Here is a 60,948-nt window from a genome sequence, read left to right on the forward strand (position 1 = left end):
TGTTCACTTGAGAGTTAACTGCCTGGTTAATCAGGGAGCAGGGCTGCCTAGCAGTGATCCACAGAAGGGGAGGAGGCTGCCTGGACTCCAACTGAAGATCCCTGCGAGCAAGTGGAGAGATGGTTCAGACTCAGCGTATGGTGCAGATTGGACGAGCAGAGGCACAAACCGAGACTTTGGTGAACTAAATCTGAGCTTTGGGGGCCTCCGACTTTTCCTGTTGTGTCCGTGTGGAGTGGACTGGTCACATTTTACTTCTGGTTTCCTCTTTGCTTCTGTTTGCTGTCACTATGGACAGTGTCTGTGGGTTCTGCCATAGGCGTGTTCTCTTGTAAGAATTAGATGATTTGTTTCTTTACTTTAGTTTCTATTGGAACTTGAATGTAAGGAGGCTGACACTGGACAATCCTTGCTGAAATTCCTTACAGACTGAGCTGTGGGTCTCCAGTACTTTCTACGGGACTGGGGATTTTTTAGACACTGGAGAAGGGCAGTTAAGTCTGGCCCATCGAAGGTTAAATCTTAGTTATAATGGGGGATTTAAACTATCCCCATCTTGACTGGGGACACGTCACTTCAGGACGGGATAGTAAGGGAAAGTTTAATTGACTCCTTCTGGGAACAGCCTTTCCTGGCACCCACATGGGGAGGGGCCATTCTTGCTCAGCGGAGAGCAGGCTCTGGTCCCAGAGGTGACAACAACTGCACCATTTGGGAACAGTGACCATCAGATAATTAGATTTAATATCCCCAATGGCAACAAAAACACCTCAGCGGCCCAGCACTGGGGCATTTAATTTCAGAAAGGGGAACACCACAAAAATGAAGCAGTTAGTTAAACAGAAATTGAAAGTTACAGGCTAAAAGTGAAATCCCTGCAAACTGCAGGAAAAAATGTTGAGTATGGGGTGTGCATGGGGGAGGGATATCTCAGTGGTTTGAGCATTGGCCTGCTAAACCCAAGATGGTGAGTTCAACCTTGAGGAGGCCATTTAGGGATCTGGGGCAAAATTTGTCAGGGATGGTACTTGGTCCTGCTGTGAAGGTAGCAGACTGGACTCAATGACCATTCAAGGTCCCTTCCAGTTCTAGGAGATGGGCATCTCCATTCATTATTGTGTTGAAACGCACCACGCTAGAGGGTCAACTTAAATGTTTACCCCAAATTAAAGGACTCAAAAGGTAAAAGCAAAAGAACGTGGAGTTTGTCAGAAGCAGGAAGCTGATAACCAGCCAGTGAGGCCACTGGACGATTGAGATGTGAAAGGACGATAAGAACATTCAGAGAAAGGACATGGATTCTTTGCATTGGTCTCCAGGACTGAGGGTGTAAGGGAGGTTCCCTCACCTGAGCAGTTCCTTTTAAATGATACATCTGAGGAAAAGTCTGTGACTCAGGCGTCATTAGAGGAGATAACAGAAGAAAGTGATGAGATCAATACATCACCAGGAGCAGACAGTATTTCTAAAGGAACTCAACAGTGAAATTACAGACCTGCTCGCTGTGGTTGTAACCTGTTACTTAAATCCCCTTCTTTGCCAGATAACTGGAAGGTAGCGAATGTGACACCAGTTTTAACAAGGGCTCTAGGGGTGATCCTGGCAATTACAGACGGGTAAGTCTAACGTCAGCTTCGTGCAAACTGGTGGAAATCCCAGTTAAGAGCCGACTTGTCAGACACAGTGATAAACACAATTTGTTGGGGAAGATTCAACATGGTTTTTGTAAAGGGAAATCCTGCCTCACTGATGTACTCGAGTGCTTTGAGGGACCCAAAAACACGTGGACAAGGCGGATCTAGTGGATTTTGCATATACGATGAGACACGGTGGGAATGTGCCCAGCCTGGTTTATTGTAAGTGAAGCCCAGTCTCCAGTGCCCTGGCGCAGACGTCTACAGTTCTACTAGTACCTGAGTACCCCTGACAATGGACTGAGTGCAGGCAGTGGTGGGGTTTCCCGCTGCCCCTGGGCTGGACAAGGGCAGCTCCTCTGAGATCCATGGTTAGACCTAGACACAGACAAGTTACACCTCGCTGCTGATGTGTCAGGGTGCTGACGTCGTTAGATGCCACCCAGTAACTTGTACATGGGAGTTGGACCTAAGCATCTCTGTCCATCACTCTGTCATGCTGGCCCTGTCCTGAACCAGGGTCAGGGTGTGTCAAGGCTGTTCCCCATTCTGGCACAATGAATGCAGAAGTGGGGGCCCACAATTGCACCTGAAAACCTGATCTTCACAGGCTTTGGTACAAAACTTACTCCCAAATCCTAACACCCGGACTTTGGGAAATTAAAAACAAAAAGAAAAACACTGCCACCTCCCAAGTATTACAAGAAAAAACAGGGAAGAGATCGCTTGAGAAATCTCAGCCCCAAAGTAAAACCAGACTTAAAAATTCACCATTACCAGGTTTAGTGGAAAAAGAAAGAACTATTATTTGCAAAACAATTCCCCAGTTACAAGCATGGTATGAATGCCTAAATGGGAAGAGCCACCAATTAATATCCTCATGGAGGATTCCCCCATGGGCCAAAACTTAGTTACAAAAGAGAGGAAAAACCATTTCTAACAGCACAGACATCAAATCCAAATTCCCAAACTGAAAACAATAAAACGTGACAGATTTATCTAGACTTGGCCCTACTTACACATAATGAAGAGTCTTTTTCTTGGAAACAGACCTGTCTTCTGTCTCCCTCGGTATCTAGAGAGCAAACTGGCTCAGAGACAAAGGAGGGAAAAGTTAAAAATTCCTTTGTCTCAGTTTGAAATCCCTACCTGCCTGACCATTGGCTGACTAGGTTAACCGCTTAGTCCCCAGGCTGCTAGTCAATCGTCATGGTTACGACAAGGTGTCACTCTTATCTGTGAGGAGTGTGTTGGTCCCAAGATGTTTCTGAGCCAGATGTTCTGGTGCCACCCCTCTGGACTGTTTTCGGCCTGTGCCTAGTACATCTGAGGCATGGGTATTTTTGCAATATCAGCCCGGTTCCTGATGGATTGGGGGAGACGGGCCTGCCTCTTGCTTAGAGCTCAAGTTTGCTTTGTATCAGCAAAATTGTGTCTGCTTTCAGCTAGGCCTCAGGCCTCACCCCTGGCCTGACAGAGCTCTATAAACCCATAACTGGCGTGGAGGAGGTACATAAGGTGGTGGTACGTCCTCCTCCTCCTATGGGTCGCCAAATGAAATGAGTAGGTGGCAGGTTTAAAATAAGCCAAAGGCGGGATTTCCAAAGTGGAGAGGAAGGCAGGGAGCCCGTGCGGTGCTCCTGCAAGAAGCGGGCTGGTTATTCAGGACACTCGGCTGTAGGAGGGATGCTCCCAGCCTGGCTCCATGCTTCCTGCCATGCTCAGCAGCAGGCTTCAACCCTGAGGGCTCCCATCCCCCACCCTCACCATTTAAGGACGGTATGAGGGGCTGCAGATGCACGTACCAACTCCCTGTTGCTTTTTCTGCTTCCTGTGCCTAGAGTGAGGGGAAGTACCGAACCTGCTGCCTCCTTCCTCTGCCCTGAGCCTTTCCTCACCTGTGACCCTGACTCCTGCCCCCTCTAGATCTCCTCACGCCCATGTTCCCCCCTGACTCCAGCTACACCTCCTCCCTGCCCTGAGTCCCCAGCCACCAAGTGGGGGAAGCCGCTCTGTGGAGGATGGGAGGACTGAATTCAAGATTTCAGGGCTGTAGGGGGTGGCCCCAGAGCTGTAGGAGGCAGGAAAAGCGAAGAGAGGCAGCAGGGGTTGGGGATCCTGTGGGGATGGGAAGTCTGGGGGGGCTGGGCCCACCCTGCATTCACTGACAGCAGCAAGGTGTTGAGCAGGAAGGAGAGGTTGGGAGAAGGGTGCAGTCGGGTTGGAGCAGGATAGGGACAGAGCTGGGAGGTATACCCCCCACGCACACCCTTCGAGGGTGAAGTCCATTGGGGGGACTGGCTGGAGGATGGGGATGGCACCTAGAGCTGGCAATGCCACACACACAGCGGGCAGCTACGTAGAGCACCATGAAAGTTGGTGCCATTTGGTGGCACCCTACCCAGCTGCACATTTGTGTATTGGGAGGGAGCGTCCAGGATCCACCACGAACCTTGTGAAATTGCTCCCTGGGTCAGTGTGTCTGGCTGTTCAAAACATCCCCCTCATGTCCAGGCTGAATTTTTCTAGGTGCAACTTTGACATTCCAGGCCCTGCGTCCCCTAAAATTTGCCTTACTTGGTGCAGCTCATGGTGGAGAGGGCTGGAGGGATGGGGCCAGTCGGCTGGTTCTGGCCCTGAGTGGTCGGTGGTGTGGGGGTTGCGAGCACGTTGTTGGTACCGCAGAAACTCTTCCTCCATGGTGAGGTAGAAGATGGGGTTGAGGCAGCTGTTGACATACGTCAGGACACAAGCAGATGTGCTTCCTATTTCCAGAAGAGGCCGAGGGTGCGTAGCTGAGAGCTGCAAGTAGGAGAAGATGTGATAGGGCAGCCAGCAGAGGAAAAAGGTTGGAATGAAGCCAAGAAGGATCTTGAGGGGCTGGGTGGCCTGAATCAGTCGGTTCCTTCCCAGCCTGGCAGTGTGAACGACGCAGAAGGTTGGGATCAGGCTCAAGGCTAATGGGATCAGAAACCCGGCCAGGAACTGGATAGCAACTGCGGCCTTGGCCCTCTCTATATCCAGTTGCAAATTCATGCTGGTTCTGGCAGGTGGGGGGAGGGATTCCCAGAGGTCACTGTACCGCAAGCTGAACCCGGCAGACAGGGCCCATGTGCCCAGAGCCACCCAGCAGGCCAGGCAGGGCGTGCGGCGTTTCTGGGCCCACTCAGGCCGTGCCATGAGGATGCAGCAATGGATACAGATGGCCATGAGGAGGAAGGCACTGGAGAGCATGTGCAGGGAGGTGATGGAGCTGCTCAGCCTCCTGGCCCAGTCTATGTCCTGGATGAAGATGAAGGTGAGTCTGACGGGCAGGCAGAGGATGAAGATTAAATCGGACACGGCCTGGTTGAGGTACCACACTGCGCTGGCCGTCCTCTCTGTACGGCAGCCAGTGACAAAGAGGACGTAGCCGTTCAATGGCGCCCTGGCAAGGAAGGCCAAGCCACACAGCACTAGGAAGAAGACCAAGAGAAACTCCATTCTTGGAGGACCTGCTCTCACAATATGGCCCCCTTCTCCTCAGGGCTGGGCGGGGGCGCGGCAGACACTGGGCTGTCGAGAGGAAGGGAGAGCAGTGAAAAGGGCTGCAGGACGGGGACAGAGAGACAGAGGCGGTGTTTATAAACTCCCAGTCCCTGGGCTGAGCTGAGGTGGGATCGAATCCTTGTGGACCGATGGCCCCAGTGGTACAAAGCCCTTAGAAGCAGCGAACTGCAGGGCGAGCAGGGGACAGAAAGGGTCGTCTCAGTGAGGTCACTGCCAAGATGCAGGGTTTGTTTTCTCTGGACCCAGCCCCAAATGGGTTTTGGTTTTACATTCGGAGCGGGAGGGGTGACCCAGCCAATTTCAATAAACCATTTTAGCTTCTTCCTGATCATTCATATTTCGAAGCCAGCGACGAGGCAGGAGGGGCGAGTTGCTCAGACACAGAGACGGAGCTCCGGAGACCTTCCCTCTTCCCCTCCACTGCCCTCCCCTCCGAGCCCTGCTCAGCGCTGGCCCACACTATAGGACAAGGTTGAATTCAGCCATGTTCAGCAGCTTCAGCTCCGTTCATCTTTACTCAGCTTTCAGCTCCCTTCCACTTCCGTTACTCTGCGTTGGAGCAGGGTTACTGGCCTCGACCGGCACGCCCCTCTCAGGGGTTTCACTTGAGCGGTTGAATTGAACCCCAGCAGATTAACAGCAACAGGTTCGATCTCTGTCATGTAGACATGGCCTAAAAGTCCCAAATACTCTTTTTGCTGTTGGTTTTCCAAAAGGGCTGGCAAATCTTTCTCTTTTTTAAGAATTTAACCAGTGACGAATCCTCCCTCTCCCCTGGCCCTTTAAAAAAAAAATTATAGGGATTTTCAGGCGTTCAACAACAGCAACAGCAACAGCAAACAAGGCCCCGGGCAGAGCACCAGAGAAAAGCGAGGCTGTTAACACCTTTTGTTTAATGAAAGGCTTTTGCAAGAGTCAATTTGAGTGGCTGGACGGAGAGTCAGGACTCCTGGGTCCATCCCAGACTCTCCCACTGAACCGCTCAGGGAGCTTGCCCAAGTCACATCACAGCTTTGGGCCTCAGTTTCCCCTCCAAACATTTTCCTGTGCAGCACCCCTTGAGATGGGACCCCTGAGCTTGGACAGTGTCGCTCAACACCCAGTGGGACGGGGACTCATGACCTCTCACCACGGGACAAAACTAATGTCAACTGTCTCTAGCCAGCGGGATGAGAGGAGTGGATGGGGCCGGAGGAAGGGGGTGATCCAGGGAATAGCTCTGGGGGGGAGGGCAGAATGACACCCTGTTCCCTCATTTCCTTACCCGTGTCTTGTGAGGATTCAGCGTCTCCAAGTCGAGCCCTGTCTCAGGCCCCCACACAACTCCTGTAACTCACCCAGACTGGTTCATCTGGCAGCAGGAAGCCGTGTGTGTGGGTGTATCTGGGAGGGTGAACAGTGGGGGGAGACCACAGGATGTAGCTGGGTCTGATCACTTCTGCAAAGCCTGGAAGGTTTCCAGCGGCCATTGCTCCATGCAGCTGTCACGTGAATCACAAGCTCATGGCCAGGGGGGCAGGGCAGCCAGCAGAAAGCTGGGGCTGAGACCAACACGTCCAGCCATCTCTCCTGGGTGAGATCCCAGGAGCAGAGACCCCAACCCGGACCTTTACCCCTCTGATCATCCCCCAGCTGGGGCAGGAGACCAGAGCCTGGCTGGGAATTGGCCGCATGAGATCTGAGCCCTAAGGAAACCTCCACACTGGGCTAGAGACCACAGAAACCAGAGCGCAGGATTAACAGCCAGGATCCCAGTCACCATTTCCCTATTCTGACGGCCCACTTCCCCAGTCTTTGCCCTGCTCCTGGGAGTGGGGCACTGCAGTTCTGCATGGCAGTGCACACGGACTGGCACTCGCCATTCTGAATTCATGTGCCTGGTGAGGAATCCATTTCTCAAAGCCCAGTTCCTGAATCTTCTTCGGTTTCTGTTTTGTCACATGCTTGCTCACAGGCGTTGCTAAAATAATGATGGAAATGGGGGCAGGTTATATTGTGTTCGTCTGACAAATAAAAGATGCAGAATTTTGCAGAATTTTAAACTATTGGGTGTGTCTAGACTACAGGGTTTTGTCGACAAAAGTCCACTTTTGTCGACAAGACTATACACTACCACGGAGTCCTGTCAACATAATGTCGACAGAAATCGGAAGTTTTGTCGATGACAGTAAACCTCATTCCATGAGGAATAACACCTTTTGGCGACAGAGTTCTGGCAACAGAAGGCGTTATTGCATCTACAGTGTCCTTTGCGTCTACACTCTCATGTTGACAGTGGCTTGCTTTGTCTACAGAACAGGATGTAGTCTAGACGCTCTTTGTTGACAGAAACTTTGTTGACAGTATCTGTCGACAAAAGCCCGTAGTTTTGACGTACCCATTTTGTGCAGCAGATCTAATTTTTTTTCTCGTCGAAGTTTTAATTTTTCACACAGAATTCCCCTCCCAGGTATTTACTCTGCTCTATGCAATATATTTGACAATGGCCTGGTAATACATGAAGGCAAACCATTTGTCAGCAGCGGTGCCCATGGACACTTGTATTTCTAGCTCTGATTTGGCACACAAGTCATTCTGAAGTGCGGAGAACCTTGAGGACAAGTCAGAGCGCTAAGAGAGGAACAGGAGACTGGGAAGATTGAGAGCCACTGGTCTTCAGGGTCGTTGCCCGCTGATAGGGCTTTGGGGGAGGGGTAGATTTGGGGAACCATGTAGGATTTCACCCCAGAATAGAAACTGGAAGGTTGAATCTCACTTGCTAATCTATGTCCTGGAGGAATCAGACCCGGCATCTCAGAACTGATCCTCTCATGACACATACCACACCCGCGGCCACCTCTGTGGAGCTGCCCTTTCGGGAGCAGGGTGGACCAGGCGGGGAGGTGGCTGAGCGGGGTGGAGATGTTCATGAAGGGATTCTGGGAAGCCCCCGAGGCGTCCGACTCCGTGCAGGCCTCAAACGGCTCTGCCCAGCACTGGGCCCTCTCGTGACGCAGATGTGGCCACATCTGGGGCAGCTGCAGCCCTAGAGCAGGCGCTGAGCTGGGGCCCTGTTGCTGCAATACTCCAGCTCTTTCACACCTGGGAAGGCACCAGACCCAGCTGGGTGGGGGTTGATTTGTGAGGCCCACCACCCTTCAGCCTCCAGGGGGTGGGAGACACGAGTCACCCTCCAGCCAGGCCAGAGCTCACAACAGGGGGCTCCAACCAATCCCCAGATCCCTGCCCTACCCCCAGAGCTGCCCCCTGCAGCTCTGCTCAGAGCCTGGCCTGGGGCAGCTCCGTGCTCAGCCTGCCCCTCCTCTGACAGTAGAGTCCCCCCCCAATCTCCCAGCTCTTGGAGCCAGCCTGGAGTATCCCAAACCCTGCGACCAAAACATGTGAGGGGGAGTGGTGGGGGAGAACAGGGTGACTAGCTGCAGTGAGAGCCAGCCCAGGGTGGGGAGCAGCCAGCGCGGGGTCCCAGCTGGCACCTGGGAAACAGAAGGGAACTCGCAGGCTGGGGGCTGCAAACGAAGCCGGATTTGAACCGAGCCGCATCCCCCGACAGACGGGACCAGCCGGGGGCAGATCCCAGCCAACGGACTGGGACGCTCCTCTGGTCAGGACACCCGCCCACTGCCCTGGTGCCCAGATGTGTCTCCAAGGGCTTGGTTGAGGGGGGTCCCAGTCATGACGTCACTTCCTCTCTTTCTAGCTCCTAGCAGTTGGCTGGAAGGGCCCTTTGCTGTGAGGTGGGGCAGGTCGCCCCTCGGCCTGTGCTCTGAGAAACCCCCCTTGGCTGCAGCTCCTGGTTCGGGGGAGTCTCTGGTTTGGGCTGACAAGCTCTGAGTCGCCGTCTGGCTGCTCCGCTGTCATACCTGAGGTTACGGCTGCACTACGCACTTTGCTGGAAGAGGCAATGCAAATGAAGCACGGATTAGCATTTTCTCATGCTTCATTTGCATAATCTCTTGCAGTCCATTTTTGGGAAGAGGATTTTGCACAAAAACAAGCAGTGTGGCCTTTTTTTGTTTTGTTTCTGCGTAAGATCCCCAGGAAAGTGGCTGGGTGTGGGTTTCCCCAGTATTGCAACTGATTCAGTAACACAAATAGCAACACTGCACAACCTCACCCACAAGGAGAGTGCAGCTACAATCCTGCTTCTCGTTTTTCTCAGCCTCTCCGGTCCTGGAATCAGATGTTCAGGTAGGAATTTCAGCTTCCTTTGCTTTTCAGGTAAGTTTCTAGCCTCTCTCATTGCAAAGGAACGCTGGAAATAGCCCTCCAAGGAATCAGAAAGAACAGAAGAACCCACATGCCCTTTCAAACTCACCTCCTGATGTTTTCGGGGGCAGCTGGTAACGTTAGGAGGGTCAGGTTTGCCTATGAAGATGCTGGACTAGATTTTTTAAAGTGTCAAAGGGAGTTAGGCACCAAATTTTCCCACTGCAGGTCAATAGTAGTTAAGTCCCGAACTCACACAGGAGCATTTGGAAATCTCTAAATTCATTGAATCCCATCGTGTGCAGGCCGGCAGCGAAACAGGTACAATTTTAAGTGTCAGTGCACAAACAGCAGAGGTCTAATGAATCAATTGGGTGAACTCAAGGTATGAAATGAGGAGTGAAGCAGGCATCAGAGAAACTTGGTGGAACCTGGATGATCAGTGGGACAGGGTAATACTTGGTTACAAATTATGTTGGAATGCCAGAACAGTCTGGGTGGGGCGGGGCTGTATGTCTATATGTGAAAAGAGCAATTAAGTAGGAATGTTAAATGAACCAAACCAGAGCATGTGCAACCCAGTCACCTACTAGGGAGCTGTGTCTTTAAGAGTCCCCTGTGGGGAGGTAGGAGTGAGTTGAGTGTTACTGGGTGGATTTAGCCTGCACACCCAGAAGTTTCGGGGGCGGGGGAGAATTTGGGCTCAGACTCCACGAGGCTGCAGGCAGGGCAGATGCTTTTCTAAGGCCTGGGTGAGCTGGGAGAAGCGGAGGCAGGAGCAGAGAGCAGGCTGCTGTTCCTCACTCTGCAGCAGGTGGTGATGGTGTTAACCCTCTACCAGGGATCCCGGGCCATGCTAAATTATATGGGAGGGGAAACCTGGGAGGGGAAATCCCTTCTTCTGTGCTAATTGTCTGCTCTCACTGCTGGTTTGAGTTTGGCCAAACTCTGGTAGTTCCCTTTCTCCGTCAGTCGGATTCATCAGCCCCTCTGTAAACCTAGCACCGGGGGAAGAGCCATTTCTGTTGTGTTGTTCTCAGTGTTTGTATTGTCTTGTGACAGGGTTTCTGTAAGTCTGTTCACTTGGGAGTTAACTGCCTGGTTAACCATGGAGCGGAGCGGCCTCGCAGTGATCCACGGCAGGGGAGGAGGCTGCCCGGACTCCAGCTGAGGATCCCTGCGAGCAAGTGGAGAGATGGTTCAGACTCAGCACGTGGTGCAGGTCGGATGAACACAGGCAAAAGCTGAGACTTTGGGGAATTAAATCTGAGATTTTGGGGCCTCTCCCTCTTTTCCTGTTGTGTCCGTGTAGAGTGGACTGGTCATATTTTACTTTTGGGTTTCTCTTCTGTAACTGTGGACAGTATTTGTGAGAATTTGTTTCTGCATAAGATTTTATACAGTTATTTAATTAAACTAATTAAATGGCTGCATCTGGACTGGCAAGTTTTTCCACAAAAGCAGCTGCTTTTGTGGAAAAACTTGCCAGCTGTCTACACTGGCCGCTTGAATTTCCGCAAGAACACTGACGATCTCATGTAAGATTGTCAGTGTTCTTGCGGAAATACTATGCTGCTCCCGTTCGGGCAAAAGCCCTCTTGTGCAAATGCTTTTGCACAAGATGGCCAGTGTAGACAACGCGGTATTGTTTTGCGCAAAAAAGCCCCGATCGGGGATTTTTTGCGCAAAACCGTGTCTAGATTGGCACTGACGCTTTTCTGCAAAAAGTGCTTTTGCGGAAAAGCGTCCATGCCAGTCTTAGACACTCTTTTCTGTAAATGTTTTTAATGGAAAAACTTTTCTGTTAAAAGTATTTGCAGAAAATCATGGCAGTCTAGACGCAGCAGGGAGATCAGAGAGAAACAGTACAATCTCAGTTACAATGGGGGATTTCAGCTATCCCCATATTGACTGGGGACATGTCACTTCACGACGGGATACTGTCACCAACATGGGGAGGGGCCATTCTTGCTCAGTGGAGCACGGGTTCTGGTCCCAGAGGTGACAAGAGCTGCATCACTTAGGAACAGTGACCACCAGATAATTAGATTTAACATCCCTTTGGCAACAAAAACATCTCAGCAGTTTAAGCACTGTGTAATTTAATTTCAGAAAGGGGAACATCACAAAAATGAGGGGGTTAGTTCAACAGAAATTGAAAGTTACAGGCCAAAGTGACATCCTGCAAACTACAGGAAAAATGTTTAAACCCACCACGCTAGAGGGTCAACTTAAATGTATACCCCAAATTAGAAGACTCAAAAGGGAATAGCAAAAGAACATGTCGTTTGTGAGAAGAAGGAAGCTGCTAACCAACCAGTGGATGATCAAGATATGAAAGGACGATAAGAACATTCAGAGAAACAAAATGGATTCTTTGCATTCGTCTCCACAGCGGAGGGTAAGGGAAGTTCCCACACCTGAGCCGTTGCTTTCAAGTGAGACATCTGAGGAAATGGTCCAGTTTCATGGGAGAAGAGGCAAGGTTCCATCGTAACTTGGTAAGAGGTAGGAAGCGAAGGGTAGGAATAAAGGATCATTTTCAGACTGGACAGTGGTGACTAGTGGTGTCCCGCAGGGGTTCACACCGGGGCCAGTGCTAGTCACTATATTCATAAATAATCTAGAAAAGAAGCTAAACAGTGAGGAGGTAAAATTTGCAGGGGATACCAGAGCACTCAGCTGAACCCAGAGCAGACTGCAAAGACTGACAAAGGGGCCTGACAGAACTGGGCGTCCGAGGGACAAAATGGCGGATAACATTCCACGTTGATAACTACAACGTAATGGGCATTGTTAAAGCATCATCCCCACTGTACATGGAAAGTGCTGAGGGGTCCAAAAAAGCATCGTGCCTGGTCTGAGCCAGAGGGCTGAAGAGGGTGATGTGGCCCCCTGAATTTGTTCTGTCCCATTCACACCTCACCTGGCCCCGAGCCTGCACGTTCCCTGATGTGACTAACGGACAAGTTTTATTGTACATTTATTTTTAATTCTTTGTGGAGGGCCTGGGATTGCCACGCCCAGGATCACGGCTGGGGGATGGGTTTGTGCGACGGAGCCTGGGCGGTGCTCCCTAATAACGGATACATGTGACTAATATCCCAAGGCCGTGTGTTCGAATCACCTCAGGCCGCCGAATGTCCTCAGAAGTCGCCAGTGTAGTGTCCTGACAGGGATTTCGCTCTGTCAAAAGCGCCCTCGGTGCACTGCCCAGGCTCTATGCTGAGAGCCACCACAGCAGACCCCGCACGACGAGACACGGTGGGAAGGTGCCCGGCCAGGTTTGTTGTAAGTGAAGCCCGGTCTCTAGCACCCTGGCTCAGACGTCTACAGTTCTGCTGGTACCCGAGTGCCCTGAGAAAGGACTCAGCCCAGACAGCGGTGGAGTCAGGACTCCTGGGTCCCATCGCAGACTCTGCCACCGAGTCGCTCAGGGTATGTCTACACTGGCAGCCTATTTCGGAATGTAGGCATTCGGAATTGCAAATCAAGCCCAGGATTTAACTATCCCGGGCTTGATTTGCATCTCCCTGTCCGGTTGCCATTTTTGAAATGTACAAGCCCGAAGTAACTGCCCGCGTCTACGCGCAGCAGGGAAACGGCCGTTCGAAATAAAGCCCTATTCCGAAATACCTGTTATTCCTCCTGCAATGAGCTTTATTTCAAACGCCTGTTTCCCTTCCGCGTGTAGACGCGGGCAGTTACTTCGGGCTTCTAAAGTTAAAAAATGGCGACCGGCCAGGGAGATGCAAACCAAGCATGGGATATTTAAATCCCGGGCTTGATTTGCAATTCTGAATGCCTACATGTGCAGCCTTATACTGAATTAGGCTGCAAGTGTAGACATGCCCTCAGGGAGCTTGGCCAAGTCCCAGTACAGCCTAGGGCCTCGCTTTCCCCTCCAAACATTTGCCTGTGCAGCACCTCTTGTGCTGGGACTCCGACCTCTGACAGTGTTGCTCAACACCCAGCAGGATGGGGGCTCATGATGTCTTGCCACAGGACACACAACTAATGTCAACCAGCTCTATCCAGCAGGATGAGGGGGGTGGATGGAGCAGGAGCATGGGGGATCCAGGGGACAGCTGTGGGTGGGAGGACAGAATGTCACCCTCTGGGGCAGCTGGAGGGTTCCCCTCATTTCTTTACCCATGTCTTCAGGGGACGCAGCGTCTCCAAGTCGAGCCTCGTCCCAGGTCCCCCACGTGACTCCTGTAGCTCACCCAGACTGGCTCAGCCGGCAGCAGGAAGCCGTGTGTGGGGGTGAATCTGGGAGGGTGAACAATGGGGGGAGACCAAAGGACGTAGCTGGGTCCAATCACATCTGCAAAGCCTGGAAGGTCTCCAGTGGCCACTGCTACCTGCAGTTTTCATGTGAATCACAAGTTTCCTACACACACCCCTGGCCCTAGCAAGCTGTCTGCGTTCAGCAGCCACATCCAGGATCAGGGGGGCAGGGCAGCCAGCGGAGAGCTGGGGCTGAGACCAACACGTCCAGGCAGCTCCACCAGGAGAGGTCCCAGGAACAGAGACCCCCAGCTGGGACTTTGCCCCCTCCGATCCCCTCCCGGCTGGGACAAGAGACCGGAGCCTGGCAGAGAGTCGGCCGCATGAGAGCTGAGCCCGGCCTCTGTGCAGGAACCACACCCTGCGTCAGGCAGTGGAAAGGAAACCCTCGCGCTGGGCTGCAGACCACACAAACCACAGCTTGGCCTTCAACCTGCCTGCATCTCGTCTCCATCGTCTGCAGACCCCAGGCCTTAGGCAGGTTTTGGTTCTGCCTGAGCCCCCAGAAGAGCTGGTCTCAGGCCAGCCTGGGACCCATTCCCAGGGGAACCTTGCTGGGCAAAGGGAGGGGTTCCCTTGCTGTATCTGGCCCTGGTGCACCAGGTGCTGGGATCCCCTGTTTTCCTCTTATGCATGCTCCGCTCCCCTACTGCCCCCCAGTCTTTGCCCTGCATCTGGGAATGTGGGAACTGCAGTTCTGCATTGCAGGGTTCACGAACTGTTAGTCCCCATTCTGAATTCATGTGCCTAGTGAGGAATCCGTGTGTCAAAGAGCATTTCCCGAATCTCGTTTGGTTTCTGTTTTGTCACATACTGCTGACAGCTCTTGTGAAAGTCATAAAACCGTAGAGCTGGAAGAGACCTCAGGAGTCATCAAGTCCAGCAGCCTGCCCTACGCAGGACCAATCCCAACTAAATCAACCCGGCCAGGGCTTTGTCAAGCCGAGACTTAAAAATCTCTAGGGATGGAGATTCCAACCCACCCTGGAGAACCCATCCCAGTCAAAATGGTTTTTCCTAATATCCAACCTGGACCTCTCCCACCACAAATAAAACACCACCCCATGGTGATGTCACCGTGAACTGTTCATGAAAACACATCGACTCAGGGTGAAGCAGCGGCAAAAACAAAACTGTATTGAAGATTGGCGGCATTAAGAAAAGGACAGCGAACACTTCAGAAAAGGTCAGATCACATGGCCTCTCTTGGAAGCCGTGGGACGCTCCCACCTTGAAACCTGCATAAACGTGGAACTGGAAAGGGACCGAGAGGGGCGACAGAAACGATCAGGGTATGAAACAGCCTCTCTATCAGGAGAGATCAAAGAGACTGGGACTGCTCAGCTCGGAGCAGAGACAATAAGGGGGGATATGACAGAGCTCTATAAACACATGACTGGCATGGAGGAGGTACATAAGGCAGTGGTCCATCTTCCTCCACCTCATAACACAAGCACTAGGGGTTGCCAAATGAAATTAGTAGGTTGCAGATTTAAAACAAGCCAAAGGAAGGATTTCCAGAGGGGAGAGGAAGGCAGGGCCCTCGTGCGGTGCTCCGGCAAGAACACTTGGCTGCAGGAGGAGGGATGCTCCCATCCTGGAATCAGGGTTCCTGCCATGCTCAGCAGAAGCCCTCAGCCCTGAGGGGGCTCCCCCCCACAATTTCTTGGCTGTTGTCATCAGGCAGGCTTTTTAATCCAGAAAAAGGAGGCCCAGAATTCACTTGCCATAAAGCACAATTTTGGGGTCAAAAAGGAACTATTAGTCTCAGTGCACAGAATTCTTCCTCCAGGCAATATCGACTTTCTGGACCCTGTATACCCTAAAATTGGCCCTACTGGGTGCAGCTCAGGGTGGGAAGAGCTGGAGGATGGGGCTAGTTGGCCGGTTCCAGCCCTGGGTGGTTGGTTGTGTGGCGGTTGCGAGCACGTTGCCAGTATCTCAGAAACTCTTCCTCCATGGTGAGGTAGAAGAAGGGGTTGAGGCAGCTGTTGACATATGACAGGATACAAGCAAATGAGCTCTCTATTTCCAGAAGAGTCCACGAGTGCGTAGCTGAGAGCTGCAAGAAGTAGAAGACGTGATAGGGCAGCCAGCAGACGAAAAAGGTCGGGATCAAGCCGAGAAGGATCTTGAGCGGCTGGGTGGCCTGGATCAGCTGGTTCCTGCCCAGCCTGGCAGTGTGAATAACGCAGAAGGTTGGGATCAGGCTCAAGGCTAATGGGACCAGAAACCCGGCCAGGAACTGGATGGTGACGGCGGTCTTGGCCCTCTCTGGATCCACTTGGAAATTCATGCTGGTGCTGGGAGGTGGAAGGAGGGATTCCCAGAGGTCATCGCATCGCAAGCTGAACCCAGCAGACAGGGCCCAAGTGCCCAGAGCCACCCAGCAGGCCAGGCAGGGCGTGCAGCGTTTCTGGGCCCACTCAGGCCGTGCGGCGAGGAAGCAGCGATGGATGCTGATGGCCATGAGGAGGAAGGCGCTGGAGAACATGTGCAGGGAGGTGATGGTGCTGCTCAGCCTCCTGGCCCAGTCTACTTGCAGGAAGAAGATGAAGGTGAGTCTGAGGGGTATGCACACTGTGAATATTAAATCGGACACGGCCCGGTTGAGGAACCACACTGCGCTGGCCGTCCTCTCCACATGGCAGCTGGTGATGAGGAGGACGTAGCTGTTCAATGGCACCCCGGCAAGGAAGACCCAGCCACACAGCACCAAGCAGTAGTTCGGGAGGAACGTCATTCTCAGAGGCACTGCCAACACGATATGGCCCCCTTCTCCTCAGGGCTGGGCGGGGGCGGGGCAGACGCTGGGCTGAGGGGAGGAAGGGAGAGCAGTGAAAAGGGCTGCAGGACAGGGACAGAGAGACAGAGGCGGCGTTTATAAACTCCCGGTCCCTGGGCTGAGCTGAGGTGGGATCGAATCCTTGTGGGCCGATGGCCCCAGTGGTACGAAGCCCTTAGAGGCAGCGAACCGCAGGGAGAGCAGGGGACCGAAAGGGTCGACTCAGTGAGCTCACTGCCGAGATGCAGGGTTTGTTTTTTCTGGACCCAGCCTCAATGGGTTTTGGTTTTACATTGGAGGGGAGAGGTGACCCAGCCCAATTTTAATAAACCACTTTAGCTTCTTGCCGATCATTTGTGTTTTGAAACCAGTGGAAGGGGAGAAGGGGCGAGTTGCTCAGATAGAGAGAAAGAGCTCTGGAGACGTTCCCCCCCCCCGAGTCTCGCTCTCCCCTGGCTCACACTATGGGAGAAGGTCGAATTCAGCCACGTTCAGCAGCTCGTATCTCCATTCTTGTTTACTCTGCTTTTGGCTCCCTTCTGCTTAACTTACTCCACGTAGGACCAGGGTTACTGGCCTCAACAGGAGCGCCCCTCTCAGGGCTTCATTAGAGCGGCTGAATTGACCCCCTCCCCCCCCGGTAGATTAACAGGAACAGGTTCGATCTCAGTCATGTAGACATGGCGTAAAAGTCGCAAATACGCTTTTTGCTGTTGCTTTGCCAAAGGGGCTGGCAACTCCCTTTTATTTTTGGAGAATTTAACCAGTGACCAATCCTCCCTCTCCTGCCATTTAAAAACATTTTTTTGAAAGGGATTTCCCAGCTTTCAACAACAGTGACAAGAAACTCTCCTTCTTTTCCCCCCCGCCCTCCAGGAAGTGCAGTAGAGAAAAGGGAGGCCCCTAACACGTTTTGTCTAGTGAAAGGCTGTTGCAAGAGTCAATTTGAGCAGCTAGATTGGGAATCAGGACTCCTGGGTCCATCCCAGACTCAGCCACTGAACCACTCAGGGAGCTTTGTTGAGTCACGTCTCAGCCTTGGGCCTCAGTTTCCCCACCAAACATTTCCCTGTGCAGCACCCCTTGAGATGGGACACGGGAGCTCGGACAGTGTCGCTCAACACCAGCAGGATGAGGGCTCATGACCTCTCACCACAGGACACCCAACTAATGTCAACCGGCGCTACCCAGCAGGATGGGTGGGGTGGATGGGGCTGGAGGAAGGGGGAGATCCAGAGGACGGCTGAGGCAGAGAGTCCAGAGTGACACTCTGTGGGGCAGCTGGAGGGCTTCCCTCATTTCCTTACCCGTGTCTTGTGAGGATTCAGCGTCTCCGAGTTGAGCCCGGTTTCAGGTCCCCCACACGACTCCCGCAGCTCGCCCGGACTGGCTCAGCCGGCAGCAGGAACCCATGTGTGGGGGTGTAACTGGGAGGGTGAGCAATGGGTGGAGACCACAGGATGTAGTTGGGTCCGATCGCATCTGCAAAGCCTGGAAGGCCTCCAGCGGCCACTGCTACATGTAGTTTTCATGTGAATCACAAGTTTCCCACAAACACCCCCGGCCCTAGGAGGGTGTGTGTGTTCGGCAGCCCACACATAGGGCCAGGGGGGCAGGGCAGCCAGCGGAGAGCTGGGGCTGAGACCAACATGTCCAGCAACTCCACCAGGAAAGGTCCCAGAAGGAGAAACCCCAGCTGGGACTTTGCCCCCTCCGATCTCCTCCTGGCTGGGGCAAGAGACTGGAGCCAGGCAGGGAGTCGGCCACATGAGATCTGAGCCACCCGTGGCCTAGGCAGTGCAATGGAAAGACTTGCACTGGGCTACAGACCACACAAACCACAGCCCGGCCTCCAATTTCCTGTGTCTCACCTGTTTCCTGCAGGTCCCAGGCCTTGGGCAGGTTTTAGTTCAGCCTGAGCCCCCAGGGCAGCCGGTCTGAGGCCAACCTGGGATCCGTCCACAGGGGAATCTCTCTGGTTGCAGGGAGGTTTTTTTTTTCTGCTGAATCTGGCCCTGATTGGCCAGGTGCTAGGACCCGCTGGGATAAACAGCCAGGGGACCCAGCCCCCTGTTTTCCTCTTATGCCTGCCTCACCCTCTCCCCTGCCCAGCGCCCCGTCTTTGCCTTGCACCCGGGAGTGCGGGAAATGCAGTTCTGCACTGTAGTGTACACGAATTCTTACTCGCTGTTCTGAATTCATGTACCTAGTGAGGAATCCATGGGTCAAAGAGCATTTCCTGAATCTCATTTGGCTTCTGTTTTGTCACCTGCTTCCTGATCGGTATTGTGAAAAGAATGATTGAAATTGGGGGGATTATGTTGTGTTATTTTGACAAATAAAAGATGCAGAATTTTGTAGAATTTTAAACTATTGCGTGCAGCAGTTTTGATTTATTTTTCTTGTTGAATTTATAATTTTTCATGCAGAATTCCCCTCCTAGGTACTCAATCTGCTCTATGCAATATATTCAATGCAAACCATCTGTCGGCACCAGTGCACAGAGACACTTGTATTTCTAGCTCTAATTTGGCGCACAAGTCGTTCGGAAGTGCAGAGAACCTTGAGGCTGTGCAGGAAAAGTCAGAGTCCTGAGAGGGGAAACTGAGTTTGGGAACATTGAGAGCCACTGGTCCGCAGGATCTTTGCCTGCTGATAGGGCTTCGGGGCAGGGGCAGATTTGGGGGACCCTGGCAGATTTCACCCCAGAAGGGAAGCTGGAAGGTTGAATCTCACTTGCTAATCCACCACCTGGAGGAATTAGACCCAGCATCTCAGAACTGATCCCCTCATGACAAACAACCCACCTGGGAGCTGTCTTCTTGGGGGCAGGGCGGAACTGGGGGGGGGGGGGAAGGTGGCTGAGCATTTTTAAATTTTTAAATCCCCTTAGTGCGAACTAACTGCCCGCGGCTACACGCGACAGTCTAATGTTAACTCGAACTAAGTCCTTAATTCGAGTTAACTGTTACACCTCGTGGAATGAGGAGCAAGTTTTGTGTCATACTTGCGGACAGCTATTGTGAAAGTCACAGAACCATAGAGCTGGAAGAGACCTCAGGAGTCATCAAGTCCAGCCCCCTGCCCTAGGCAGGACCAATCCCAACTAAATCAACCCAGCAAGGGCATCATTTAGCAGAGACTTAAAAGCCTCTAGGGATGGAGATTCCTCCCTAGGGAACCCATCCCAGTGCTTCATCACCCTCCTAGGGAAATCGTTTTTCCTAATATCCAACCTGGGCCTCTCCCACTGTAACTTGAGCCCATTGCTCCTTGTTCTGCCATCTGCCCCCACTGAGAACAGCCTCTCTCCATCTTCTTTGGAATCCCCATACAGGTAGTTGAAGGCAGCTATCACAACAGTTACCATGCCAAAAAAATACACCACCCCATGGTGACGTCACCGTGAACTGTTCATGGAAACACACCGACTCAGGGTGAAGCAGCGGCAAAAACAAAACTGTCTAGCGCGTTGGCGGCATTAAGAAAAGGACAGCGAACACTTCAGAAAAGGTCGGATCACATGGCCGCTCTTGGAAGCCGTGGGACACTCCCACCTTGAAATCTGCATAAACGTGGAACTGGAAAGGGACCGAGAAGGGCGACAGAAACGATCAGGGTATGAAACAGCCTCTCTATAAGGAGAGATGAAAGAGACTGGGACTGCTCAGCTCGGAGCAGAGACGATAAAGGGAACATGACAGAGCTCTATAAACCCATGCCTGGCGTGGAGGAGGTACACAAGGCAGATGTCCGTCCTCCTCCACCTCATAACACAAGCACTAGGTGTTGCCAAATGAATTGAGTAGGTGGCAGGTTTAAAACAAGCCAAAGGAAGGATTTCCAGAGGGGAGAGGAAGGCAGGGTGCCCCTGCTGTGCTCCAACAAGAAGCCGGCTGGTCATTTGGGACACTTGGCTACAGGAGGAGGGATGCTCCCAGCTTGGATCCAGGCTTCCTGCCATGCTCATCAGAAGCCCTCACTCCTGAGGCCCCCCCCCCCCCAATTTCAGGAGGGTAGGAGGGGCTGCAGCCACATGTACCAGCTCCCTGTTGCTTTTCCTACTTCCCGTGTCTAGGGAGTGAGGGAAAGTACTGAGCCTGCTGCCTCCCTCCTCTGCCTCACTCTGTACCCTCAGCCTGTCCTCACCCCGACCCTGACTCCTGCCCCCTCTAGGTCTCCTATCCCCCAAGCTTTTGCCCCGACTCCTGCTACACCCTCCACGTCCCCCCTGCCCTGCATCCCCAGCCAGAAGGGGGAATCCCCTGTGTGAAGGACGGGGGGCTGCACTGAAGACTGGAGGGCTGGAGGGGGATGCCCCAGAGACATAGGGGGAGGAGCGGGTCAGGGAGGTGAGACGAGCTGGCCCACCCTGCTCTCACAGACAGCAGCTGGGTGCTGAGCAGGCAGGAGAGGTTGGGGGAAGGGAGCAGTCGGGTTGGGGTAGGGCAGGGACTGAGAATGCCCTGTACTCTGCCCGCCCCTACACACAGGGCTTCCAGGGTGAAGCCCATGGGTGAGGGGGGGGAAGATGGCGGGGGAGTGAGGCTGCCTACTGGAGCTGGCAATGCCGCACACACAGCGGGCAGTTACGTAGGGCACCATGAATGTTGGTGCCATCTGGTGGCACCCTACCCAGCTGCACATTTGTGTATTGGGAGGGACAGTCCTGGCACCACCACGACCCTTGGGAAATTGCTCACGGGGTCAGTGTTTCTGGCCGTTCAAAACGTTCCCCTTACGTCCCGGCTGAATTTGTCTGGGTGCAACTTCTGTTCCCTGGGTCACCTTCGACTTTCCTAGGCTGGACTGAAGAGCCCCTTGTTCAATATCCGTTCCCGTCTGGATACGGACAGCCTGGGATCAAGTCACCGTCTCCTTGTTCAGCTACACGGATTTAGCCCCTAGATCTCTTGGCTCTTGTGATCAGGCAGGCTTTCTAATCCAGAAAAAGGAGGCCCAAAATTCATTTGCCATAAAGCACAATTCTGGGGTAAAAAAGAAACGATTAGTCCCAGTGCACAGAATTCTTCCTCCGGGCAAAATCGACATTCCGGGCCCTGCATCCTCTAAAATTGGCCCTACTGGGTGCAGCTCAGGGTGGGAAGGGCTAGAAGATGGGGCTAGTTGCCCAGTTCCAGCCCTGGGTGGTCGGTGGTGTGGGGGTTGCGAGCACGTTGTTGGTACCTCAGAAACTCTTCCTCCATGGTGAGGTAGAAGATGGGGTTGAGGCAGCTGTTGACATATGACAGGACACAAGCAGATGCGCTTCCTATTCTCAGAAGAGGCCACGAGCGCATAGCTGAGAGCTGCAGGAAGTAGAAGACGTGATAGGGAAGCCAGCAGAGGAAAAAGGTTGGAATGAAGCCAAGAAGGATCTTGAGGGGCTGGGTGGCCTGAATCAGCCGGTTCCTTCCCAGCCTGGCAGCGAGAACGATGCAGAAGGTTGGGATCAGGCTCAAGACTAATGGGACCAGAAAGCCGACCAGGAACTGGATAGCAACTGCGGCCTTGGCCCTCTCTGGATCCACTTGCAAATTCAGAGTGGTTCTTGCAGTTGAGAAGAGGGATTCCCAGAGGTCACTGTACCGCAAGCTGAACCCAGCAGAGAGGGCCCATGTGCCCAGAGCCACCCAGCAGGCCAGGGAGGCCGTGCAGCATTTCTGGGCCCACTCAGGCCGAGCCACGAGGACGCAGCGGTGGACGCTGATGGCCATGAGGAGGAAGGCGCTGGAGAACATGTGCAGGGAGGTGATGGTGCTGATCAGCCTCCTGGCCCAGTCCACATGCAGGAAGAAGGTGAGTCTGAGGGGCAGGCACACTGTGAATATTAAATCGGACACGGCCTGGTTCAGGAGCCACACTGCGCTGGCCGTCCTCTCCACACGGCAGCCGGTGACGAAGAGGACGTAGCTGTTCAATGGCGCCCCAGCAAGAAAGGCCAAGCCACACAGCACCAGCAAGAAGATATAGAGGAACTCCATTCTCAGAGGCACTGTACTCACAGTATTAATCTCTTCTCCTCAGGGCGGGGACGAGGCAGACGCTGGGCTGAGGGGAGGAAGGGAGAGCAGTGAAAAGGGCTGCAGGATGGGACAGAGAGACAGAGGTGGCGTTTATAAACTCCCGGTCCCTGGGCTGAGCTGAGGTGGGATCGAATCCGTGTGGGCCGATGGCCCCAGTGGTACAAAGCCCTTAGAGGCAGTGAACCGCCGGGCGACCAGGGGACCGAAAAGGTCGACTCAGTGAGGTCGCTGCCGAGATGCAGGGTTTGTTTTCTCTCTACCCAGCCCCAATGGGTTTTGGTTTTACATCAGGGAGGGGGTTACCCTGCCCAATTTCAATTAATCACTTTAGCTTCTTGCTGATCATTTGTGTTTCGAAGCCGGGGATGGGGCAGGAGGGGCGAGTTGCTCAGATGCAGAGACAGAGCCCTGGAGAAGTTTCCCACCCTCGCTTCCCCCCCAAGTCTCGCTCCACCCTGTCCTACACTACGGGTCAAGGTTGACTTCAGCCACGTTCATCAGCTTCAGCTCCGTTCATCTTTACTCGGCTTTCAGCTCCCTTCCACTTCTCTTACTCTGCGTAGGCGCAGGGTTCCTGGGCTTGACCAGCACGCCCCTCAGGGGCTTCATTAGAGCGGCTGAATTGAACCCGGCAGATTAACAGCAACAGGTTCCAACTCCATTGTGTAGACATGGACCAAAAGTCCCAAATACTCTTTTTGCTGGTGGTTTCTCTAAGGGGCTGGCAACTCTCCCTTCTTTTTTGAGAATTTAACCAGTGACCAATCCTCCCTGTCCTTCTGTGGGGCAGCTGGAGGTTTCCCCCATTTCCTTACCCGTGTCTCGGGGAGATGCAGCGTCTCCGAGTCGAGCCCCGTCCCAGGTCCCCCTCACGACTCCTGCAGCTCGCCCGGACTGGCTGAGCCGGCAGCAGGAAGCCGTGTGTGTGGGTGTATCTGGGAGGGTGAACGGTGGGTGGAGCCAACAGGACGTAGTTGGGTCCAATCACATCCACAAAGCGTGGAAGGCCTCCAGTGGCCACTGCTATAGGCAGCTGTCATGTGAATCACAAGTTTCCCACGCAACCCCCCCAGCCCTAGAAGGTGTCAGTGTTCGACAGCCCACATCCAGGGCTGGGGGGCAGGGCAGCCATCAGAGAGCTGGGGCTGAGACCAGCAGGTCCAGCCAACTCCACCAGAAGAGGTCCCAGGAGGTGGGATTTTGCCCCGTCTGATTCCCTTCCGGCGGGGGAAAAAGACCAGAGCCTGGCAGGGAGTTGGCCACATGAGACGTGAGCCCGGCCTCTGTGCAGAGACCCCACCACTGGAGCAGGTAGTGCAAAGGAAACCGTCGCGCAGGGCTTCAGACCACACAAACCACAACTCAGCCTCCAACTTGCCTGCGTCTCACCTCTGTTGCCTGCAGGTCCCAAGCCTTGGGCAGGTTTTAGTTCATCCTGAGCCCCCTGGGACCCGTCCACAGGGGAATCTCTCTGGTTGCAGGGAGGGGGTTTCCCTGCTGAATCTGGCCATGTTGCGACCCACTGGGATAAACAGCCAGGGGACCCAGCCCTCTGTTTTCCTCTTATACCTGCCTCACCCGCCCCCTTGCCTAGTGCCCCGTCTTTGCCTTGCATCTGGCACTGCGGGAAATGCAGTTCTGCACTGTAGTGTACACGAATTGTTACTCGCTGTTCTGAATTCATGTACCTAGTGAGGAATCCACGTGTCAAAGAGCATTTCCTGAATCTCGTTTGGTTTCTGTTTTGTCACCTACTTGCTGACAGGTGTGAAAAGAATGATTGCAGTTGGGGGGATTCTATTTTGTTACTGAAGCTGAATTAACTGTTACTCCTCATTGCATTTTCCTGCATGTCACGTGCATAATCTCTTCCACTCCATTTTTTCACAAGAGGATTTTGTGCAAAAACAAGCAGTGTGGACATTTCGTTTCCGTGCAAGGTCGTTAAGCCTCTCCCTGGGAGAGTGGCTGGGTGTCAGATTTCCCACAATCGAAACTTATTCAAGAACACACTCGGCAACACTGCACAACTCCACGCACAAGGAGAGCACAGGCATAATCCAACAGGGTTTTCATGTTCATCAGATGACAACTCTCAGGGGGACTGGGCTTGGCATGACACTGGTGGAGGTGGGGGTGCCAGGATGCTGTTTGGAGGTGCACAGTGCCAGAGCCACCCCCGTTGTATTTAAAGCCCCCAAATGATAAAATCACCTCATCCCACTGGCCTCCACAATGGGGCTGGATATTTCTGCCTTCCCAGTCCTTTCAGTGCAGCTTTTGAGCCTTCCCGACACTTACAATTTGGCTGCGGCATTCGCCTGCTTCTCGTTTCTCTCAGCCTCTCTGGTCCTGGAATCAGATGCTGAGGTGGGAATTTCAGCTTCCTTTGCTTTTCAGATCAGTTTCTAGCCTTTGTCATTGTAAAGAAACCCCTGAAATACCCTGACTGCCCCCAAGGAATCAGAAAGCCCAAAACAACCAACAGGCCCTTTCAAACCTACCTCCTGATAGTTTCAGGGGCAGCTGGTAATGTTAGGAGGATCAAACTTGGCCAGGAATCAAATTAAGCACGAATTTCAAAAAAAACCAAACTGGAACATGTGTAACCCAGGCACCTACTAGGGAGCCGTCTCTTGAAGAGACCCATGTAGGGAGGCAGGAGTTGAGTGTTACTGGGCGGATTTAGCCTCCACCCCCAGAAGTTTGGGGTCGGATTCCATGAGCCAGCAGGCAGGGGGGAGCTGAGATTAACTGAGCAGGCAGCTTCCCTGCCTCTAGAGCACTTTGCAGCAGGTAGGGATGTTGTCAGCCCTCTACCAGGGCAATGCTGCTGAGAGCAAGGAGAACCTGGGAGGGAAATCCCTTCTTCTGTGCTAATTGTCTGCTCTCAGTGCTGGTTTAAGTTTAGCCAAACTCTGGTCGTTCCTTTCTCAGTCGGTCGGATTCATCAGCCCCTCTGTAAACCTAGCACCGGGGGCAGAGCCATTTCGGTTGTGTTGTTCTCAGTGTTTGTATTGTCTTGTGACAGGGTTCCTGTAAGATTGTTCACTTGGAGTTATCTGCCTGGTCATTCAGGGAGCAGGGCTGCCTTGCTGTGATCCACGGCAGGGGAACAGGCTGCCCGGACTCCAACTGAGGATCCCTGCGAGCAAGTGGAGAGATGGTTCAGACTGAGCACATGGTGCAGATTGGACGAGCAGAGGCACAAACTGAGACTTTGGTGAACTAAATCTGAGCTTCTGGGGCCTCTCCCGACTTTTCCTGTTGTGTCCGTGTGGAGTGGCCTGGTCACATTTTACTTTTGGTTTTCTCTTCTGTAACTATCGGAGGGGTAGCCGTGTTAGTCTGGATCTGCAAGGGGTTAAGGGGTTAACTGTGCCTAGCCTGGTAGTGGTCAGCCAATAGATATGCAGAAAGGGATTTCAAACTGAGACAAAGGAATTTGGGGGGGGTTCCCTCCTTTGTCTCTGGCCGGTTACTGAGGGAGACATAAGACATGTCTCTCTCCAAGAAAAAGACTCTGCATAATGTGTAAGTAGGGAAAAGTTTCGATCTGTCTGTGGGATCTGCTTGCCTCTGACTAGGGCAGAGCAGCCACGGACTGCAATTTGTATTTTCTTTTTTTCTTTTTCAAGCTCTTGGAGAAAAGCTCTTGAGGTGCCCGGGGGTTGGTTTCAAGTGTCCACCCCTGTTTGTGGGTTCACACGCACTTGATGGTGGCAGCAGATTTTTCATCCCCAAAATTTAGGTTTTTAGGATCTTGGGAGGAACTTTTATACCAAATGCTGGAAAGATCAGCTTTTGGGGTGCGTTCGTGGGCCCTCACTGCTGCATTCATCATGCCAGAGTGGGGAATGAGACCTGACAGCAGGGGACCAAAAGGGTCGTCTCAGTGATGTAGCTGCTGAGATGCAGGGTTTGTTTTCTCTGTACCCAGCCCCAGCGAGTTTTGGTTTTACGTTGGGGGGAGGGGTGACCCAGCCCAATTTCAATACACCACTTTAGCTTCCTACTGATCGTTTGCATTTGGAAGCCGGGGAGGTGGGTCGGAGGGGCGAGTTGCTCAGACGCAGAGACAGTGGGATTGGGAGCTCATGACCTCTCACCACGGGACACACAACGAATGCCAACCAGCGCTACCCAGCAGGATGAGGGGGGTGAATGTGGCTGCCTATGTGGGGTATCTCGGAGGGTGAACAGTGGACTTATCTGGGTCCAATCACGTTTGCAAGGCCTCCAGCGGCCACTGCTACATGCAGTTGTCACATGAGTCACAAGTCCCCCACCCGGCCCTAGCAAGCTGTCTGTGCTTGGCAGCCCACAGCCAGGGCTGGGGGGGGGGGGGGAAGGGCAGCCAGCGGAGAGCTGGGGCTGAGACCAACACGTCCAGACAGCTCCACCAGGTGAGGTCCCAGGAGCAGAGACCCCCAGCTGGGACTTTGCCCCCTCTGATCCCCTCCTGGCTGCGGTACAAGACCAGAGCCGGCCGGATGAAATTCTAAACCCAGCCTCTGCTGCAGGGACGTCAGCACTGGCCCAGCCAGCACTAAGGAAACCCTCGCGCTGGGCTAGAAACCACACGAACCACAGGCCGGCCTCCACACCTGTCGCCTGCAGGCCTCAGGCCATGGACACGTTTCGGTTCAGCCTGAGCCCCAAAGGTAGCCAGGCTCAGGCCAGCTTGGGAACAGTCCGTCTCGGAATCTCGCTGGGCACAAGGAGGGGTTTTCCTCGCTACACATGGCCCTGGTGCGCCAGGCGCTAGGATCCACTGGGATTAATGGCCAGGAGCCCAGCCCCCTGTTTCCCTGTTATGCCTGCTCCGCTCCCCTCCCCCTCTCCCCCCCCCACAGTTTTTGCCCTGCATCTGGGAGTGCGGGAACTGCAGTTCTGCTTTGCAGTGTACACAAATTGTTACTCGCTGTTTTGAATTGAAGTGCCTAGCAAGGAATCCATGTGCCAAAGAGCATTTCCTGAATCTCCTTTGGTTTCTCTTTTGTCACCTACTTGTTGACAGGTATTGTTAAAATCATGAAATTGGGGGGATGCTAGTGTGTGTGTTAGACAAACAAAAGATGCAGAATTTTGCAGAATTTTAAAATATTGGGCACAGTAGTTTTGATATTTTTTCTTGTAGAAATTCTTCCCCAATGAGACAGGGTGGGAGGATTCCCGGCCAGGTTTGTTGTAAGTGAAACCCGGTCCCTAGATCCACGGAGCAGATTGTGACGGACCGGGCCGTGTCTGGGCGCAGCTGAGGGCATCCGCTCAGGGCGAACTGCTCAAATCCGGGGCTCCTTACAGCCCCCAGACTGGTGACCTCTCCAAACAGGCCACAAACCAGTCCCACAGAGCGCTTCAGCAGCCTGCCTGAAGCCTCATGAGCAAAACCCCTCTGACACCCCAGCAATATCCGTGCCCCTGATGGCCCCGGGCCTCATACACAGGTGGGGGGTCCTAGCACCCAATGCCACCTACCCTGAACAAGTTCTGTCCGGTTCCAAGAAACCAGCCACAGATCCCTGGTCAATTTACTCTCTGGATCTTACCCACAAATAACGCTGAGCCAATCCTTTAGCATCTAACATCTAAAGTTTTATTATTACAATAAAGAAAAGCATGAGAGAAAGGCTGTTAAAGGATAGTACATTACATGCACCGAATCTCCCAGTTCTCGATGCAGGCTCTAGCAGAGATGTTACAGCTGCTGGTTTAAAAGTTCTTGTTGCGCATCCTAGGATCAGGATGGGTTCACAGGTCTTTTGGGTTCTTCAATCCCTGCAATTCTGCCTCTGGGATGAAGTGCTGAGCTGAAAACAAAAATGAAGTCCACCACATGGCCTATTTATCCCTCCTTCCTGGTCTCTTCTTGGTTAAAGCAGGTCACCTGGTCCACCTTATTCCTGTGTTGCCTGCTGGTAGCCCTTAGGTATGAGTCACCTCTCATTCTTTAGGTGTGTCCTTGGCTCATTGAGTGCCATTGTCCCACAGGGCCTCGCTGATTAGCATGTTCATAGGCTGGACCCTGCCCAATGCTCAACCACATGCAGGGAAATATTCAGTATCCATACAAGTACATGCTTATAATTGCACACATAGACATTATACACACACATGAACAGCGTACATAGGATTAGCAGACAGTGAGCTTCTATTCAACACCCCACATGGCCCCCCTTTTATACCATTTTCTGGGGCCAACACCCCCATCTATGGGTGAAGCAGCGATCTGGCTGCTCCCCTCAAAATCCAGTAACATGACACAGATGTCTGCAGTTCTGCTAGTGCCCAAGTGCCCCGACAATGGACTCATCCAAGGCAGCGGTGTGGTTTCCCTCTGCCCCCCCCCCCCCCCTCCTCTGAGATCCATGGTTGCACCCAGATACAAACAAGTTACATCTCACTGCTGACGTGTCCGGGTGCTGATGTTAGATATATTGTACGTGGCGGTTGGACCAGAACATCTCTATCCATCCTGCTGTCCCTGTCCTGAGCCAGGCTCAGGGTGTCCATCTTATCTGTGGGGAGTGTGTTTGTCCCAAGATGTTTCTGAACAAGGGTGTTCTGGTGCCACCCCTCTGGACGATGTTTTCAGCCTGTGCCTGGTACCTCTGAGGTGTGGGAGTTTCTGAAATATCAGCCCAGCTCCTGCTGTATTGGGTGAGCTGGGCCTGCCTCTTGCTTCAAGCTCACGTTTGCTTTGTAGCAGCAAAATTGAGACTGCTTTCAGCTAGGCCTCAGGCCTCACCCCAGGGCTGTGAGGCATGGCCGTGTGTTTCAGGCCATCTTGTGAATACATTTACCATGCCAAAAAAATTACCCCCTGTCCAAGTGAATTCCACCCCAGGGCAGGGAGGGGGTTTCCTCGCTGCATGTAGCCCTGGTGTGCCAGGGGCTGGGATCCACTGGGATTAACGGCCACGAGCCCAGTCATGGAACATTCGTAGTCCATGGCATCACCATGAACCATTTGTGGAAATGTTGTGCTTAAAAGAAGCACCCAGGATCTTTATCAGGGGGATAAGGCAACACGTCACATTTATTGAACATACATCGATCAATCAATACTTATCATGTGCATATGATGCATCACACTCATGCACTCTCACACACACACAAGCACACTCCATCTTGTTGTTACCAATAGTTGCTCCCCCTCACTGCACTGTCCAGGTGAGTTAGATGGGGAGGGAGTGGAGCCGGGCTTCTGCCGATCTGGATCGATGCTCCCATGTTAACAAGATGAAACCCCTGGGGTCCCTCTGAAAAATACCTCATGTTCAGCCCTCTCATCCAGCCAATTAGTCATCACCTCACCTTTCTTAATGCTGCTTCAGAGAGAGTTCTTCCAAGGGCAGGCACTTGCTGCTCCACTCCCAAGGAGTGTATGTCCAGTCTTCTTAATGAGCTCACTTTACAGGTAGGCTATGTCTACACTACATCCCTTTTTTGTAATTAGACGTATCGCAATTGCTAATGAAGCAGAGCTTTGTCGGGAAAAAGCGCCAGTCTAGACGCTGATCTTGCGGAAAATAAAGCCTTTTCCGAAAGATTCCTTATCCCTTATTTCGTAGAGAAGGGCGGGAGGATGGGGCTAGTTGGCCAGTTCCAGCCCTGAGTGGTCGGTGGTGTGGGGGTGGTGAGCACGTTGCTGGTATCTCAGAAACTCTTCCTCCATGGTGAGGTAGAAGATGGGGTTGAGGCAGCTGTTGACATATGACAGGATACAAGCAAATGAGCTCTCTATTTCCAGAAGAGGCCATGAGCGCATAGCTGAAAGCTGCAGGAAGTAGAAGGCGTGGTACGGCAGCCAGCAGACGAAAAAGGTCGGGATCAAGCCGAGAAGGATCTTGAGCGGTTGGGTGGATTGGACCAGCCGGTTCCTTCCCAGCCTGGCAGTGTGAACGACGCAGAAGGTTGGGATCAGGCTCAAAGCTAATGGGACCAGAAAGCCGACCAGGAACTGGATGGCGACTGCGGCCTTGGCCCTCTCTAGTTCCACTTGGAAATTCATGCTGGTGTTGGCAGGTGTGACGAGGGATTCCCAGAGGTCACCGTACCGCAAGCTGAACCCAGCAGACAGGGCCCAAGTGCCCAGAGCCACCCAGCAGGCCAGGCAGGGCGTGCGGCATTTCTGGGCCCACTCAGGCCGTGCCGCGAGGACGCAGCGATGGACGCTGATGGCCATGAGGAGGAAGGCGCTGGAGAACATGTGCAGGGAGGTGATGGTGCTGCTCAGCCTCCTGGCCCAGTCTACTTTCAGGAAGAAGACGAAGGTGAGTCTGAGGGGCATGCACGCTGTGAATATTAAATCGGACACGGCCCGGTTGAGGAACCACACTGCGCTGGCCGTCCTCTCCACATGGCAGCCGGTGACGAGGAGGACGTAGCTGTTCAATGGCGCCCCGGCGAGGAAGACCCAGCCACACAGCACCAACAAGAAGTTCCGGAGGAACGCCATTCTCAGAGGCACTGCCGACACAATATGGCCCCCTTCTCCTCGGGGCTGGGCGGGGGCGGGGCAGATGCTGGGCTGAGGGGAAGAAGGGAGAGCAGTGAAAAGGGCTGCAAGACAGGGACAGAGACAGACAGAGGCGGCGTTTATAAACTCCCGGTCCCTGGGCTGAGCTGAGGTGGGATCGAATCCTTGCGGGCTGATGGCCCCAGTGGTACAAAGCCCTTTGAGGCAGTGAACCGCAGGGCAAGCAGGGGACCGAAAGGGTCGACTCAGTGATGTTGGTGTAGAGATGCTGGGTTTTGTTTTCTCTGGACCCAGCCCCAGTGGGGTTTGGTTTTACATTGGAGGGTGGGGGAAGGAGGTGACCGAGCCCAATTTCAATTAATCACTTTAGCTTGTTGCTGATCATTTGTGTTTCGAAGCCGGGTAGGGAGGCAGGAGGGGCGAGTTGCTCAGACGCAGAGACAGAGCCCTGGAGACGTTTCTCCCGCTGAGTCTCGCTTCCCCCTGGCCCACACTACGGGAGAAGGTTGAATTCAGCCACGTTCAGCAGCTTCAGCTCCGTTCATCTTTACTCAGCTTTCAGCTCCCTTCCACTTCTCTTACTCCGCGTAGGAGCGGGGTTCCTGGGCTTGACCAGCACGCCCCTCTCAGGGGCTTCATTAGAGTGGCTGAATTGAACCACGGCAGATTAACAGCAACGGGTTCCAACTCCATTGTGTAGACATGGCCTAAAAGTCCCAAATACACTTTTTGCTGGTGGTTTCCAAAGGGGCTGGCAACTCTCCCTTATTTGTGAAGAATTTAAGCAGTGACCAATCCTCCCTCTCCTTCTGCCCTTTAAACATTTTTTTGAAAGGGATTTCCCAGTTTTTAACAACAGTGACAAAGAACCCTCCCCTCCTCCTCTCACGCCAGGCAGTGCACGAGAGAAAGGGGAGGCCACTAACTCCTTTTGTCTAACGAAAGGCTGTTGCCAGAGTCAATTTGAGCGGCTGGACGGGGAGTCAGGACTCCTGGATCCATCCCAGACTCTGCCACTGAACCATTCAGAGAGCTTGGTTGAGTCATATCACAGCCTTGGGCCTCAGTTTCCCCTCCAAATATTTCCCTGTGCAGCATCGCTTGTGATGGAACACATGAGCTCGGACAGTGTCGCTCAACACCCAGTGGGGTGGGGGCTCATGACCTCTCACCACAGGACACACACAACTAACGTCAGACAGCACTACCCAGCAGGAGGAGGGGGGTGGAAGCGGCAGGAGGAAGGGGGAGAGCCAGGGTGGAGAGAGCAGAATGACACCCTATGAGGTTTCCCTCATTTCCTTACCCGTGTCTCGGGGAGATGCAGCGTCTCCGAGTCGAGCCCCGTCCCAGGTCCCCCACACGACTCCTGCAGCTCGCCCTGACTGGCTGAGCCGGCAGCAGGAAGCCGTGTGTGGGGGTGTATCTGGGAGGGTGAACGGTGGGTGGAGCCCACAGGACGTAGTTGGGTCCAATCACATCCACAAAGCGTGGAAGGCCTCCAGCGGCCATTGCTACATGCAGTTGTCATGTGAATCACAAGTTTCCCACGCAACCCCTCAGCCCTAAGAAGGTGTCAGTGTTCGACAGCCCACATCCAGGGCTGGGGGGCAGGGCAGCCATCAGAGAGCTGGGGCTGAGACCAGCAGGTCCAGCCAACTCCACCAGAAGAGGTCCCAGGAGCTGGGATTTTGCCCCGTCTGATTCCCTTCCGGCGGGGGAAAAAGACCAGAGCCTGAGACGTGAGCCCGGCCTCTGTGCAGAGACCCCACCACTGGAGCAGGTAGTGCAAAGGAAACCGTCGCGCTGGGCTACAGACCACACAGACCACAACTCAGCCTCCAACTTGCCTGCGTCTCACCTCTGTTGCCTGCAGGTCCCAAGCCTTGGGCAGGTTTTAGTTCATCCTGAGCCCCCTGGGACCCGTCCACAGGGGAATCTCTCTGGTTGCAGGGAGGGGGTTTCCCTGCTGAATCTGGCCATGTTGCGACCCACTGGGATAAACAGCCAGGGGACCCAGCCCTCTGTTTTCCTCTTATGCCTGCCTCACCCGCCCCCTTGCCTAGTGACCCGTCTTTGCCTTGCACCCGGGAGTGCGGGAAATGCAGTTCTGCACTGTAGTGTACACGAATTGTTACTCGCTGTTCTGAATTCATGTACCTAGTGAGGAATCCACGTGTCAAAGAGCATTTCCTGAATCTCGTTTGGTTTCTGTTTTGTCACCTACTTGCTGACAGGTGTTGTGAAAAGAATGATTGCAATTGGGGGGATTCTATTTTGTTACTGAAGCCGAATTAACTGTTACTCCTCATTGCATTTTCCTGCACGTCACGTGCATAATCTCTTCCACTCCATTTTTGCACAAGAGGATTTTGTGCAAAAACAAGCAGTGTGGACATTTCCTTTCGGCGCAAGGTCGTTAAGCCTCTCCCTGGGAGAGTGGCTGGGTGTCAGACTTCCCAGAATCAAAACTTATTCAAGAACACACTCGGCAACACTGCACAACTCCACCCACAAGAAGAGCACAGGCATAATCCAACAGGGTTTTCATGTTCATCAGATGACAACTCTCAGGGGGACTGGGCCCGACGATCGCGTGACACTGGTGGGGGTGGGGGCGCCAGGGAGCTGTTTGGAGGTGCATTGTGCGAGAGCCACCCCCGTTGTATTTAAAGCCCCCAACTGATAAAATCACCTCACTCCATTGGCCTCCAAAGTGGAGCTGGATATTTCTGCCTTCCCAGTCCTTTCAGTGCAGCTTTCAAGCCTCCCCAACACTTAAAATTTGGCTGCGGCATTTGCCTGCTTCTCGTTTCTCTCAGCCAATCTGGTCCCGGAATCAGATGCTGAGGTGGGAATTTCAGCTTCCTTTGCTTCTCAAGTCAGTTTCTAGCCTTTGTCATTGTAAAGAAACCCTTGAAATACCCTGACCGCCCCGAAGGAATCAGAAAGCCCAAAACAACCCACAGGCCCTTTCAAACCCACCTCCTGATAGTTTCAGGGGCAGCTGGTAAGGTTAGGAGGATCAAACTTGGCCAGGAATCAAATTAAAAAGGAATTTAAATTAAAAACAAACTGGAACATGTGTAACCCAGCCACCTACTAGGGAGCTGTGTCTTTAAGAGACCCATGTAGGGAGGTAGGAGTGAGTTGAGTGTTACTGGGCGGATTTAGCCTCCACCCCCAGAAGTTTCTGGAGTTGGGGGGGGGGTAGTTTGGGGTTAGACTCCATGAGGCAGCAGGCAGGGGGGAGCTGGGAGAAGCTGAGCAGGCAGCTTCCCTGCCTCTAGAGCACTTTGCAGCAGGTAGGGATGTTGTCAGCCCTCTACCAGGGCAATGCTGCTGAGAGCAAGGAGAACCTGGGAGGGAAATCCCTTCTTCTGTGCTAACTGTCTGCCCGCAGTGCTGGTTTGAGTTTGGCCAAACTCTGGTCGTTCCCTTTCTCCGTCAGTCGGATTCTTCAGCCCCTCTGTAAACCTAGCACCGGGGGCAGAGCCATTTCTGTTGTGTTGTTCTCAGTGTTTGTATTGTCTTGTGACAGGGTTTCTGTAAGTCTGTTCACTTGGGAGTTATCTGCCTGGTTGATCAGGAAGCGGGGCTGCCTCGCAGTGATCCACGGCCGGGGAACAGGCTGCCTGGATTCCAACTGAGGATCCTTGCAAGCAAGTGGAGAGATGGTTCAGACTCAGCCTATGGTGCACATTGGACAAGCAGAGGCACAAACTGAGACTTTGGTGAACTAAATCTGAGCTTCTGGGACCTCTCCCGACTTTTCCTTTTGTGTCCATGTGGAGTGGCCTGGTCACATTTTACTTTTGCTTTTTTCTTCTGTAACTATCGGAGGGGTAGCCGTGTTAGTCTGGATCTGCAAAAGCGACAAGGAGATGTATCTGACAAAGTTGGTCTTTGCCCACGAAAGCTTATGCTCAAATACATCTGTTAGGGTATGTCTACACTACAGCACTAATTCAAACTCACTTAATTCGAATTAGTTAATTCAAAATAAGCTAATTTGAATTAGTGCATCTAGACCTAAAAACTAATTCGAATTAGTATTTTGATAATTCAAACTAGCATGTCCACATTGAGTGGACCCTGAACCGAAGGTAAGGCTGGCCGGAAGCAGTGCCGGCAGGGCATCAGGTTAGGGTTTAGAGTGTGGAGCTGCTGCCTCAGGCTAGCGGAGGGCTGTGCTTAAAGGGACCCGACCCCCACCCTGGACAGACAGTTCTCAGGGCTCCCCACTTGCTTGTCTGCCTCGATGAGGGACAGCAAAGCAGTCCTGTTTTGGAGTGCCCTGAGTGCCCTCACTCGGCACATCACAGCACTCGGCCATCACCCCGGCTGCACTTGCCGCAGGCTGCCATCTGGGGGGGTTCAATCGGGGGGGCTGTCATGATCCAGGAGCCCCGGAAGAGAGCTTCTACCCCAAGGAGCCTGCAGAGCCACCCCAGTCCTCCCCATCGGGGGCTCGTGCCCCATTCCTCCCTCACCTCCTTCCACTTACCCCTCTCTAGCCCCCCTTCCTGATGTAAAAAATAAAGGACACGTGTGTTCAAAAATAGAAACTCTCTTTATTTAACAAAACTGGGGGGGCGGGAGGGGGATTAACCTTTGGGGAGACTAGGAAAAGGAGGTGGGAGAGGGGAAAAGAGAGGGTGGGAGAGGGGAGGGGGAAACCTGGGAGGAGGGAGCTGGAAGGGGGAAGCCAGGGGAAGAAGGAGGAGGGGAAGTATCAAACAATGGTACGCCATATCTTCAGTACTGTGTACAGATGTGGTCTCCTCATCTTAAAAGAGATGTTTTGGCCTTGGAAAGGGTCCAGAAAAGGGCAACTAAAATGATTAGGGGTTGGGAACAGGTCCCATATGAAGAGAGGCTAAAGAGACTGGGACTTTTCAGCTTAGAAAAGAGGAGACTGAGGGAGGATATGATAGAGGTCTATAAAAGCATGAGTGGTGTGGGGAGGATGCATAAAGAAAAGTTCTTCATTAGTCCCCGTAATAGAAGGACTAGCGGACACCAAATGAAATGAATGGGTAGCAGGCTTCAAACTAATAAAAGAAAGTTCTTCTTCACAAAGCAAATAGTCAACCTGTGGAACTCCTTGCCACAGGAGGCTGTGAAGGCTAGAACTAGAACAGAGTTTAAAGAGAAGTTAGATCAATTCATGGACGTTGGGTCCATGGAGTGCTATTAGCCAGGGGGTAGGAACGGTGTCCCTGGCCTCTGTTTGTGGAAGGCTGGAGATGGATGGCACGAGACAAATGGCTTGGTCCTTGTCTTTGATCCATCCTCTCAGGGGTAGCTGGTGTTGGCCACTGTTGGCAGACAGGCTACTGGACTAGACGGACCTTTGGTCTGACCCAGTACGGCCATTCTTATGTTCTAAGCTCAGGGTTCAGGGTCGGGGGTCTCACTGGACCAACTTGATTTTCATGCAAACCTGCTCCTGGGTTCGCATGTGGCCTTTGGTGGCCAGGCTGGCAGCTATCCTGCCTTAGACGGCCACTTTCCTGTGCCTAGTGCGGAGGGGGGGGATTTAAATCCCCGCTTCATTAGAAATTGCGATACGTCTAATTTACATCCCTTTTACGAAAAAGGGATGTAGTCTAGACGTAGCCGCATTGTCTTGGATCTGTCTCCCAGACCTTCTCCACCCTTGCAACTGCTGCTGGAGGTGCTCTCCTTTCATTCTCCATTCACACCTCATTCATTTCAACAGGGCAATCAGGGAAAGGGGAGAGGTCTGTTCTACTCCTAGCAAAAGACAATTGTCTTTACCTTAACTATTCCTAAGGCCTATAACACAAAGGGCTTAATACAAAGTTCTATGAGAATGACACATGGTTTTATGGAAGTGTTACAGAGATTCATCCATATATGAGAATGATGCGTGGTTATATGAAAATGTTGTAGAGATCTATCCACAGATACATGTAGATTCAGGGTGAAGAGGCAGCAAAAACAAAGTTGTCTAGAGCATTGGTGGCATGAAGAGAGGGACAGCGAACACGCCAGAGAAGATCGGATCATGTAGCCTCAGTTGGAAGACGTGCGGTACCCGCACCTTGAAACCTGCATAAACATGGAACTGGGTATGACAGAGATCCATACTCCCATGACTGGTGAGGAGCAGGTACATAAGGCAGTGGTAAGTCGCAGTTCAAAAGAAGCCAAAGGAAGGATTTCCAGAGGGCAAGTAAGGCAGGGTGCCCCATCATGGGACGCTCTCTGCCCTGCTCCAGGCTTCCTGCAGGCTGCCATGCACAGCAGCAGACCCCAGCCGGGAGAGCCCCCCTCACCACTATTTCAGGAGCGTGTGAGGGGCTGCAGCCACACGTACCAGCTCCCTGTTGCTTTTCCTGACTCCTGTGCCTAGGAGTGTGGGAAGCACAGAGCCTGCTGCCTCCCTCCTTTGCCTCTCCCCTGGGCAACCAGGAGCCGGAGGGATGCAGCAGGCTGGGCACTTTCCCTCACTCCCTAGGCACAGGAAGCAGGAAAAGCGACAGGGAGATGGTATCTGAGGCTGAAGCCTCTCATGCTCTCCCAAATGGAGTCCTTGCCCCCCACACTCGCTCCGCTCCCAACAGCCCCATGTCCTGAATCCTGCACCTCCATAGCCCCTCTGCTTTGAGCCCCTCTACGCCAGCCCCCTGCCCTGAATCACCTCATCCCAACCCTCTGCCCTGAGCCCCTCCTCACCCCAACCCTGAACTCCTGCCCCCCTAGGCCTCCACACCCTGCACCGAGCCCCTTCTCACACCAACCCTGAACTCCTGCCCCCCTAGGCCTCCACACCCTGCACCGAGCCCCTTCTCACACCAACCCTGAACTCCTGCCCCCTAGGCCTCCACACCCTGCACCGAGCCCCTTCTCACCCCAACCCTGACTCCTCCCTCCCACACCCAGATCTCCTCTCCCCCAAATTCCTGCCCTGACTCCTGTTACGCCCCTCCACATCGCCCCTGCCCTCGGTTCCCAGCCCCCCAGAGGGGGGCAATGCTTCTGCAGAGGATGAGGGGGCTGCACTGAAGGCTGCAGGGCTATGGGGCAGGAGCTGTTGGGGGGCGGTGTGATGGCGCATCTGGGATACCCTCGATCCTGCACCATGTAGCAGCAATATGAGACTCCCTTTTCCATTAGAATAAGGAGGGTTGATTGCTTCTCCACAATAAAGCAGAGCAGAGACATGATGTGGACATAAGGAGTCAGGGGCTGGCAGCCCTAGACCTCTTGGGGCAGGAGTGCATAGACCCCTCAGCTCCCAGCACTCTGCTTAGTCTCTTCTCTCCACGTTTCTTTAGCCAAGACTGACTCTTCCCCAAACCACCCCCTGCCTTTGTTCCAACTCCTTCCCTCTCCAGTGAGAGCTGGTTGGGTCACTGTTCATGCAACATGTGGGCCCTCAGGGCGACCCCCCGCTGGGCCGTGCTTACAGACAGAGGCCAGTAGGGGTCATCTACAACCCACAGCCCAAGCATAGCAACTAGCGAGTGGACCGTCTCCCCACTACATCACAGGCGGCCCCAGAACAATAGGGGGCAGTAGTGGGGCAGAGAGGCCATAAGGGCTGGGTCCAGTGTACCCCACACTCACTGAGAGGAGCTTGGTGTTAAGCAGACGGGAGAGCAGGGTGCAGTTGGGTTGGGGCAGGACAGGGGGACAGAGCAGGGGGGTTAATCTGGGCACTGCACCTCCCTACGAGATGGCCTCCCATGGTGAAAGTTTTGGAGGGGTTGGCTGGGGGTTGGGGCTGGCCCCTGGAGTGGCCAACGCCACACACAGAGCAGGCTGCTGTGTAGGGCACCACAAAAACTGGCCCCATTTGTTCTTACCCTACCCAGCTGCATATTTGTGTAGGGACAATCCTGGATCTAGCACGACCCTTGGGAAATTGCTCCCGGGGTCACTGTGTCTGGCCTTTCGAAACGTTCCCCTCACGTCCAGGCTGAATTTGTCTGGGTGCAACTTCTGTTCCCTGGGTCCCGTTAGACCTTCCTTGGCTGGACTGAAGAGTCCCTTGTTCAATATCTGTTCCCGTCTGGATACTGACAGACTGGAATCAAGTCACCTTCTCTCTGTTCAGCTACACACATTGGCTGCGTCTAGACTGGCATGATTTTGCGGAAATACTGTTAACGGAAAAGTTTTTCCGTTAAAAGTATTTCCGCAAAAGCGCGTCTAGATTAGCAGAGATGCTTTTGTGCAAAGCACCCGTGGCCAGTATAGACACCATTTTGTGCAAGAAATCCCATTTTCGCCATCGGGGCTTTCTTACACAAAAAAATTCTTTCCCTGTCTACACTGGCCCTCTTGTGCAAGAACACTTGTGCAAGCGGGCTTTTTCCCAAGCGGGAGCATAAAAGTATTTGCGCAAGGAGCACTGATTTTGTACATTATGAAGTCAGTGCTCTTGCGCAAATTCAAGCGGCCAGAGGAGAAAGCTGGCAAGTTTTTGCGCAAAAGTGGCTGCTTTTGTGCAAAATCTTGCCAGTCTAGATGCACCCATTTAGTGCCTAGATCTCTCAGCTCTCATTACAAGGTAGGTTTTCTATTCCTGCAAAAGGAGGCCCAGAATTCACTTTTCATAAAAAACCAATTTGATGTCAAAAGGAAACTATTAGTCCCACTGCAGAGAATTCATCCCCCAGGCAATATCGACATTCCAGACCCTGCACCCCCCAAAATTGTCCAGTTTACCTCGTGGGAGGGAGCTGAGGGATGGGGCTAGTTGCCAGTTCTAGCCCCGAGTGGTCGGTGGTTTGGGGGTTGTGAGCACGTTTCCGGAACCCCCGAAATTCTTCCGCCATGGTGAGGTAGAAGATGGGACTGAGGCAACAACAGAAATATACTGGAGCTAGAACACAAGCCAAAGTGCTTTCAGTGACTTTGAGAGGCAGATGGTACGGAGCTGAAATCCAGAGGACGTAGAAGACGTGATAGGGCAGCCAGCAAAGGAAAAAGGTCGGGATCAAGCCGAGAAGGATCTTGAGAGGCTGGGTGGCCTGGATCAGCCGGTTCCTTCCCAGCCTGGCAGCGAGAACGATGCAGAAGGTTGGGATCAGGCTCAAGGATAATGGGATCAGGAATCCAACCAAGAACTGGATCACGATGGCGTCCTTCACCCTCCCTGGATCTACTCGGAAATTCATGCTGGGACTGGCAGGTGGGAAGAGAGATTCCCAGAGGTCATCATACCGCCAGCTGAACCCAGCAGACAGGGCCCATGTAACCAGACCCATCCAGAAGGCAAGGGATGCCGTGTGGTGTTTCTGGGCCCAGTCAGGCCAGGACGCGAGGACGCAGTGATGGACACAGAGAGCCGTGAAGAGGAAGGCGCTGGAGAACATGTGCAGGGAGGTGATGGTGCTGCTCAGCCTCCTGACCCAGTCTATGTGCAAGAAGTAGACGAAGACGAATCTGAGGGGCAGGCAGAGGATGAAGATGAAATCGGACATGGCCCAGTTCAGGAACCACACTGCGCTGGCCGTCCTCTCCACACGGCAGCTGATGATGAAGAGGACGTAGCCGTTCAATGGTGCCCCGGCGAGGAAGGTCATACCCAAAAACACCATAAAGAAGGTTAGAAGGAGCTCCATTCTCAGAAGTGTTGCTGTCACAATATGGCCCCCTTCTCCTCAGGGTTGGGTGGGGGTGGGGCAGACGTTGGGCTGAGGGGAAGAAGGGAGAGCAGTGAAAAGGGCTGTAGGACAGGGACAGAGAGACAGAGGTGGCGTTTATAAACTCCCAGTCCCTGCACCGAACTGAGGTGGAATCAAAACCTTGTCCAGTGGTACAACGCCCTTAGAAGCAGCGAACCGCAGGGCGAGCAGAGGTCCGAAAAGCTCGTCTCAGTGCCGATGATACTGAGATGCAGGGTTTGTTTTCTCTGTGCCCAAACTCAATGGGTTTTGCTTTTAAATTGGGGGAGGCTTCTTTAGCTTCTTGCTGATCATTTTCAAGCCAGGGAGGGAGGCAGGAGGGGCGAGTTGCTCAGAGGCACAGAAAGAGCTCTGGAGACATTCCCCCCCCCCCCCGCAGTGTTGCTCACCCCGGCCCACGCTACGGGACAAGGCCGAATTTAGTCACGGAGCTTCAGCTCCGTTCATCTTTACTTGGCCTTTGGCGCCGTCCACACTGCAGGAAGTTGCCTGGAGCACACGCTCCTCTCCACTTCCTTTACTCCTCATAGGAGCAGGGTTACCGGCCTCGACTGGAGCACCCCTCTCAATTCAGTGACACACAAATTGGAACCCCAGAATATTGAGAGAGGCCTACAAGTCCCAAACACTGTTTGCTGTTCACCAGTGACCGGTCCTCCCTCTCCGTCTGCCATTTTAAAGCATTTTTAAAAGGGATTTCCCAGCTTCCAACAATGGGAACAACAAACCTCCCTTCCCCTGCTCTCCCACCCCACCTTACCCGTGTCTTGGGGGGACGCAGCATCTCCGAGTTGAGCCCCATCCCAGCTGCACGACACGACTCCTGCAGCTCGTCCGCACTAGCTCAGCCGGCAGCAGGAAGCCGTGTGCGGGGGTATATCTGGGAGGGTGAACCATGGACGTAGCTGGGTCCAACCACTTCTGAAAAGCCTGCAAGGCCTCCAGCGGCCACTGCTACATGCAGTTGTCACATGAATCACAAGTCCCCCACCCGGACCTAGCAAGTTGTCCATGTTTGGCAGCCCCCATCCGGGCCGGGGGGGCAGGGCAGCCAGCGGAGAGCTGGGCCTGAGACCAACACACCCGGCCAGCTCCTCCGGGTGAGGTCCCAGGAGCACTGGGACTTTGCACCCTCCGATCCCCTCTCGGCTGGGGAACAAGACCAGAGTCGGCCACATGAGATTCTAAAAGAAGCCTCTGCTGCAGGGACCCCAGCACTGGCCCAGCCAGCACTAAGGAAACCCTCGTGCTGGGCTAGAAACCACACGAACCACATCCCGGCCTCCAGTCTGCCTGTGTCTCACATCCGTCACGTGCAGGCCCCAGGCCAGGGGCACGTTTCGGTTCAGCCTGAGCTCCTAGGGTAGCCAGGATCATGCCAGCTTGGGAGCAGTCCTTAGGGGAATCTCGCTCGGGCAAAGGGAGGGGTTCGCCTGCTGGATGTGGCACTGGTGTGCGAGGAATCCACGTGTCAAAGAGCATTTCCTGAATTTCATTTGGTTTCTGTTTAGTGAGATATTTGCTGACAAGTATTGTGAAAATAATGGTTGAACAAAGAGAGCCGAAAGAGCGGCAGAAAAAATGCAGAGTCGCACCAGAACTGTCAAGTAAAAAAAAGGCGGGTACCTTAGGTTTTTTTGACCATATCAGGCTCCCATCGACAGCTGTCATCTTGAGCACCATTCTGAATTGCTCAGTGAGCACAGGGAAGCTGGGGGACTCTGGGGTGGCCTTGGAAAAGCTTTGCGAGCCACACTTTTTAGGGGAAGAGCTGCATGCGGCTCACAAGCCATGGGTTAGCCACTCCTGTGTTAGTTTGACAATGAAAAGATGTTGAATATTGCCGAAATTGAAAATATCGTGCCCAGCAGCTTTCATTTTGTTTTGCAGAATTTTTAATGTTTCATACAGAATTTCCCTCCTGGGTATTTACTCTGCTCTACGCAATATATTCAACAATGGTCCAGTAAAGTGTGAAGGCAAACCATCTGTTGGCACCAGCATGCAGGGACACCTGTATTTCTAGCTCTGATTTGGCACACAACTCATTCTGAGTGCTGAGAGGGGAACAGGAGTGTGGGAACATTGAGAACTACTGGTCTGCAGAGTCTTTGCCCACTGATAGGGCTGGGGGAGCAGATTTGGGAGTCCATGGCAGATTTCACCCCAGAATGGAAGCTGGAAGGTTGAATCTCACTTGCTAATCTACGTCCTGAAGGAATCAGACCCGGCATCTCAGAACTGATCCCCTCATGACACCCCCCCACCTGCGGCCCCCTTCTGGGGAGCTGTCCTCTCGGGGGCAGAGCGGAGCAGGGGGGGAGGTGGCTGAGCAGGGTGGAAATGCTCATGAAGGCGACTCAGGCCCACTTGTTACTTCAGTTACTCGCACAGAACATTTGGAAATCTTTAAATTGATTGAATCCCATTGTGTGCAGGCCGGCAGTGAAACAGGGACAATTGTAAGTGTCGGTGCACAAACGGCAGTGGTCTAACGAATCAATTGGGTGAACTCGAGGTATGAAAAGAAGAGATGGGTGAAACAGGCATCAGAGAAACTTGGTGGATTGTAGATGATCAGTGGGACAGGGTAATACCCGGATACCAATTATATCGGAGGGGCAGAACAGGCTGAGCGGGAGGAGCAGCGGGTGGAGGGAGAGGCGGGTGCTGTTTATCTATATGTGCAAAGAGCCAAAAATCACATTAAGTGAGAATTTTAAAGGAACCACGCTGGAACATGTGTAACCCAGGATATGTCTACACTACCCCCCTAGTTCGAACTAGCGGGGTAATGTATGCATACCGAACTTGCTAATGAAGCCCGGGATTTGAATTTCCCGGGCTTCATTAGCAAGTTCGGTATGCATACATTACCCTCCTAGTTCGAACTAGGGGGGTAGTGTAGACATACCCCTAGGCATCTAGTAGGGAGCTGTCTCTTTAAGAGACCCCCCATGGTTTGGGGACTCATGACCTCTCAACACAGGACACACAACTAATGTCAACCAGCTCTAGCCAGTGGGATGAGGAGGGCTGATCAGGCAGGAGGAAGGGGGAGATCCAGGGAATGGCTGGGGGGAAGAGGGAGAAGGGCAGAGTGGCACCGTGTGGGGCAGCTGGAGGGTTTCCCTCATTTCCTTACCTCTGTCTTGAGGGGAGGCAGCGTCTCCGAGTCGAGCCCCGTCCCAGGTCCCCAACCCGATGCCTGCAGCTCGCTCAGACTTGCTCATCCAGCAGCAGGAAGCCGTGTGTGTGGTTTTGTCTGGGAGGGTGAACAATGGGGGGAGACCACAGGACGTAGCTGGGTCCAATCACATGGCAAAGCCTGGTTGGTCTCCAGTGGCCACTGCTACCTGCAGCTGTCACATGAATCATAAGTTTCCCCCACACTCACCGGCCCTAGCAAGGTGTCTGCATTCGGCAGCCCACATGCAGGGCCACTGGGCAGGGCAGCCAGCAGAGACACGTCCAGCCAGCTCCACTGGGTGAGGTCCCAGGAGCACAGACACTAGCTGGGACTTTTCCCCCTCCGATCCCCTCCCAGCTGGGGTAAGAGAGCACATCAGATCTGAGCCCGGCTTCTGTGCAGGGACAGAGAGCAGGTTTCCCTGCTGGATTTGGCCCTGGTGCCATGATTGTGGGATGCATTATCAGGAATGTTGTGAGCAAGCCACGAGGAGTCATTCTTCCGCTCTACTCTACGCTGATTATGCCTCAGTTGGAGTATAGTGTCTAGATCTGGACACCACATTTCAGGAAAGATTTGAATTTCCCGGGAGAAGGTCCAGAGAAGAGCAACAAGACTGATGAAAGGTCTAGAGAACATGAGCTATGAAGGCAGACTGTTAGAACTGGTCTTGTTTAGTTCGGAAAAGAGAAGACTGAGAGGGGTTTTCAGGTATCTAAAAGGGTATCAGAAGTAGGAGGAAGAAAAATTGTTCTCCTTGGCCTCTGATGATAGGACAACCAGCAATGGGCTTAAACTGCAGCAAGGGAGGTTTAGGTTGGACATTAGGAAAAATTTCCTAACTGTCAGGGTGGTCAAACACTGGAATAAGTTGTCCAGGAAAATTGTGGAATTCCATCTCTGGAGATATTTAAGAGCAGGTTGGACAGACATCTATGAGGGATGGTAGATGGTGCTGGGTCCTGCCATGAGGGTAGGGGACTGGACTCGCTGACCTCTCGTGGTCTCTTCCAGTTCTAGTGTTCTGTGATGCTATGTTCTATGAATTGCTGGGATTAACTGCCGGGAACCCAGCCCCCCGTTTCTCTGGGTATGTCTACACTACCCTCCTAGTTCGAACTAGGAGGGTAATGTAGGCATACCGCACTTGCAAATGAAGCCCGGGATTTGAATTTCCCGGGCTTCATTTGCATAAGCGGGGAGCCGCCATTTTTAAATCCCCGCTGGTTCGAACCCCGTGAGCGCGGCTACACAGAGCTCGAACTAGATAGTTCGGACTAGGTTCCTATTCTGAACTACCGTTACTCCTCGTGACTAGTGGGGTAGTGTAGACATACTCTCTGTTATGTGAGCCCCGCCCCCAAATCACCCCACGCCAGTCTTTGCCGTGCATTTGGGAGTGTGGGAAGTGCAGTTGTGCATTGCAGTGTACACGGATTGTTAGTCGCCGTTCTGAATTCATGTGTCTACTGAGAAATCCATTTCTCAAAGAGCATTTCCTGAATCTCATTTGGTTTCTGTCTTGTCACCTGCTTGTTGGGAGGTATTGTGAAAAGAATTATTAAAATTGGGGGGATGATATTGTGTTAGTTTGACAAATAAAACATGCAGAATTTTGTAGAATTTAAGAATATTGCGTACAGTAGTTTGGATTTTTTTTCTTGTAGACTGTTTAATTTTTCATGCAGAATTCCCCTGCTGGGTATTTAATCTGCCCTATACAATAAATTCTACAATGGCCTGGTAAAATGTGAAGTTATGAAATGAGGAGATTGGCAAAACAGGTGTCAGAGAAACTTGGTGGAACATGGATGATCAGTGGGACAGGGTAATACTTGGGTACCAATTATATTGGAAGGGCAGAAGAGGCTGGGCGGGGTGGGGGACACTGTATGTCTATATGTGAAAAGAGCAGAGAATCAAATTAAGTAGGAATTGTTAATGAACCAAACCAGAGCATGTGTAACCGAGGCACCTACTAGGGAGCTGTGTCTTGAAGAGCCCCTTGTGGGGAGGTAGGAGTGAGTTGAGTGTTACTGTTGCTGGGTGGATTTAGGCTCCACACCCAGAAGTTTCTGGGGTGTGTGTGTCGGGTTTGGGGTCAGACTCCACGAGGCTGCAGGCAGGGCAGGTGCTTTTCTAAGGCCTGGATGAGCTAGGAGAAGCGGAGGCAGGAGCAGAGAGCAGGCTGCTGTTCCTCACTCTGCAGCAGGTGGTGATGGTGTTAACCCTCTACCAAGGATAACGGGCAAAGCTAAATTATATGGTAGGTGGAACCTGGGAGGGGAAATCCCTTCTCCTGTGCTAATTGTCTGCTCTCACTGCTGGTTTGAGTTTAGCTAAACTCTGGTCGTTCCTTTCTCCGTCAGTGGGATTCTTCAGCCCCTCTGTCAATGTAGCGACGGGGGAAGAGCCCAGGGGCGGATATAGGGCAGGGCGAGCGAGGTGGCCGCCCTGGGCCCCGTGCTTCAAGAAGCCCTGCACATGCGCTGTGGCAAAGGGGGACCCTGCGAAATTGTGCTTCCCTGGGTCCCCCCAAAATGGTCATCTGTCCCTGGAAGAGCCAGTTCTGTGGCGTTTGTTCATATTGTCTTGTGACAGGGTTTCTGTAAGTCTGTTCACTTGGGAGTTAACTGCCTGGTTAATCAGGGAGCAGGGCTACCTCGCAGTGATCCACGGCAGGGGAACAGGCTGCCCGGACTCCAACTGAGGATCCCTGCGAGCAAGTGGAGAGATGGTTCAGACTCAGCGTATGGTGCAGATTGGACGAGCAGAGGCACAAACTGAGACTTTGGTGAACTAAATCTGAGTTTTGGGGGCCTCCGACTTTTCCTGTTGTGTCCATGTGGACTGGTCACATTTTATTCTGGGATTTCTCTTCACTTCTGTTTGCTGTAACTGTGGGCAGTATCTGTGGGTTAGACAATGGGCGTGTCCTGTTGGGAGAATTAGATCATTTGTTTCTCCATAAGGTTTTATAAAGTTATTTAATTAAATTCATTTCTTTAGTTTCTTTTGGAGCTTGAATGTCAGGAGGCTGACAATAGGCAGTCCTTGCCGAAATTCCTTACAGACCGAACTCTGGCTCTCCAGTACTTTCTATAGCGCTGGGTTTTTTTAGAGGTTGGATAAGTGCAATGAAATTTGGCCCACCCAATGTCAAATATCAGTAATAATGGGGGATTTCAACTATCCCCAGCCTGACCGTGGACACGTCACTTCAGGACGGGTATTAAGAGAAAGTTTAAATGACTCCGTCTGGGAACAGCCTTTCCCTGCACCCACACAGGGAGGGGCCATTCTTATGACATGGAGCGCAGGCTCTGCTCCCAGAGGTGACAACAGCTGCTACACTTGGGAATAGTGACCATCAGAGAATTCGATTTAAAATCCCCATGGTACAAAAACACCTCAGCAGCCCTGCACTGAGGCATTTTATTTCAGAAAGGGGAGCACCACGAAAACAAGGCGGTAACTTAAACAGAAATTGAAAGTTACAGGCCAAGAGTGAAATCCCTTCAAACTGCAGGAAAAAATGTTTAAACGCACCACGCTAGAGGGTCAACTTAAATATATACTCCATATTAAAAGACTCAAAAGGTAAAAAGCAAAGAGCGTGCAGTTTGTCAGAAACAGGAAGCTACTAACCAACCCGCAAAACCCCTGGACGATCGAGATGTGAAAGGACGATAAGGCCATTAAAAGAAACTGAATTAATTCTTTGCATTGGTCTCCACAGCTGAGCGTGTGAGGGAGGTTCCCACCCCTAAGCCATTCCTTTCAAGTGACATGTCTGAGGAAACATCTGTGACTGAGGCGTCATTAGAGGAGATAACAGAAGAAAGTGATGAGATCAATACATCACCAGGCGCAGGCAGTATTTCTAAAGGAACTCTCATGTCCCCCGTCAATCTTCTCTTTTCTAAACTAAAGAAACCCAATTCAGCCTTCCCTCATAGGTCATGTTCTTTAGACTTTTAATCATTCTCGTTGCTCTTCTCTGGACCTTCTCCAATTTCTCCACATCTTTCTTGAAATGCGGTGCCCAGAACTGGACACAATACTCCAATTGAGGCCTAACCAGTGCAGAGTAGGACAGAAGAATGACTTCTCGTGTCTTGCTCACAACACACCTGTTAATGAATCCCAGAATCATGTTTGCTGCTTTGCAACAGCATCACACTGCTGACTCATATTCAGCTCCTGGTCTACTATAACCCCTAGATCCCTTTCTGCCGTACTCCTTCCTAGACAGTCGCTTCCCATTCTGTATGTGTGAAACTGATTGTTCCTTCCTAAGTGGAGCACTTTACACTTGTCTTTATTAAACTTCATCCTATGTGGACAAGGGGGATCCAATGTGCTAAGAATTCCAGAAAGTGTTTGATGAGGCCCCTCCCCAAAAGCTCTTATGTAAAGTGACCTTCCATGGAAGAGGAGTCAAGGTTCCATCATAGTTCAGTAAATGATTAAGAGGTAGGAAGCAAAGGGATCCTAGGGACAGGTTTTATTGTCCAAGTATTTCCTTGTAGAGTGCCTGGGAATGCCAAGCCCGGGACCAGGGGTGGGGGATGGGTTTGTGTGTCTGAGCCTGGGCGATGCTCCCCAATAACGGATACATGCGACTAAAATCCAAAAGCCGTGTGTTCGAATCACCTCAGGCCACCGAATGTCCTCAGAAGTCACCAGTGTGATGTCCCGACAGGGATTTTGCTCTGTCAAAAAAGCCCTCGGTGCACTGCCTGGGTTCTATGCTGAGAGCCACCACAGCAGACCCCACACGACGAGACATGGTGGGAAGGTGCCCGGCCAGGTTTGTTGTAAGTGAAGCCCGGTCTCTAGCACCCTGGAGCAGATGTCTACAGTTCTGCTGGTACCTGAGTGCCCCTGACAATGGACTCAGCACAGGCAGTGGTGGGGTTTCCCGCTGCCCCCTGGGCTGGACAAGGGCAGCCCCTCTGAGATCCATGGTTATACCCAGATACAGACCAGTTAAGCCTCAGTGCTGACGTGTCAGGATGCTGACGTTGTTAGATACCACCATGTAGGGTTAAAATTCTCTGAAACACCATCTTGGGCACAGGCGCCATTTTGAGAGCCTAAACAACAACAGGGACTCCATTTTGGTCACCCTTCTTCTCCCTCCTTTTCCTGTGTTTTGGCAGGAAACCCAGCATCCAGAGGCTGCCCATCTGAGCGGCAGAGTGCAGGAGCCATTCAGACGGGTACACCAGGTTCCACACATATTAGGTATTGGCGCTGTGGGAGGTACACTCACATGCCAGGAGTGATATCCATCATCACTCCTCTCTGCCTAGGACACACTTGCACCCATGACAGCGCAGGGAAGAAGGGTTTCTTAGGCTGAACAGCTCCAGCTGAGGGAGTGTAGCCAGCCAGACCCTCCTCCCCATCACATCCATCTTATTTGCCTCTCTGAGGTTCCTGAAGCATACAGGACAGAGAAGGAGCAATAAAATCAGCATAGTCTATGCTGGCTCATCTGATCCTGAGAAGCTGAAAACATAGATATGAGGAGAGAGCGATTAAGGCAATAAGCTGGCCTCGAGGCTGCGAGAAGTGCCCGGCTGGCATCCATGTTGATACGAACATACACACAGTCCCTGGGAGAGGAATTTCCCACTGAGAAAAGAATCCCCAGTATTTCCAATTTAGTTATCTCTCTCTTACAAGTGTAAATTAAGTTCACAACTCCCTTGTAAAACTGGTCTCACAAAAGACAGACCAGCCCCATTTGGCATCACAGATAAGAAAGAGAAATACGTGACCCCATGGGTATAAAGATGGGTACAGCAGCACACTCACTATGGGTATGTCTACACTACCCCCCTAGTTCGAACTAGGGGGGTAGTGTAGACATACCCTTTGAGTGTCAGTCTACCCCTCTACCTGCTGGTCGGGTTAGGTGTTTGACCTCCCGAGGTTCTATGGGGACGCCCACCTCGTATTTTCGTCTTTCCTAGGAACTGAGGGACCAGCCCTGGCCTGACACGCTGGAGTCGAGAGGCACAGAAGGGGGTAAAAATTGTACCTGGATGTGGTCCTCTGTCTTGAGTGTACGCATAGAAAGAGTAAGCTGTTACTTGGTACCATTATTTCTATTTGTCTATCTTTATCTTCTTTGTAACCACTTCTAAGATCTATATATTCTAGCAGTTAAGAAATAGAGCAATAGCCATTGTAACCATATGATTTATAAGCTTCTTTAATAAACCTGTAATTGTTTAAGTTTTAATCTGACTCCTTCAGTTGCTGTAACAGAACCAAGCACAATTTAAAAGAACTTCAGCCGGTCATAAGGGACAGGTATAGGGAGAGCTTGGGCGTTTGGATCGTGTCACTCCCAGGTGACAGATCCGTTGGGGCATCTCTCAGCCTTTCCTAGGCTGCCCGCTGCGAAGGAATCCTGTATTCTAGCAGCTAAAATCTGAGGTGTAATAAGCTCTTCCTATAAACAGGGGCGTCTGTCAGCCTGTTGGCTGCCCTCTGCGACAGGACCCCGGTCCTAGCAGTAAAGTCACGGACGTTAAACCTTTTCTCAGCACACATACACACACTGCCCTGACCGTCGGCTGACAAGCCCCCAGCTTCTGCCCTGACTCCTGCTATATCCCTCCACACAAACCAGCCCTTATTCCCCAGGCCCAAAGAGGGAGGGCAGACCCTCTGTGGGGGATGGGTGGCTGCACTCAAGGCTTCAGGGCTAGGATCTGTTGGGGGCAGCCCCAGAGTCACAGGGGGAAGGTGCAGGTCAGGGAGGTGGCAGGGGCTGGGCTTAACCCACACTGGGTGCTGCGCAGAAGGGAGATCTTGAGGGAAGGGTGCAGTGGGGTTAGGGCGAGGTAGGGACAGAGCAGGGAGATCATTCCAGGAGCTGCACCTCACCAAGAGATGCCCTCCCAGGGTGAAACCCATGAGGGGCAGCTGTGGGATGGGGTTTAACCCTGGAGCTGGCAACGCCGCACACACAGTAGGCAGCTGTGAACGGCACGACAACATTTGGCGCAATTCGGTGCCCCACATTTGGTGGCACCCTACCCAGCTGCAAATTTGTGTATTGGGAGGGACAGTCATGGATACACCACGACCATGGGGAAATTGATCCTTGGATAAGGGTCTCTAGTCATTCAAAACGTTCCCCTCACTTCCAGGCTGAATTTGTGTAGGTGCAACTTCTGTTCCCTGGGTCACATTAGACCTTCTTCGGCTGGACTGTAGAGACTCTTGTTCAATAACTGTTCCCGTCTGGATACTTACAGACTGGTATCACGTCACATTCTCTTTGTTCAGTTACACAGATTCAGTGCCTAGATCTCTCATCTCTTGCTATAAGGCAGGTTTTCTAAACATGGAAATGGAGGCCAAAATGCACTTGCCATAAAAAACAATTTTGGGGTCAAAAAGAAACTATTAGTCCCAGTGCACAGAATTCGTCCTCCAGACAATATTGACATTCCGGGACCTGCATCCCCTAACATTAGCCCATGTGCCTCCTGGGCGGGGGAGGGCTGGAGGATGGGGCTAGTCGGCCAGTTCCAACAGCAAATGGTCGGCGGTGTGGGGGTTGCGAGCACGTTGTTGGTACCTCAGAAACTCTTCCTCCATGGTGAGGTAGAAGATGGGGTTGAGGCAGCTGTTGTTATATGTCAGGACTGAAGCAAATGCGCTTCCTTTTTCCAGACTATGCGGAGGGTGCGTAGCTGAGAGCTGCAGGAAGTAGAAGACGTGATACGGCAGCCAGCAGATGAAAAAGGTCGGGATCAAGCCGAGAAGGATCTTGAGAGGCTGGGTGGCCTGGATCAGCCGGTTCCTTCCCTGCCTGGCAGCTAGAACAATGCCAAAGGTTGGGATCAGGCTCAAGGCTAATGGGATCAGAAATCCAACCAGGAACTGGATAGCGACAGCGGTCTCTATCTTCTTTGGAGACACTCGGAAATTCCTGCTGGTGTTGGTAGATGGAATGAGGGCTTCGCAGAGGTCACCGTACCGCAAGCTGAACCCAGCAGACAGAGCCCATATAAGCAGACCCACCCAGAAAGCCAGGGAGGCCATGAGGCCTTTCTGGGCCCACTCAGGCCGTGCTGCAAGGACACAGCGATGGACGCTGATGGCCGTGAGGAGGAAGGCGCTGGAGAACATGTGCAGGGAGGTGATGGTGCTGCTCAGCCTCCTGGCCCAGTCTACGTGCAGGAAGTAGATGAAGACGATTCTGAGGGGAAGGCAGACGTTGAAGATTAAATCAGACAGAGCCCGGTTCAGGAACAACAGGGCGCTGGCCGTCCTTTCCACACGGCAGCTGGCGACGAAGAGGACGTAGCTGTTCAATGGTGCTCCGGCGAGGAAGGCCAAGCCGCACAGCATGATGAAGATGATTTGGAACTCCATTCTCAGAGGTGCTGCAGTCACAATATGGCCCCCTTCTCCTCAGGGCTGGGGCGGGGCAGACGCTGGGCTAAGGGGAGGAAGGGAGAGCAGTGAAAAGGGCTGCAGGATGGGGACAGAGAGACAGAGGCGGCGTTTATAAACTCCCAGTTCCTGGGCTGAGCTGAGGTGGGATCGAATCCTTGTGGGCTTATTGCCCCAGTGGTACAAAGCCCTTACGAGCAGTGAACCGCAGGGCGAAGAGGAGACCGAAAGGGTCGACTCAGTGAAGTTGCTACCGAGATGCAGGGTTTGTTTTCTCTGTACCAGCCCAAATGGGTTTTGGTTTTACATTTTGGGGGAGGAGGTGACCCAGCCCAATTTCAATAAATCACTTTAGCTTCTTGCTGATCATTTGTGTTTGAAAGCCGGGGAGGGGGGCAGGAGGGGCGAGTTGCTCAGACACAGAGACAGAGCCTTGGAGACGTTTCCCCCCGAACCTCCCTAACCCCTGGCCCATTCTATGGGACAAGGCTGAATTCAGCCATGCAGCTTCAGCTCCGTTCATCTTTACTTGGCCTTTGGCGCCATGCACACTGCAGGAAGTCGCCGGGAACACACGCTCCTCTCCACTTTCCTTACTCCTCGTAGGAGCAGGGTTATTGGCCTTGACTGGAGCACCCCTCTCAATTCAGTGACACGCTAATTGGAACCCCGGAATATTGACAGAGGCAGCTTCGATCTTCCTCGTTGTGTAGACGTGGCCTACAAGTCCCAAATACTCCTTTTGATGTTCACCAGTGACTGGTCCTCCTTCTCCGTCTGCCATTTTAAAGCATTTTTAAAAGGGATTTCCCAATTTCCAACAATGGTGACAACAATTCTCCCTACCCCCGCTCTCTCGCCCCACCTTACCCGTGTCTTGGAGGGACGCAGTGTCTCCGAATTGAGCCCTGTCCCAAGTGCACGACACGACTCCTGCAGCTCACCCACACTGGCTCAGCCGGCACCAGGAAGCCACGTATGTGTCTGTATCTGGGAGGGTGAACAATGGACGTAGCTGGGTCCAACCACTTCTGCAAAGCCTTCAAGGCCTCAAGTGGCCACTGCAGTTGTCACGTGCATCACAAGTGCCCCACCCAGCCCTAGCAAGTTGTCTGTGTTCGGCAGCCCACATCCAGGCCAGGGGGCAGGGCAGCCAGTGGAGAGCTGGGGCAGAGATCAACACACCCGGCCAGCTCCACCGGGTGAGGTCCCAGGAGTGAGACACCAGCTGGGACTTTGCACCCTCTGATCCCCTCTCGGCTGGGAAAGATGACCAGAGTTGGCCACATGAGATTCTAAACCCAGCCTCTGTTGCGGGGACCTCAGCATTGACCCAGCCAGCACTCAGGAAACCCTCGCTCTGGGCTAGAAACCACACGAACCACAGGCCGGCCTCCAGCCTGCCTGTGTCTCACGTCCATCATGTGCAGGCCCCAAGCCAGGGACACGTTTCAGTTCAGCCTGAGCTCCTAGGGTAGCCAGGATCATGCTAGCTTGGGAGCAGTCCCCAGGGGAATTGAACAAAGAGAGCCGAAACTGTGGCAGAAAAAATGCAAAGAGCCACACCAGAATTGTCAAGCAAAAGAAAGAAAAAGGCAGGTGCATTTTTTGGCCATATCAGGCTCCCGTCGGTGGCTGCCATCCTTGGAGCTATTTTGTGCACAGCAGGTTTGATTTGTTTTTGGAGAATTTTAAATTTTTCATGCAGAATTCCCGCTCTGTGCAATATATTCAATAATGGCCCGGTAAAATGTGAAGGCAAAGCACCTCTTGGCACCAGTGCGCAGGGTTACTTGTATTTCCAGCTCTGATTTGGCAAACAGCTTGTTCTGAAGTGCGGAGAAAGGACAAGTCAGAGTGCTGAGAGGGGAAACTGAGTTTGGGAACATTGAGATCCACTGGTCCGCAGGGTCTTTGCCCGCTGATAGGTCTTTGAGAGAGGGGGGCAGATTTGGGGGATCACAGCAGATTTCACCCCAGAATGGAAGCTGGAAAGTTGAATCTCACTTGCTAATCTACGTTCTGGAGGAATCAGACCCGGCATCACAGAAGTGATCCCCTCGTGACACCTCCCCACTTGCAGCCCCCTCCGGGGAGCTGTCCTTTTGGGAGCAGGGCAGAGCGGGGGGGGGGGGGGGGGGGGGCAAGTGGCTGAACAGGGTGGACAAGCTCAGGAAGGCAACTCTGCAAAGCCCCCAAGGCAGCCAACTCCATGCAGGCCTCAAACAGCTCAGACCAGCGCTGGGTCCTCTCGTGACGCAGGGTCCAAGAGACCATCTGACGTGGCCACATCCTGGGCAACCGCAGCCCCAGAGCAGGAGCTGAGCTAATCTGAGCTGCAGCCCTGGTGCTGCAAAACTCCAGCTCATTCAACCCTGGGGAGGTGCCAGACCCAGCTGGGGCCATTAAAGTAAAGTACAGAAGAGAAAGGGCAGGACCCTAACACCTTTTGTCTAATGAAAGGCTGTTGCAAGAGACCATTTGAGTGGCTGGACGGGGAGTCAGGACTCCTGGGTCCATCCCAGACTCTGCCACCGAACCACTCAGGGTGCTTGGCTGAGTCATGTCACAGCCTTGGGCCTCAGTTTCCCCTCCAAACATTTGCCTGTGCAGCACCCCTGAAGTTGGACAGTGTCGTTCAACATGCAACGGGATGGGGGCTCACGTCCTCTCACCACAGGACACACAACTAATGTCTACCGGCTGTAGCCAGTGGGATGAGGAGGGTGGATGGGGCAGCAGGAAGGGGGAGATCCAGGGAACAGTTGGGGGGGGGGAAGAGGGAGAAGGGCAGAGTGGCACCGTGTGGGGCAGCTGGAGGGTTTCCCTCATTTCCTTACCTCTGTCTTGAGGGGAGGCAGCGTCTCCAAGTCAAGCCCCGTCCCAGGTCCCCAACTCGATGCCTGCAGCTCGCTCAGACTGGCTCATCCAGCAGCAGGAAGCCGTGTGTGTGGTTTTGTCTGGGCGGGTGAACAATGGGGGGAGACCACAGGACGTAGCTGAGTCCAATCCCATCTGCAAAGCCTGGTTGGTCTCCAGTGGCCACTGCAACCTGCAGCTGTCACATGAATCACAAGTTTCCCCCACAGCCACCCGGCCCCAGCAAAGTGTCTGCATTCGGCAGCCCACATGCAGGGCCACCGGGCAGGGCAGCCAGCAGAGACACGTCCAGCCAGCTCCTCCGGGTGAGGTCCCAGGAGCACAGACACTAGCTGGGACTTTGTCCCCTCCGCTCCCCTCCCAGCTGGGGTAAGAGAGCACATGAGATCTGAGCCCGGCTTCTGTGCAGGGACCCCAGCCCTGGCCCAGCCAGCACTAAGGAAACCCTCGCGCTGGGCTAGAAACCACCCAAACCACAGCCTGGTCTCCAACCTGCCTGTATCTCGCCTCTGTCACCTTCAGGCCCCTCTGAATGTTTGGGCTCAGGCCAGCCTGGGACCCATCCCTAGAGGTATCTTGGGCACAGAGAGCAGGTTTCAATGCTGGATCTGGCCCTGGTGCCATGACTGTGGGATGCATTAACAGGTGTGTTGTGAGCAAGCCACGAGGAGTCATTCTTCCGCTCTACTCTGCGCTGATTATGCCTCAGTTGGAGTATTGTGTCTAGATCTGGACACCACATTTCAGGAAAGATGTGGAGATATTGGAGAAGGTCCAGAGAAGAGCAACAAGACTGATGAAAGGTCTAGAGAACATGAGCTATGAAGGCAGACTGTTAGAACTCATCTTCTTTAGTTCGGAAAAGAGAAGACTGAGAAGGGTTTTCAGGTATCTAAAAGGATGTCACAAGAGGAGGAAGAAAAATTGTTCTCCTTCACCTTTGATGATAGGACAAGCAGCAATGGGCTTAAACTGCAGCAAGGGAGGTTTAGGTTGGACATTAGGAAAAATTTCCTAACGGTCAGGGTGGTTAAACACTGGAATATATTGCCTAGGGAAACTGTGGAATTCCATCTCTGGGGATATTTAAGAGCAGGTTGGATAGACGTCTATCAGGGATGGTAGATGGTAGACGTCTATCAGGGATGGTAGATGCCATGAGGGTAGGGGACTGGACTCGCTGACCTCTGGTGGTCTCTTCCAGTCCTAGTGTTCTGTGATGCTATGTTCTATGAATTGCTGGGATTAACTGCCGGAAGCCCAGCCCCCCATTTCTCTGTTATGTGAGCCCCGCCCCCAAATCACCCCATGCCAGTCTTTGCCGTGCATTTGAGAGTGTGGGAAGTGCAGTTGTGCATTGCAGTGTATACGGATTGTTAGTCACCGTTCTGAATTCATGTGCCTACTGAGGAATCCATTTCTCAAAGAGCATTTCCTGAATCTCATTTGGTTTCTGTCTTGTCACCTGCTTGTTGGGAGGTATTGTGAAAAGAATTATTAAAATTGGGGGGATGATATTGTGTTAGTTTGACAAATAAAACATGCAGAATTTTGTAGAATTTAAGAATATTGCGTACAGCAGTTTGGATTTTTTTTCCTTGTAGATTGTTTAATTTTTCATGCAGAATTCCCCTGCTGGGTATTTAATCTGCCCTATACAATATATTCTACAATGGCCTGGTAAAATGTGAAGTTATGAAATGAGGAGATTGGTGAAACAGGTGTCAGAGAAACTTGGTGGAACATGGATGATCAGTGGGACAGGGTAATACCTGGGTACCAATTATATCGGAAGGGCAGAAGAGGCTGGGCGTGGTGGGGGGCTCTGTATGTCTATATGTGAAAAGAGCAGAGAATCAAATTAAGTAGGAATTGTTAATGAACCAAACCAGAGCATGTGTAACCCAGGCACCTACTAGGGAGCTGTCTTGAAGAGCCCCCTGTGGGGAGGTAGGAGTGAGCTGAGTGTTACTGTTGCTGGGTGGATTTAGGCTCCACACCCAGAAGTTTCTGGGGTGTGTGTGTCGGGTTTGGGGTCAAGCTCCACGAGGCTGCAGGCAGGGCAGGTGCTTTTCTAAGGCCTGGGTGAGCTGGGAGAAGCGGAGGCAGGAGCAGAGAGCAGGCTGCTGTTCCTCACTCTGCAGCAGGTGGTGATGGTGTTAACCCTCTACCAAGGATAACGGGCAAAGCTAAATTATATGGTAGGTGGAACCTGGGAGGGGAAATCCCTTCTCCTGTGTTAATTGTCTGCTCTCACTGCTGGTTTGAGTTTGGCCAAACTCTGGTCGTTCCTTTCTCCGTCAGTGGGATTCTTCAGCCCCTCTGTCAATGTAGCGACGGGGGAAGAGCCCAGGGGCGGATATAGGGCAGGGCGAGCGAGGCGGCCGCCCTGGGCCCCGTGCTTCAAGAAGCCCTGCACATGCGCCGTGGTAAAGGGGGACCCCACAAAATTGTGCTTCCCTGGGCCCCCCCAAAATGGTCATCTGTCCCTGGAAGAGCCAGTTCTGTGGCGTTTGTTCATATTGTCTTGTGACAGGGTTTCTGTAAGTCTGTTCATTTGGGAGTTCACTGCCTGGTTAATCAGGGAGTGGGGCTGCCTCGCAGTGATCCACGGCAGGGGAACAGGCTGCCCGGACTCCAACTGAGGATCCCTGCGAGCAAGTGGAGAGATGGTTCAGACTCAGCGTATGGTGCAGATTGGACGAGCAGAGGCACAAACTGAGGCTTTGGGGAACTAAATCTGAGCTTTGGGGGCCTCCGACTTTTCCTGTTGTGTCCGTGTGGACTGGTCACACTTTACTCTGGGATTTCTCTTCACTTCTGTTTGCTGTAGCTGTGGGCAGTATCTGTGGGTTAGACAATGGGCGTGTCCTGTTGGGAGAATTAGATCATTTGTTTCTCCGTAAGATTTTATAAAGTTATTTAATTAAATTCATTTCTTTAGTTTCTTTTGGAACTTGAATGTCAGGAGGCTGACAATAGGCAGTCCTTGCCGAAATTCCTTACAGACCGAACTCTGGCTCTCCAGTACTTTCTATAGGGCTGGGTTTTTTTAGAGGTTGAATAAGTGCAATGAAATTTGGCCCACCCAAAGTTAAATCTCAGTAATAATGGGGGATTTCAACTATCCCCAGCCTGACCGTGGACACGTCACTTCAGGACGGGTATTAAGAGAAAGTTTAAATGACTCCGTCTGGGAACAGCCTTTCCTGGCACCCACACAGGGAGGGGCCATTCTTGTGACATGGAGCGCAGGCTCTGCTCCCAGAGGTGACAACAGCTGCTACACTTGGGAATAGTGACCATCAGAGAATTCGATTTAAAATCCCCATAGTGCAAAAACACCTCAGCAGCCCTGCACTGAGGCATTTTATTTCAGAAAGGGGAGCACCACGAAAACAAGGCGGTAACTTAAACAGAAATTGAAAGTTACAGGCCAAGAGTGAAATCCCTGCAAACTGCAGGAAAAAATATTTAAATGCACCATGCTAGAGGGTCAACTTAAATGTATACTCCATATTAAAAGACTCAAAAGGTAAAAAGCAAAGAGCGTGCAGTTTGTCAGAAACAGGAAGCTGCTAACCAACCCGCAAAGCCCCTGGACGATTGAGATGTGAAAGGACGATAAGGCCATTAAAAGAAACTGAATTAATTCTTTGCATTGGTCTCCTCAGCTGAGCGTGTGAGGGAGGTTCCCACCCCTAAGCCATTGCTTTCCAGTGACACGTCTGAGGAAATGTCTGTGACTGAGGCGTCATTAGAGGAGATAACAGAAGAAAGTGATGAGATCAATACATCACCAGGAGCAGACAGTATTTCTAAAGGAACTCAACAGTGAAATTACAGACCTGCTCACTGTGGGTTGTAACCTGTTTGTGACGGGTCGCGCCGCCCCCACGCCCCACCCGGCGGCCCGCCCCGCACTCAGCCCGCGATCGCGCTGGCTCTCCTGGGCGCCACCCAGGGAGTGCGGCAACCCTGCAGGGCCTGCTCCTCTGCCGCAGCTCGGATAACGGGCGGCGCAGCGGGGGCGGGGCGACGCCAGGACGTCCACGTGAGGCGGGGGTGGAGCCTGGCAACGCGGCGTCTGACGTCATCAGACCCGGACGCACGGCGGGGGAGGGGCCTGGTGACGTGGCATCTTACGTCACCAGGACCGGACGCCAGCGGGGGATTTAAAAAGGGGGAACAGGGAAAGACAGGGGGGAGGACGAAGGAGCAAGGAGGAGGAAGGAAGGAGACGGAGAGCGAACGGAGGAGGAAGGAGCAGGGAAGGAGGAGGAGGGAAGAATAGAGGAGGAGGAGAGAACAACGGAGGAAGGAGGCACGGAACACAGAAGGAGAGGCACGCAGCACAGGAAAGAGGGAAGTGGGGCAGCACAAGGGGTGAGGGGGACTACGTAGAAGGGGGGGAAGCAGAGACAGCGGGGAGCCGGACGGGCTCGCTCGTTACACGTGGTGGAGAATGTGGGTGCCTGAACTCTAGCTAAAATCACAGAACCCCAACAGCAACCCCAACAACAACTCACAAAAAAAAAAACCCCACGGGTGGAAGAGGTGAAGGTACCAGGACGAGCAGCCCAGCAAAGATGCGACTGGGCGCAGCGCGGAACCATGGACGCAGCCGACGTGTTCAAATGGCTGACGGACAACCAACATCAGCAGGAACAGCAGCAGACGGCCCTCCTTCAGCAGCTGGCCACGCAGCATCGGGAGCAGCAGGCCCAACTACTGCGTGACGTGACTGAGCAGTTCTGGGCGCAACAGGACCACTGGGTGATACAGTGGGAAAATGCGGGCCGGGGGCCAGCCCCAGCGGTCGGGGGGAAGGGGCGGAAGGTGGGGCCCTAGCTCAGCTCCCCGTAAGACTGACTAAAATGGGCCCTGCCGACGACCCCGAGGCCTTTTTGGTCACTTTTGAGAGGGTAGCCACAGCCGCCCGGTGGCCAGAGCAACATTGGGCTACTCTGCTAGCTCTGTACCTCACGGGCCCAGCTCAGCTGGCCTATCGGAGTCTAGACCCGCGAGATGCCCTACATTATTATAAAGTAAAAGAGGCAATCCTGGACCAGCTAGGGGTCACCCCAGAGACTTATAGACAGCGGTTCCGGCAGGAAAAATACGCCCCGGGGGCCCGCCCGCGAGCCGTGGCGCAGCGGCTAAGAGAGGCAGGTTGGCGTTGGCTGGAGCCCGAGCAGCGGTCAGGACCCCAGGTAGCGGAGCAGGTGGTTTTGGAGCAGTTCCTACACATCCTTCCGGGGGAAGGCCAGCGGTGGGTGAGAAGGCACCACCCTACGTCTTTAGCCGACGCGGTGACCCTTATGGAGGATTATATGTCAGCCGAGGGAGGCAGGGAAGGAGTCGGATCGCGGGGGGAACACTCCAGCGGGGCATCGAGAGAGACCAGACCCCCACCCCGGCAAGGGGAGGCAAGGGGCCCAGCTGCCCCCCTCAGCCCCGGCCGCGGAGGGGGCAGACGCCTAGCACCGGTGTGGAGCCGACCCGCGAGGGAAGAGCCAACCTCCCACCCCGCCGCCCTGGAGGATCGAAAGACCAATCCCCCCCCGGCACGGGGCCCCGGGGGAGCATGCTACCAATGCGGCCAAGAAGGACATTTCAAACGGGACTGCCCGCTGATGGACTGCTCCTTTACGCAGGTAATGGCGGGGCAGAACAGGCCGGGGTCCCAGGCTGCGGGAAAGATACTGCGTCAGGTGGAAGTTGGGGGCCAGGTAGTCACCGCCCTCGTGGACTCAGGTTGCGGCCAGACTCTGGTCCGAGCTGACCTAGTTTCCCCCAGGGAGCCCCGGG

At 53.0% G+C, this 60,948-nt stretch overlaps 6 protein-coding genes across 6 annotated transcripts in view; all 6 read right to left on the reverse strand.

The window, feature by feature from the left end:
• LOC112544231 (chemerin-like receptor 1) overlaps window positions 1-6,567 on the reverse strand; it is an 11,226-nt gene extending 4,659 nt beyond the window's left edge. Inside the window, exons 1-2 of the mRNA XM_075907384.2 lie at window positions 6,448-6,567; window positions 1-5,189 (exon numbers count right to left, since the gene is read on the reverse strand). The exon at window positions 1-5,189 is cut by the window's left edge and continues 4,659 nt beyond it. Of these exons, the coding sequence (XP_075763499.2) occupies window positions 4,125-5,117 (993 nt within the window). The 5' untranslated portion in view covers window positions 5,118-5,189; window positions 6,448-6,567 and the 3' untranslated portion in view covers window positions 1-4,124. The remainder of the gene's footprint in view (window positions 5,190-6,447) is intronic.
• An 8,239-nt stretch (window positions 6,568-14,806) lies between these two features.
• Window positions 14,807-16,660, reverse strand: LOC102455193 (chemerin-like receptor 1). The gene has a single exon (XM_075907821.2). It carries the CDS (start codon window positions 16,420-16,422, stop codon window positions 15,556-15,558), a length of 867 nt encoding a protein of 288 aa, XP_075763936.2. The 5' UTR covers window positions 16,423-16,660; the 3' UTR covers window positions 14,807-15,555.
• A 4,572-nt stretch (window positions 16,661-21,232) lies between these two features.
• Window positions 21,233-22,472, reverse strand: LOC102454937 (chemerin-like receptor 1). The gene has a single exon (XM_006113701.3). It carries the CDS (start codon window positions 22,446-22,448, stop codon window positions 21,588-21,590), a length of 861 nt encoding a protein of 286 aa, XP_006113763.3. The 5' UTR covers window positions 22,449-22,472; the 3' UTR covers window positions 21,233-21,587.
• A 6,391-nt stretch (window positions 22,473-28,863) lies between these two features.
• On the reverse strand, window positions 28,864-31,021 carry LOC149521864 (chemerin-like receptor 1). The gene has a single exon (XM_089772520.1). The coding sequence runs from the start codon at window positions 30,952-30,954 to the stop codon at window positions 30,088-30,090; it is 867 nt and encodes a 288-aa protein (XP_089628646.1). The 5' UTR covers window positions 30,955-31,021; the 3' UTR covers window positions 28,864-30,087.
• A 6,891-nt stretch (window positions 31,022-37,912) lies between these two features.
• On the reverse strand, window positions 37,913-40,619 carry LOC102454190 (chemerin-like receptor 1). Its single transcript, XM_075907759.2, has one exon. It carries the CDS (start codon window positions 40,575-40,577, stop codon window positions 39,675-39,677), a length of 903 nt encoding a protein of 300 aa, XP_075763874.2. The 5' UTR covers window positions 40,578-40,619; the 3' UTR covers window positions 37,913-39,674.
• A 10,677-nt stretch (window positions 40,620-51,296) lies between these two features.
• Window positions 51,297-52,273, reverse strand: LOC102453953 (chemerin-like receptor 1). Its single transcript, XM_006113698.3, has one exon. It carries the CDS (start codon window positions 52,234-52,236, stop codon window positions 51,373-51,375), a length of 864 nt encoding a protein of 287 aa, XP_006113760.3. The 5' UTR covers window positions 52,237-52,273; the 3' UTR covers window positions 51,297-51,372.
• Between the last annotated feature and the right edge of the window lie 8,675 nt (window positions 52,274-60,948).

This window comes from Pelodiscus sinensis, chromosome 22 (genome assembly GCF_052426305.1).
Source record: "Pelodiscus sinensis isolate ZL-2025 chromosome 22, ASM5242630v1, whole genome shotgun sequence".
Classification (NCBI taxonomy): Eukaryota; Metazoa; Chordata; order Testudines; family Trionychidae; genus Pelodiscus; species Pelodiscus sinensis.

Excerpts from the sequence above, each read along its gene's own strand:
- LOC102455193 (XM_075907821.2), bottom strand. The coding sequence starts at position 16,422 with ATGACGTTCCTCCCGAACTACTGCTTGGTGCTGTGTGGCTGGGTCTTC.
- LOC102454937 (XM_006113701.3), bottom strand. The coding sequence starts at position 22,448 with ATGGAGTTCCTCTATATCTTCTTGCTGGTGCTGTGTGGCTTGGCCTTT.
- LOC149521864 (XM_089772520.1), bottom strand. The coding sequence starts at position 30,954 with ATGGCGTTCCTCCGGAACTTCTTGTTGGTGCTGTGTGGCTGGGTCTTC.
- LOC102454190 (XM_075907759.2), bottom strand. The coding sequence starts at position 40,577 with ATGGAGCTCCTTCTAACCTTCTTTATGGTGTTTTTGGGTATGACCTTC.
- LOC102453953 (XM_006113698.3), bottom strand. The coding sequence starts at position 52,236 with ATGGAGTTCCAAATCATCTTCATCATGCTGTGCGGCTTGGCCTTCCTC.